Source organism: Watersipora subatra, chromosome 2 (assembly GCF_963576615.1).
Source record: "Watersipora subatra chromosome 2, tzWatSuba1.1, whole genome shotgun sequence".
Taxonomy (NCBI): domain Eukaryota; kingdom Metazoa; phylum Bryozoa; class Gymnolaemata; order Cheilostomatida; family Watersiporidae; genus Watersipora; species Watersipora subatra.
This window is the reverse complement of record NC_088709.1, coordinates 26,124,131-26,196,219: the sequence shown is the minus strand read 5'-3', so window position 1 is coordinate 26,196,219 and position 72,089 is coordinate 26,124,131. Positions and strand designations below refer to the sequence as shown.

At 33.4% G+C, this 72,089-nt stretch overlaps 1 long non-coding RNA gene across 1 annotated transcript; it reads left to right on the top strand.

Annotated features, from left to right (window-relative positions):
• Nucleotides 1–15,345: 15,345 nt before the first annotated feature.
• Nucleotides 15,346–36,768, top strand: LOC137387687 (uncharacterized). Its single transcript, XR_010977939.1, has 8 exons — nt 15,346–15,492; nt 16,903–16,959; nt 18,714–18,770; nt 20,804–20,936; nt 23,934–24,050; nt 26,774–26,887; nt 32,354–32,491; nt 35,902–36,768. It is a non-coding gene; the product is annotated as an uncharacterized lncRNA (long non-coding RNA).
• The last annotated feature ends 35,321 nt before the right edge of the window (nt 36,769–72,089 follow it).

The following is a 72,089-nucleotide window of genomic DNA, read 5'->3' as shown; positions in this document are numbered from 1 at the left end:
GCACTTTATCAACACGCATGACCATCCCTCAAAGTACAGCGGACTGCCATGGGTACTAGTAATAACAATACAATGATAATTGTAAAGTATGAAAGCCGCAGTCTGAAAAAATACATATTACATACATATACATATTTTAAATAAACTGATAACTAACAATGAATAAGACATGTAAGATAGATTTTAGAAAAAAAACTAGAAGGTGCTATGCTAGATAATGAACACCAAGACTGATGAATGAACTATAACAAATGAAAACAAGCAATCAGACAGTAGGGGACACAAAAGTGGATGACAAAAAGAGGCCTTAAGAAAGAGGCAGGGTGTCTAATAACAGCAGCGCAAGACTAAGCACTGCAAACCAATTACAGGAATGGTAACTAAGTGCAGGTTGTGTAAGACAAAGGGTGAAACAGCCATATTGTAAACAAGTGCTCAAAGATTGCACAAACTGAGTACAACCTCTGACTTGATCAAGTGGCCTCAGCAGATTACTGGAGTATATGTAAGAAGCATAACATACCACACACAGCATAATAGTATAACCATAGGGTAGAGCCAGTGTCTGAGAATGACAAAGTGAAAGGTTTAGTACTGATCAAAAAATAAACAACAGATTGTCAGATTAGTTGTATAACCGTCATATGTGATGCCAGAGTAAAAAGAAGAAGGAAATATATAAAGGAGATGTACAAAGTGCAAGATTTGAGCATCGAAGGCTGTAGAATTTTCAACCGAAAGTAATATAATGTATGTAGTAATTGGAGTGATTGATACATTATTCAGCCAGCTTGTGTCATATCTCATTGAGGTCAGTGCTCAACAGTCTTTCAAACAACTCAGAAAACAGTGCTGCTAGGAGCTGGTCAGATTTTAAGGACGACTATTCAGTAAAATGACTCGTTAAAGTCAAAATCATCAGGCTAAGGCCTTGGCTCACCTCCTACCAGCCACCCGGTTGTGAAGACAGTTTTTAGAATGACACTAATAATATAAATAATAGCAGTGTCTGTCCATATGACTAAAGCTAGATATAGAGGTTAGGAAAAACATTGCATGGGAAGTTGAACTCAAATCTTTGGCTGAACAGCTGTGCACACTAACAACTAACACTAAAAACGGCTCAGCTTAACCACCTTGCAGCTATGTTGGGCAGTGGGCCAAGGCAGTTTATTCTTGCATCTTCGTTGGCACCCCCTTTCAGTGGCAATTTCTGCAGTGATTCAGAATAATTTTGGTATGGATAATTCAAAACTGAACAGTTGCCACAGCTGTCATTCCCAATTCTGAAAGAAATTTGATAAAATTTTATTTTAGGATTTATCACCCCTGTAAATAAGATTCTTTCCATAGAACCATCAGATTTGCAACTTTTTATAATATTTATTTTGCTGCAATTTAGGATGTCATTGGTGAAGTCAAAATTCATCTTCTATCTACTTTTTAACTTTCTATATCTTACGATTGTTACAACCACATGTAAACTATATACATCTATATACGTATATGTCAATGTAAATGTGTGTATAGTTGTATGGTTTATTAGCTTTATTTTACACAAAAAATTCAAAACCTCTTTAATTATGTTTTATAACCTGAAACTGATGAATCATAGAATATAATAATTGGTGATTATTATTATTAGCATTATTATTAGTGGTATTATTAACAGCTAATATCAGCAGTCTTACAAAACGAGCTGGGATATTTCAAAATATCGCATATCCTAACTATTTGTTCAATATGTTTAGTTCTTAATCATTTTCTTCACTATCGGCATCTTCTGCTACTCCTGCTACAGTTTTGTTTCAGTGCATGCATGTGTAAGCTCTGTGTAAGGCAGCTCTGCCATGATACTAGCACATCAGTTCCCTCGGAACCTGGATTTTGACACTCCCATAGAACAGCTTGTAGAATTTCAGGTGGGGCGATAATTCTGGTATGACACTTTACTGCATACTCATCATTTTCCTTACCCAGTATCCACCGATGTAAAGAAGGAAATTGTGCTTTGGCAAGTTGTGTTGTTGACCCTTTCCATATACATGTATGTATAGCTGCTACATAATTGACACAATGCACATGGTTTTCAGCGATTGAAGGGAGGGACTGACTGGTTTAGACCTAGACAAAAACAGCCGGTCTGTTAGTCAGTTGAAGTCTGTACCATTTTCCTGGGTGCTATCTCCTTGGCCATAGAGTCTGCGTGTGTAGGTTTCACAGAGAGAATAAAGTCGCTTTGAAACTTAAATGATTCTCAGAGTCCTTTCAGTACCTGCTGAAGGTCGACTTCTGAAATACTCACTCACCTCACAGTGTTTTCTCATAACAAGCTCAATTTTGCTGTTATTTGTCTCTGATGGCATATGTTCTGTGAATCTAGTAGCGATTGCAGACAACTTGAAGCGTACACTATTTGAAACAGACCATTCAGGCTCTTTAAAAGTGTTTTCCAGCTTTCTAGACAGTGACTAGTCAATGTTTATTAAGTTAAATTTTTGAAAGTCATGTATGTGAGCTACACAAATCATGTCAAAGCTCAAACAGTGAATGCACTTATCTTGTATCTTATTATTTTCTATTATTCATCTGTGTCAGGTAATAAAACATAACTAATCTGTGTCAGGTTATAAAACATAATTATAGTGTTTTGAATAGTTTTTGTAAAATAAAGCTATTAAACCATACAATTATTTACATACATGTATGTACATATTCATATATACATGTATATAGTTTACATGTGGGTGTAACAATAGTATGATATGGAATGTTCGAAAATAAATAGAAGATAAATTTCGACTTCACCAATGACATCCTAAATTACAGCATTATGATAAAAAGTTGCAAATCTGACGCTTCTATGGAAATAATTTAATTTACAGGGGAGATAAATCCTAATATATTCTTTTTATCAAATTTATCATAGAAGTGGGAATGGCAGCTGCGGCAACTCTTCAGTTTTGAGCTCTCCATACCAAAAATAGTCTAAATCACTGCAGAAAATGCCACCAAAATGGGGTGCCAAAGGAACATCATTTCTAGAACTGTTTTGCCTGCTCGGCCCATAGCCTATGTGTAATAATTTTACAAATTCAGCTTGCCAGACTGACAGGGTACCAGTTTTTCTGTAATAAGAATTCTGGGCCTCCTTCTGCTCTAAGCCATGGTTGGAGGTTTGGGAAAAATGTTGCGTAATAGGTAAGGTTTCATACTGGGTAAATATTGAAAAGTTGCAACGAAAAAATTATTTTTTACAAATAAATTGCTGCTTTGATAATTTCCCGAGGTAAAGTTTTTAGAATTCAGCCTGTTCATGAAACATCACTGCCAGAGACAGCTAGAGGAAAAGAACAAGGATAGCGACAGCTGAGAAAATTAGGTTTTCACACTGATCAAGAACAGTCCCAGCAATCTTGTACTATGCGTAGAAAATCAGCAAGGAGATGCAAACAAACATTTGTAAAAAATATTTAAAAGAACTGATCAGTTTACACTCTCATACATTTACAAGTAGAACTGCTTGGAGTTTGTATTTGATGGAGAACAGGCTAATGAAAAGGCTGTACTAATGAACTACCAATACAATCATCCAGGCACCTTGCTTGTAGCTGTGCATATATGCAGGATAAGACAACTTGTGCTTAGAGGCCACTGATGATGGATAGTCAAAGCTGCCATGATTTTTCACAAGCTTTTTAAAAACGTGTGGTTCTCCGTGCTGTCTGTTACACTTTAATATAACGCTTGCTGTGCTTCTGGAAATGTCAGCAATCATTATACGGTTTAAACAGTAATTAAGATGCTTGTGACATTTTAGTCTCAATTTTAATACATAGTTCATTTGCTTCGATGTCTTAACGGCCTCTTTTCCTGTCAAATTCAAAAATAGTTGGTCAAAAAGTATTGAAGTTTTTCCATCATTTGAAATTTTGTTGGTTGTTTTTGGTGTTCTGACAGACAGGATGTTTTAAGATTAAAATTAGCAAAACTCAATTCCAGTTACAATGCTCACACAAAAAAAAGTGCTCAGACCTCTCCAAAAATTACATCCATAGTCATGCTAGTTGTTTACAAAAATAGACATACTGTCACGTTATCAATGGATACTCACGTGTTCATACAGTATTTAAAGGAAACCAGTGGGACTAATTCTAATCAAACTATCTTTATAATATTTGAAACTGGCTATAGCGGTGTATCTAAGGATAGGCTTACATTCTAATTTGCATCTAAACACTCATAAGCAAACACAAATAATATGTACGTCAATAAATATGCATAACACCGCAACTTGGCTGCAATAGCCGATGACATCACTGGATGAAGAACAGGAAGTGCAACGATTGACATCTTTTTGGAGTAAACATTTTCTTCTGAACTTTATCAATGCAATCAAAAATTCTCAATTTTAATTTTGAAACATCCCTGCAGCCAAATCACATAAAACAACATGCAGAAAGTCAAAAGAAGGAAAATACAACAATTATATAACGATTTTTAAAACTTTATGCAATGGACAATTTCAAAATATTGGTTTTAAAAGGTTTATAGGAAGTATTTGCCAAATAATGACATCAATATTAGTTGTACGTCCTACTCAATAAATAGTGAGTAAGAGTTGCAACATTTTCGATGATATCAACATTTTAATCTTTTTATGAAAACGCTTTGATAAATATAATTAGCTCATGTAATACATTGAACTTTGAAACAGAGAGCTACATTGTAAATCTCACAAAAAGTGATGGTTTTAGACGTCTGTGAATTTTTTAGTTAACTATATCATAACTATTTTGTCACACATGCAAGAGTACACCACATTTCATCCAACATATATAACAAGAATTTTAATCTAATTTTTAGTTTAAAAGCTTTTAATCAAAAGCTGTAAAGGTTGACTTGCACAAAATAAATTCACATTACAGGTGTATAGTATCAAAAGATTGACCATGTCTTACTCTGCTGTGTTGTTGGTGCAAAATATGTGTAAATGTAATTGCAAGCTTTTAAAAGCTCTAAATCGAACAGTTAATCGCCGCCGGTTGGAATCAATTTATTTTACTGACGTAGGCTAGTCCAGCATTTTTTGTTATTGTTTTGACAACTGATGTTCTCACGTGAAATTGAAGGCCAATACAAGGCTCAATAGAAAAGTTCTCGTAGCATTAGTTTATGACAAACACTTCGGGTTTTATCGAGAAACCCATATCAAATATAGATGCTCGCTACTTTACAGTTTTGTTTCGGCTTGGTCTAATCATCTAGTCGTTATCTGATCATGAAACTTGGGGAACTTGAACCATTTTTCGCCCGAGTTTGAGGGCATAGCATATTTAGCTGACTTTAGACTCTTATAAATTCAAGAATATACCAGTGAGAGGTATAGATTCTTTTGTGTTTACACACAATTTGTATATTTACACAAGTAAACGAATGAAAACTTTCAGAAGAATAATGTGGGGGATAACTCCGACCGAAAATGACCAACAATGCTTTTTTAGCGACTATTCAAAAACAATTATTGCTCCTAACATATAATTTGCCTTTGTTTCTGTTATTATTTCTGAATTTCCCCAAGCCTCAGCTATCCAACACTAGTCTCGTCTTCTCTGTAGATGCATCGGGTCTGCGTATAGAAGCCATAAGCCTGCAAGATTAACGTCTTAGTCGAAATACTGCAATAGTAGAGGTCCAGGTCAACTTGTGGTTTCAACAAAGTCACACATTTTTCTCATGTTTACACCAATTCACATATGCAGATTTTATTAAAACCTTCTAAAGTTTGTGTTTCATACTGTAAACCGCTTAAAATTGAGTTTCAAATGGCCTCCAAACACCTTTTTAAATCGCCTTAATTAAATGAGATGATCCCGCTTGTCAAGCTTTAACTTGGCTGATTATTATCCATTCATAATCAAATTTTCTGTTTTCTTTTGGTTTGTGATTGTGATAGTAATGAAGCTTGAATTATTTTATTAACATATATTCCTAAATGTTATCAGTTGTTGTAGCTTCAAATACATATGTTTTGCCTGAGTTGGTCGCAGGTGGTGGCACCACTGCTAATAAAAAACTCTTGTGGTACCCAGCAGATGTCTTCTCGCTTTGATCATGTGAAATTGTTTGTTGAGCCTTTGCACATGAATCTCACATTAACATCATTGTTCTCTTGATCATAGCCAATTGCCATCCCCATATACTACCGACCATCATATATACAGGCCAGATATTGTCCAGGTTGAGGTGTTAAGGTATTGCTGGTAACATGTGAGTCATCAGTCTTCTCAACTTTATATCTTTGTAGCATACATTTTTTTCAACAAGTGGTGAAAGTTTTCAAACTTCAATGGCTTTCCTACTGAGTTGCTTGAACCAGTGCTGTTTCCTACAAACCAATAACTCGTTATGTTGATTTGAACCTTGGTTTCAAAATCGCTGCTTAATCTGCGGCTTCATCAGTGGGTACATAAAACACCTCCACCCCAGCAATGTTTTCCCTAGCATACTTGTACAGTTGCTCAGTACTGAGCAGTCTTTCTTTTCCTGACTTAAAGGTTGACCTGCAACAAAATTCACATTACAGTTATTTGGTATCAAAAGATTCACCATGTCTTACTCTGTTGTGGTGTAGGTGCCAAATGTGTGAAAATGTAATTACAAGCTCTTAAAAGCTCAAAAACGAAAAGCTGCCGTAGATTCGAATCTCTTTATTTCTTGGACGTAGACATGATATTTGGTTATTGTTTTGTCACGTGATGTTCTCATGTGAATTGAAAGGCCAATAAAAAGCTCAATATAAAACTTATCGTAGAACTGGTTTATGGCAAACACTTCGGGTTTTACCGAAGACACCGTATCAAATATAGATGCTTGCTACTTTACCGTTTTCTTTTGGTTTGGTCTAATCGGCAAGTCGTAATCTGATTATGTGACCCAATACTTCGCAAACAATTTTTGCAGCACTTTTAGATTACAATCCAAAGCGTACAATCCGGATAACGCATTTTAGATTGTATACATACATTCCAGAGAACGCTCATCAGATTCATTAAAAAAACCTACATCAAGTGACTCATGTGAATTATTTCAGTGATGGATCTGGCGCCCAATACAAGAATTACAAGAACTTTGCCAACTTATGTTACCATGAGCTTGATTTCAATCTTACAGCATCTTGGAGCTTCTTTGCCATCTCACATGAAAAAGGTCCGTGAGATGGGATTCGCGGGGTGGTCAAGAGACTGGCCACCCGTCACTCCAAGCAGTTAGTTAAGTCAGGAAAAGAAAGACTGCTCAGTGCTAAACCACTGTGCAAGTATGCTAGAGAAAACATTGCTGGGGTGGAGGTGTTTTATGTACTCACTGAAGAAGTCGCAGAACAAGCAGCGAATTAAAAACCAAGGTTCAAGGCAGCACAACGAGTCATTGGTTTTCAGAACCAGCACTGTTTCAAGCCGCTCAGTAAAACAGCCATTGAAGTTTGCAAACTTTCACCACTGGTTGATGAAAAATGTACGCTGCAAGAATACAAAGTTGGGAAGACTGATGACTCACATGTTACCAGCAATACCTTAACACCTCAACCTGGACAATATCTGGCCTGTATATATGATGGTCGATGGTATATGAGGATGGCAATTGGCTATGATCGAGAGAACGTTTGTGTTAATGTGAGATTCATGTGCAAAGGCTCAACAAACAATTTCACATGGCCACAGCAAGATGACATCTGCTGGGTACCACAAGAGCATGTTCTATTAGCTGTGGCGCCGCCATCTACCACCAACTCAGGCAAAGCATATGCATTTGAAGCTACAACAATTGATAACATTGAGGAATGTAAGTTAAGAAAATATTTTAGGCTCATTACTACCACAATCACAAATCGAAATTACACGGCATATTTGAACTTGATAGGATAATATTTTAATAATCAGCCAAGTTAAAGCTTGACAAGGGGGGATAACCTCATTTGATTGAGGCAAGTTTTAAAGGAGTTTGGAGGGCATTTGTAACTCAATTTTCAGCATTTTACAGGCTGAAACACAAACTTTTGATAGTTTTAATGAAATCTGCATATGCTAATTGGTGTAAAACATAAGAAAAATGTGCGACTGTTGAAACCGCAGGTTGACCTTGACCTTTCCTTTTGCAGTAATTCGACAAAGACCTTATTCTTGTATAGCTTCCAGACGCTGACCTGATACATCTACAGAGAAGATGAGACTAGTTTTGGATAACTGAGGCATGGAGAAATTCAGAAATAATAACAGAAACAAAGGCAAATTATATGATAGGAGGGATAATTGTTTTTGAATAGTCGCTAAAATAGCATTTTCGTTCCTTTTTGGTTTAAGTCATCTATCTCCCCCATTATTTATCCAAAAAATTTCAAACATATTTGTTTGTGTAAATATAGAAACTTTGTTTAGACACAAAAATCTAGATAATTAACTTGTATATTCTTCAGATCATATGAGTCTAAATTCAGCTACATGTAGATGTGCTATGCCCTCAAACTCGGGCTACAAATGGTCAATGTTGAAATCTTCTTAGCACCTGAACCAATGACCCTAGAATATCAAAATTTGGGATATAAGCGCTTTTCAATATGGTCAACAACATATTAAAAAAATCATCAAAATCTGAGACTATGAGGTTTTTTTAGTTAAACTTGGTAAATGATATGCCAAATATATTTTTGCAAAACTCCAATTTTTAAAATAAAGCCAAAACATGTGTGCTTAACTGAAATGGTTGATTTTTACAGTTTCATTTTTATTTAATGAGTTTCCAACATACTTTTAATTTGTCCATGAATGACATTTGAACGAAGATAGCAACAGGGATTCACACAAACATATATTAACAAGGGGACAAAAAGATTCTCACTTTTACCATATATCTGAAAAATATTAGGAAAACTTGGAAATGTTTATAATACAATAAATTCTTTATACTTCAAAGTTTAGTATGTCATAACTCCAATTATTTTAGAGTGTTTTTTATCATGACCATGTCTAATAGTTGTTGAGATGAATTGTTGAAAAAATGCAACTAGATGCGAAAATTCAATTATTATCACAATTTTCTTATTGCACACGCTGTCTGTTGGCAAGTAGCAGCCACAAGTAAAAAGGCTTGACCTCAATATTAATTAACATCTATGGAGCCAGGTGCCCTTTTTGAGAACCCGCAAGGTTGGCCTTGGTGTCATGAAAGCAACCAGCATGAAGTTTTGGCCTTCAGTTACCACAGTTCTTAGATAGGTTATTTAAGAGACAGAAGTGGTTTTGAAGTATTTGACGGTGCGATTTATAAGATTTTGAAGCGATGTTGAGGCCTTCACCGTTGGTTTGCACCTTCTTTAAAAACTCCATGTATCAGGAGGGGAGGAGTCTACAAATGCTATAATATAGTTATTTTGATTATACTTCAACATTAGTCATATTGGATGATGTAGCAATGAAAATGTGAGTGAAGCCAAGATTAATTAGTATCATCAGCTTGCATTCAGCTCTGTATTTGGCCAGATCATCAAGCCAGTCCATAAAACAATGTTACCTAATCAACCTCAGAGCTAACCTTTAGAGCTAATTGTGGTGTACCAATTCATTGCCTATAGTTGCTGGGACAGGCACGAATTTCTGTCTGTTACTCCCTTTATTCTCAGCCCTGCCTAATTTAGGTGCAGGTGACCAATGGACTGAGAAATATGGGTCGGAGTGGTCAAGTTTCAGCTGATTGCCGGGTTTATCCTGCGGGCCTATAAATACACCTATTTATGAAGCAAGACTAACATTCACTATGTTTCCATAGTGCGCAGTGCTTCGGAGTTGCGCTATCTCCGAATCATGGAAACGGCGTCTTCCCACTGAAATCACTGCGCACTGATCAGTGCGAAGCCAGTGCAAATTTGCAGCAAAGAAACAGCGACTGCGCAGTGGCTGCGCATAGCTCTCATGCCGTGGATAGGGATTCTTCGAAGGCCATAAACTAGTACAAAGGTTGTCCTGCTAATCTTGTTTTTTTTATTCTTCTGATCTTCTTTCACTTAAATTTAATTATGGTCTGCATTCACGAGGATGATGAGGTGATTACATTCCTGGACTTTGTTATCGATGCCAACACATTTCGAAAAATAGGTGGCAAGTCCTAAATTAACGTAAAAATAATATATTACTTGGAAATACCTTTTAAAAATATACTTAACATACTTTGTAAAAAGTGTGTTAAGGTTTGTAAAACCTTGTGAATGTGTATTGTAAATAAAAGTATAATGACGACAGAATCATAAAAAGACCGTTTATGACGTTCGGTATCCGTGATCGAATCTATTTCTCCATCAGGCGATTCGATTTATACAATTTCTCTTCTCTGTCTAATTTGCTGAAATTCTGAAAACCACTGCGCAGCATGGAAACGTACAATCCTCCCGACTTCGGAGGGGGGCTGCTTCGCAGTACTGCGCACCATGGAAACATAGTGATTAATCGTCACAGTATTTCTAGATGTGACAGAGATGTTATTTACGGCTGCTGCAGTCAAAGCAAGGCCAATGTTATTACAGCTGCTTATCTAGTATTTTGCAATATTATCACATACTCGTTATATACGCATTATGTGGCTCTCAGCCTGAAGGGCCAGGTTTGTAAGGCAGAGCTAGTTAAAGAGTGGTAGAACACACATGTGAATAATAAAGCCTGCTCTGTAACACTTACTAGAACCAACATGTACATTCAAACATAAAAAACATTAAAAATACCTATTTTTGTTACGGTATATGCATGCATGCTATATGCTGACCTTAGAGCAAATCAGATGATGCAGTTTACAGAAAGCTGTTTGGAAAATAGAACTGTCTGGGCCCTAGCTTGTATATTATTTATGTTAGCCGTTTGGCCTTGCTGCTAGAATTTTTAAGATAACACAATGGCAGTTTGAACAAGCTAGAATAAATAAATGCAGGGTTAAATCCAGATATATATATATACACAAATCTCAATGTTTGTCTGTCTGTCATTCATTCACCAAATTATAGCGATAAAGCTTTAGCAATGAGAAAATCGCCTTGCAGTATATTGGACTCATGACATTCAGACCGCAAGTCTACTAACAAGAGTGACCAACCACAAGGCTAAGCCATTCTTATCACTCCCATCACTCTTACCATATATAGTAAACGCTTATCTTATAGTAAACCCCATATCTTACCATATACAGTAAACGCTCCTATAACGTAGGCCTATACCTCTTAGAACTAAAGTCTAGACGAAATACATTTCTGTAAAGTTTTTGCTTCCGACTACCAAAAAAATTCCATATTACATGCTAAGTCGAGTAAGTTCTCAACTTTGATTTAAACGTTAGTTTATATTGATTGCTTCACATGTAAGAGAGAAGACTATGTGAATATAGCATTATACATATTATGTATATAATTTTTGTAGCAATCTAGTTGGTTGTGACAGATTGCCAGATGTACCGACAAAACAGAGAATAGGGTAATTGTGCAATGTTCATATATATAAAGGCGATTGATTGGCGCAGGTGTTACAGCGTAAGTCCACCAATGTGGATGTAACGAGTGGGAGTATCATCACTAGTTCTATTTTTTCCTAACCTTGACCTCTGAATACAGATAGGTGATGAGCAGGCAGAACAGCTTTTGTAAAATATTTGGTTGTTTTGTTTCCTTGTAGACATAAAATATTTGTTATTAGTTTTCCTTTGCAGATTATACATTGCTGTTTAGAAAAATTAGTAAATCGTTGTAAATGAACGTCAAAGATGTACGCTCCCCAAGTTATTGTGGAAGTACTGAAAAATGGTAAAAAACAAATGAGGTTGATCAAAAACAGAGAAAAGTTGTCAATGCACCCTAATATTACTGCAGTTACAGTACACCCCACATATTTAAAAAAAATTACGTCAAGTTTTTCCTCTTTGTATGCCCGAAAGGTCAGTTTGGAAAGGTCTTTGAATGGGTTGTGCAATTCACATGTATTTTACTGTTCTTATATTGTACAATCAATATATTGTAAACTTCACTGGAAAAGATTATTTATGCTGCAGGAGCTCGTAATGTAGGCCTACTGTATATTCTTTCAACGATTGGAAAAGCCAAAGTCGCACTTCCTATAGGTACCTAATTGATATTACCTTTGGTGTTTTGTTTTTTTTAAATCAAATTTTTACCATTATACATTTTTAGTTGGTAGTTTTCAATGGATTTCAATTTCAAATTTTCAATTTCAATTTCAAAGGTCCTGGTACACTCATGTTTCTGGTTTTCCTAAGATTCGATCACTAAATATACATATGACTAACAATATACAGTGTCGTATACGCTTTCACTGCCTTATGCTCATTTATGTGAAATATATGGTCGACTGCGCATTTTCGCGAACTTCCCAGTAATTGCGTAGTAGCCTGATTTTATTATCCGTTGACAACATAACCAATGATATTTAGGACTTTTATGGTATTGACAATGTTGTCCAAAATCTGTTGTATAAAATTAGCATTGAATCACAAGGTAATTTTAAATTTTTGTTTGGACATTTCCAACCGAAAAAACCAACATTTTTGTGTAAGTTTTATGTAAGAACCTTCCGAGATACATGTGAATTGGATTACCTATCATAAGCAGAGTAGGATTAAGTCTGTCATTAAATATGTCATTAATATTAGTTTTAGCACTGGCTCACATTCAATCATCTGTTAAAGTATTCATGATGCTTTTCGTCATTAGTTAGTCTTGCCTAAGGTATGTTATAGTATGCTATTATAAAGCAATTATGCTGTGGTTTTTGTATCTGTTTTTGTCGTTGATGAGTTATGCTAGTAGCATTGTTTTGCTGGAGTCAGTGAGCTATGTATGCTTTAACAGTAAAGGAGAGTATCACAACAGAGCTGAAGATGAGAGGCATTTAGTGAATTTTAGTAGACCAAGATACATAACTTACATTAGACAACAGATAATTACTTATGTTGATGATATTATAGCTAATTCAGATTTACTTTTTTTTTCATTAAACCGACAAGAAATAGCAGCACTGACTCTGATGGTAGTGAGAGTAATATTTTTGTAAGAGTAAGAAATATTGAGGAGGATTGTTTTAGCTTTGTAGTGATTGTACTTTACATCGCTTTATCAATGCACAAAAAAGTTATAAAAACAAACTGAAATATTGTTTCCAAGTCTATTTATAAAAGCCTTTTATGAAATTTTTTTATATCAAATATTCCAGATTTATAGGTTCATAAAATTATTGTTATGAAAATGAAATACAGATCAACAACAAACTATAGGGCTCAGCAAACGTTCAGAGTATGACATAGCAGAATGGTAGAACCTCAGCACATTTGCTATTACGCAATCTAGACAGAAACCGGTAGCCACTCCCGAATTGATTCATTATACCAACTACCTAACTGTATATGTAGAAGTGAAAGCATTAGCTCTTGCTACTATGCTTTTGAAATGCACAAAATGCCATTTATTTGCGTTGCAATTAAGTAGCTTGACTATCTATCACAAACAACTCAAGAAAACATGTTTTTCAACTCTTAATGAAATTTTTGCCATAAAATTTGGCCAATATCTTATAATTGAGTTATATAACATCTATAATAGATATATATAACATCTATTATAGATGTTATATAACCTAATAATAAGATATTGGCCAAATTTTCTGGTACAATAATAATACATTAGTTACTTATTTGGCTTCAGCTGTTAGCCAAACCTAAAAAAACAGCAACCTATGTGGGCTAGGGGCGCTTATCGGATCCAATCATTAGTATTTACAAGTTTGGATTAAACCAAACAATGTTCTTCTGTTTTCTAGGTGTGAGCTGTCATCACAAACTTGGAGAATGATTAAGCTAGGCTCCTTTTTAATTTCCCAACCTTTCATAAGTTTCATTATCTTTTTAGACAGCCGTTGCCTGTTCAATTAGAACTCCTGGCATTCAAACTGTGGTTCATTGTTCAATTCTCAAATAAGCTCCTATGGATGGCCAGATCTACATCAACCCCTGAAATGTTCTCTTAGCCAATGTTCTCCGCTAATAACTGTTACTTGTTATTGCTATAATAGTTCAAACAGATTGTGTTGGCAGAAGATTGTTCCATCATAAGGTAGTTTTCAATTATTATCATGTATGTTTTAATAGGAGTTGCATAATTTCCAATTAGGGATTTTAAATGTTTTTCAATTTGATGAATCCAAACATCTATGTTTAGAATAATTGTGATTAGAAATAATCACTGCCAGAGCAACGAGCTATGGGGATCAGTGAATGTCCAATTTGGCGCAGCAGACCCTCAATGCGAGAGTAATTACGTAATACCTATGGAGTGTCTCCAGCTGGACAAAGGATGAGAGAAATTAACAGCAAATGACACAGCAAAAGTGTAGCAGTGCCCGGCTTTGATAGAGACACACTAATTAAGGCAATGCCATTTAACTGTCACTCTGAACTTTGACGTTCTTACTTACTCCAATGCTTTTAGTAAAAGGCTTTCAATAAATTTTAAAGATCTTGTATTTACTCAGATATCAAATATATTAAACTGAAAAAGAAAAGATTTAACAAAAGTTTTTACTGCCGCCTAATGTAGCAGTGTTTTTAAACTACTGTCATTGACAATCAGTTAGCCATGATGGATTAAGCATGCCGATAGCTTGTGAAAGGTATACTGTTTTAAAGCATTGCAGAAAGCCCTGCAGTCTTAAAATAAATTTCATAAACATACCAGATAGGTGAGCCTTCCAGAAAGCATTTAAAAAGCATTAAAAGGCACCTATATGCTTCAAATGATTTTTTTTCTAAAGCATTTTATGCACTATGCAAATATTGTTTTTTAAATTTGTGCTCAAATTCATCCCCGCTTTCATCATTGCCTTTTGAACTAATGATTTGGCAAGTCTCTTGCAGTTATTGTTTTAAAAATATAATGATATATTGTATATATATATATATATTATTGTGCACGTGGTAGCGTATAAATTAAAACCATCAAAGATTTACAAATCCTGTAGTGAAGTTTATCTTATCTTGAAATTATCAGTGTGGCACTCCTTTGTCTGCGCATGCTAAGGTGAGGCCGGGTTCAGACCTGGGGACAGCTGCGTAATCTCGACTCATTATGTATCCAACAGCTGGAAAGCAAACAAATTGTGTAGCTGCGTATGGGCATCAAATTAATTTAATTGCGCAAATGACGACATTTCTTTCTGTAGGACATAATAGTCGCGCACTCTGAGCTTGTAGTCCGTGAGCGATCGCTTGCATAACAGGTACTCTGTCACACGTGTCTTAGATGCCATATTGGTTCGAACCAGGCCTAAGTAAGGCTGTAAATCTAACTCATTCCATCTCGTTACAGTCAGGCTTTTAGCTTTAGTTTCTGATTTAGACGAACAAGGATAGGCTAAAACTCTATTTAAGAAATAGGACAGATAGTGGAGGTAGCAGGTATGTGTGCTTATGCTTTAGCTCTGGCTTACCATGTACTTTGGAGATTACATTGAACTAAAGAATTTATGGTTGTCACTCATCCAAAGTAACAAAAAATTAGGACTTTTATTAGAAGCCTGAATGATTGTAGCCTAACATTTATTTCATATTCATGTTTTTAACGCAGTCATTCTGACTTTATATATGTGTTAGTCGTATAACAACTGAAAAACAGAAAATCAAAAAAGAGAAAGGCTGTTATGAATGCTTAGATATAAAGTTATAGGGAGCAAAAAATATGCAGGTACAAAAACCCACCTGACCGCGCAGGCCAAGACAACATATGTAGTTTTAAAAGCTGAAGATAACTGTAGAAATGTCAAGTGATTTGCAAGAATTGAGAGTCGCTATCTTTGGTAATGTTTCCGTAGATATGGATTACAGAAAAATGTTGTCTTGCTAACTGGTTGCTAGATGCATGCTTTACATTAAAGCTTCAAGGTCGCGAATGTTAAGTTTTTCAACTTTTTAAAGATTTCAAGGGATTCAAAAATGTACAGCAACTGTTTCAATAATATGGTTTACAGAAGGATGTTTAAGAACTGAATAGTGAAATGGTATATAATTTATATTGTAATATTCATACAAAAATTATTTCCGTACCATATGCTTATCAAAGCTTCCATTGCAAGGCAAAAGTTAGCAGTAGTTAATTTTTCAGTTAGAAACTTAGGACGAAAAATGGATGTAAAATGAGCAACATTGTATAATGCTAGAACTACATGTAGCATCAGCTTTGCTAACAAGGTTTTGTGAAGGATATTAGATACGCATGACATGAGAAAAATCTTTTACCATGGATGTTTATATTATTGAATGATATTATTAATATTCCCAGTTGCAGATATTACTTAAGAGAAAATGACTATTTTGCCATAAGCTTAGCTTTTGAACATTTTTTTGATTGGCTAATCAACCATGATACAGATATATGCAAAATAATTAAGCTCTCTGTATACACATTAATATGCTAGTTAGCAACAAATTTGTGTGTAGCATTAGCAAAATCAATGGCTAAAATTTGCTTTATAGTTTTCCAGTGGGCTGCAGGACACTTTTTGTCTCTTGTGAGCTTTAGCTTTCAGAGCCAGACATTACCCAGTTCAAGAACTGAAGGTCATAATCTAGTAGTTAGCATTATTTAAACATCCATTTGTGTATAGCTGAGTGTATGGCATTATGTAATAGCGTGGATGGTGATTGTTTAGTTCAGAGAAATGGCTAATCCCATCAGCCACTGTCAACACCTCGCTGGCACTTGTTTACATGCGTTACTCGTGTGTCTTTGTCTAACTTGTGATGTACTGTCTAACTTATCTTGGTCAACATGAATGCATGGTCACCATCAATTGTCTTTTTTTTCTGTAGATTCTGCAATCGTGTTTCGTAATGATGCTATGATGCCTGACTTGCTTTTGGTTGCAGGTATGTACTGACAAGATAAAACAGTGTGACTCTTTTTTCAATTTTATTTTCAGGGTTTAATTATATGGTCTATAATTTTGATAACAACTGTGACTTAGTCTTTAGCTGAACGCCCTCTTTTCTTGTTATTTTGTTACTGTTACTCATGCCAACAAGAAATTTAAAAATCATATTGTTTTAACTAATTATAATAGGAAAGGGTGGAGTACTATTTAAGATAGCGTTTTTCTGTAGACCCACATTACAAAAATCATAATTAGCAATCAATATAGCTCTGGTCATGACATTAAAATGAACATTTTTGTGGTTTAGTGTCATGCTTAGCCTCTGAACATTGATTTCAATGTTTTCCAATGTTTCCAACTTGAAAGTTTTGAACTCTTGAGATTACACCATACTGACCCTCTTATAAAGCTTAACCCTGTATATAACAATTATGATTTCATCTAGTTTTTAATAGCCTAGCCGACTAACCTTACCCACACTGTGTAGTACTGTCCTGATTGTATTGTGGCTGATTTTTGTTAGTACAAATTAGGGTTTGGCACTAGCAGTGAAACTCACTGAAAATTCATGGGGTTATCTTCTCTCAAATCTTGTAATTAGAAAGTTTGAGTATTTTTATCTTGTTGGCTAGAATTTAGACTGCTGCGTGTGAGATTTGGCGCTTGAATTATTTGAACAGATTGAATTAATGCTGGGTTTACTGGGACTGAAAGATGTGTGATATTCAACAACCAGGCTTGCTACGAACTAATGCAACTATGGAAATAATTATAATTGCATTTCAATATCATGATGACTAAGCTGGTGTCTTGCAATAATTTAGGTTGTACACATAAAACACCATAGATATAGCATGTTTCAGTCAGTTCTACTAGTACAATTAAATATGACATGGAGTCGTGTAGTGTTTTTATAATTTTAGTCTCCATTCTTCTTATTTGAGATTCTGACGCTTGTCGCCAATGTTTTTGTAGTTCTACCTGCAAAATGATAAAAAGTTATTTTAACCTGTAAAATTACAATTTAAGTATATATATTGAACAATACTTAAATTGTTCTATGTACTCGAAGAAGAGATAGAGATAAGGTTTGAGTGATCAAAAAAGATATATGTGTATGCAGGGACAAGAACACTCCAGATGACCTAATCGCAAACCAAGAAAACCTCTGTAGTCATAAAAGCCGAAGAAACTGTAGAAATGTCAAGCGATTGGCAGTAGTCGAGAGTTGCTATAATTCATAATGCTTTGGTAGATATGAATTACTAAATAATTTTTCAGCAAGCTTAGCTTTTGAACCATGATACAGATACATGCAAAATAATTAAGCTCTCTGTATACACATTAATATGCTAGTTAGCAACAAATTTGTGTGCAGCATTAGCAAAATCAATGACTAAATTTGCTTGATAGTTCTCCAATGTGCTGTGGGACCCCTTTTGTATCTTGCAAGCTTTAGCTTTCAGAGCCAGACATTACCCAGTTCAAGAACTGAAGGTCATAATCCAGTAGCTAGCATTATTTAAACATCCATTTGTGTTTAGCTGAGTGTATGGCATTATGTAATAGCGTGGCTGGTGATTGTTTAGTTCAGAGAAATGGCTAATCCCATCAGCCACTGTCAACACCTCGCTGGCACTTGTTTACATGCGTTACTCGTGTGTCTTTGTCTAACTTGTGATGTACTGTCTAACTTATCTTGGTCAACATGAATGCATGGTCACCATCAATTGTCTTTTTTTTCTGTAGATTCTGCAATCGTGTTTCGTAATGATGCTATGATGCCTGACTTGCTTTTGGTTGCAGGTATGTACTGACAAGATAAAACAGTGTGACTCCTTTTTCAATTTTATTTTCAGGGTTTAATTATATGGTCAATAATTTTGATAACAACTGTGTCTTAGTCTTTAGCTGAACGCCCTCTTTTCTTGTTATTTTGTTACTGTTACTCATGCCAACAAGAAATTTAAAAATCATATTGTTTTAACTAATTATAATAGGAAAGGGTGGAGTACTATTTAAGATAGCTTTTTCTGTAGGCCCACATAACAAAAATCATAATTAGCAATCAATATAGCTCTGGTCATGACATTAAAATGAACATTTTTGTGGTTTAGTGTCATGCTTAGCCTCTGAACATTGATTTCAATGTTTTCCAATGTTTCCAACTTGAAAGTTTTGAACTCTTGAGATTACACCATACTGACCCTCTTATAAAGCTTAACCCTGTATATAACAATTATGATTTCATCTAGTTTTTAATAGCCTAGCCGACTAACCTTACCCACACTGTGTATTACTGTTCTCATGGTATTTTGGTTGACTTTTGTTAGTAAAAAGTAGTATTATACTCACTGGAAATTCGGGAATTATATTCTCTCAAATCTTGATATTTAAAAGTTTGAGTATTTTTATCTTGTTGGCTAGAATTTTGACTGCTGAGTTTGAGATTTGGCACAAGAACTCTTTGAGCAGAATGTATAAGTGCTGGGTTTACTCCACTTGAAATATGTGCAATATTCAGCAACTATGCTTGCTATGGACTAATGCAACTCGGGAAATAATTATAGTTGCATTTAAATATCACACTGACTATGCTGGTGTCATGTATTAAGTTAGGTTTTACAAAAAAAAAACACCGGAGATGTAGCATGTTTCAGTCAGTTCAACTTGTTCAATTAAAATGACGTAGAATGGTGTAGTGTTTTTATAATTTTAGTCTCCAATCTTCTGATTTGAGATTATCACGCTTGTTGTCAATGTTTTTGTAGTTGTACCTGCAAAACAAAAGAAAATTATTTTTCATTTGTTTTTACAATTTAGGTATAAGGAACAATACTAACCAAAACAGTAAATAATGCAGTATCTCATCAATGTTAGCCCTCTGAACCCTCACAGCTGGTATTACGGAATTGCGTAGGCTGTGGCAGAAACCTTAATGGCGGAATACAGGCTTCCATATGGTTCTGTTTACAAAATATGTTTTTAAGCAACAGCAAAAACTAATAAAATTAATTCTTGCGCAGGATGTTAGATTCTAAATTTCACTTCCATTTGTAACATTTTTCACTTATCTTTATCTACTTCTTTCATTATAATAACACATTTTATTAGAATGATATCACGAAACAATCAATATGACTCATTCGTTGGTAGGTCATAAATGACTGTGATACAAATGTGGAATTTTACGATAATAAATATAAATTTCCAATATATTTTGAGTCATGAAAAGATGATGAGCGTGCTATGGATGAATATTATCTGTAAATGTTTAATGAGTGTTTAAAATCGTGCGAACTTTTATAGTTTTAGCCCGAATAAGGGTGACATACTGTTTTTTTCTGTTTGATGACATCTGCTGTAGGTTGTCCGACTTTTTGTACTGCTGTTTCACCAAATATCATTGCATTGTTAGCACGTTTAGATATATTTGGTAAAAAATTAATAACTTCGGATTGCTGGACATATTGTCTAGGTTTACTGACACGCATTGATTAGATCGAGCAAGGATCAACGGGTTAAAACTCGGTTTCGTATCATGGATTTTTACAAGTTTGTATTTATATTTAACAACTATGATATTATCTTACATGTATTTACATAGCATTGTCTAATTTATTTGAAAATTAGAGCTTTAACTAGCAAATGTGGTTGCTGTCTAATGACACAGGCTTGGGTAATATTTCATACCAAGGGTTAGTACAAAGCCATTTGCATAGCTATTCATCCATAACATCTCGTGTATTGCTTTTCATTTGACCAGCACTTTATGTATTTCTATATCAAATTCATTGACATACAAACTGGTGGTGACTCACAGTTCCTTATCTATATAGGCCTGGACGGTCATCAAGGTCCTCTTTCTTGCATTGTCTTCCGGAAGATTTTGGCGATGAGTAGATCATAAATGTCAGTTGAACGCTTCTTCCCTGTCATTAGACACGTACCCAAGCTAATTTTAAACAGCTGGTAAGTCATCATTCACTACTTGACTTGATGGGCTTTGTACTTAACGACCTCCCATATACTTTCAACACATTAGTCATAACTTATAATAAAACTTTCATGGGTAGCAAAATCGTAAATGATACAGAATTTGAAGCGAACACGAGTCAATACACAAACCGGAGTCAATACACAAACCGGCTATAGGAAATCAATTGATTCTTCAGAAGTTTGTGTCAGTCTACCCCAAACCTTCAAAATAAATATATTGATATATATATATATATATAACAATAGCCAATGAATAGATTTAAGAATTCAAGCAATTTATGTTTACACAAATTCTGTACCGTTCACTATCTCACTACCCACTTTCGCCTTGAAATTCTAGAAAATTAGAGATGCGAGCTTGCAAGGTGGTTTTTGATGTATCACTAAATGCCCAAAGATGCGAAAGGCCAGTTACGGAAACTACATCACTTGGTTTTCCCGTCAGGTCTGCTTCAGATTTGTTTTAAAAAGTTTGGCTGGAAATGAGAGTATAAGCAAATCGAGAAGTTTCCAGCCAGGAAGAGATGATTTAAAAATTAAAATGAAGAAAAAATAGAATTAGCTCTAATATAAGATCAGAACATTTTTTTCAAGAATTTTTTATTAAGCTGAATTCAGTTATATTAAATTTATACTTTAAGTTTTTTTATGCGATGCCACAAAAGTGTAGCGTACCAAGCGTGTTGCATCAGGTCTCTCTCTCACAATCATTAGTGCTATGATTCTCTGAAAGGTAAGAACTCCATACGGTATGCTACTGTATGGACTGCTGCATACTGCCACTACTCAAAATTATGTTGTGCATAATACTGCTACATTTTAATGCAGACCATAACCTTTACATAGGTATTTGTAGCCTTGGGGGCATGGGTATAGAGCATGAATAGATAAAATCATGTATTTTTTCATTGTAATATCTCTTATTGGTAGTTTTTTAGAGGATGGCAACACAATAATTTATCTTTAGTTAATTTATATAAAAAACATTTTTGAGATAGGACTTTAAGAAAATTAACTTGCGAGCTTTTGTCCCAGAATGCATTTTGCTCTCATATCAGACATGACTGTACAGTAGGCGCTGCTAAAATGAGATGATCAGTTCTAGGAACGTTTACATGATAAGGATTTTTCATTATAAGAATGTTAACATACATGTAAATTGTCTAAACCATTTCAGGACCTTTCCAAACTCACTCATGTAAGAATCCGACTTACATTCTTTTGAATGTATTGGCGGTGCCTTAACTGTATTATTGGTTTTCATCGACAACTTTTCATGATCAACCTCATTGGTTTAATAGACCATGATTGTGGTAATTTGACAATAATTTGATGAAGAGCGCATAGTTTGACGCGACAGCGACTTACAACAATTGACTAAGAAAAAATAGTTTCACTATAAAAAAGCGATAGTACCTTTTCGTCATCTATTCGTTCTTAAGAGCTCAAGATTGCAACTCCAACTCGTGACATTCAGATGCACCGACCAATAGCCTTAAAGTATTTATCAACAATTGCACTGCTATATGTACCTATTTTCTGTTCCGTTGTCACTTCAGACAAATTATCACAAGAGTCAGAATGTTATGGAAATTGTATGTATTATATGTATAATGCTTCATATACAGTGTTGGGAAAAAATCTTTGTCTGCCTGTTTAAGTAAGTGTAGCACTGCAATAAATTCATCATAATTTGGAAATATTTTGCACTGCATACATAAAACCCTGTATCAAAACAATCCTAATGAGCTGAAAAATAGAAATAACTAGATTTTAAAATTGGCAAATATCTTCTATTGTATCAACCGCTGCCTACTAATTCACACTGCATACCAGAAAATATGTCATCGCAAATTTCGTTATTATCTCTTCTTTAATTATTTTCTTAATTGAAAATAACGGTCTTGTACTGTTATGGGCCCAGAAAAAAGCCATTGGGGTTGTTTTGCATTTTAATATTTTATCTGGTAGCCTTTGCAGACTATAACCATTCTGCAGCCTTAGGCATGCTGTGAACAAGCCTCACGAGCGCTAGAGTGTTCATAATCTGAAACCAGCAATCATGTTGGACAGCTGGTTTTTTCAAACGCCTTGATCGTGGTAGATCTTTGGTGGTTTGATGCTGCATTCATTTCTTTACCACTTAATTTTCTTTAGATTGAAATACTCTAAGCTTCTTCGCTATTTTTCTATTGCTCAGATTGCCCATCGTATGCAGGCGAATGATGAGGTCGTTGACACATTTCTTATCCATGGTTGATGTTGACGCTGGTATGAATTCTGGGATCTCTAGCTGTTCCTCTTTTAACAAGCAAAACTGTAAACCTTTGCTGCACATGCTGTCCAACATGATCTCTATTGTTGTGATAATATTCCACTTGAAAATTAATAATGTCATATTGCGTTTGAAAATGAGTTAATAAGCACTGATTCACATTGATTGGCCTAAAAATGATTATTGATCCCTGATTAACCGTAATTTTATTACTGATGGTGTCAACAAGATCTAATGTTAATTTACTTTTAAATGATGCATGGTTTGTCAAGGTTCAATCCCTCTACATGACTACTACAACAAATTTACCTAAAATGGGCAGTGAGGTTTGAGGTGGACAAATACTTTCTGACACCGCTGTATGTCGCTTTCTTTTCTCGCAGGTGTGGTGAGACAGACTAACACTCAAATCAAACTTTAGAACTCGCCCGATGATACACTTTAAGTTATATGGAGATTTTTACGCGGTACGAAGCAAAAACTTCACAAAATTTCCTGACTTTTTCTAGAATTTATGCTATAGGAGGTATACGTTATAGGAGCATCTACTTTACTCTAAAAGACCATGTGAGTTTGTGAGGTACAAATATCATGTTTAAAGTGTGCAATAGCTCCCATGTAGGATACTTTTGCTCCCTCATCACTAATTGAACTTGAAAGTTTATTGTGTATTATCTAATTTTTATCACTTTTAGCCTTGCTTGTCCTCTAGCGCAAAGCCGACCTATTGCTTTTAGATGTGACTCTGGCACTTATGGAATAAAAGTGCAAGCTGAGTTATCAGTAAAGATTTTGACAGAACTGTTCATGAAGTGAGTGTGAGAGTGCTTTAATTTCAATGCTGTAGTTTATCCCATTTTCTTTCCACTTAAAGAATAAAGAAAACATAATATTATTATGCTTTATTATTCATCTTGAGGTGTTGACTGATGTTCTAAAAAAGAATTAAGGAGATTGACCAACCAGAAGCTGAGATATAGCCAGCCAAACACAGGTCTACCAAAAAACAAAAGTGTTTTGGTAATCATCAATATATGACGTATGAAATCGACTTGTGTGCCATTGGTCAATTAAGCCAACTGTGCTCTCCTATAACAATCATGGCGTTTTAATTGGTTTAATCCCTGGAAGTATAGAACAATCAAATTGGGCCTAACAATCATCGCTCCTAGAATTCCGAACCAGTCCCTCTGACGTGTAGATTAGTTTTAGCATAAAATAATTACACGCATCTATTATTTCGCAACATTTCGCTATTTTGCTAGTTCAGCTCAGTTTTGTTGTTCTCCTACTTAGCTTCCATATCCAGACTCATCTTTAGCGTTGTTCAGATTTTTTAACTATAGCTATAGCTAATAAATATAATCAATCATCAATCTCGGTTATCATTTGGAATTTTCTACAAATTATATTAGTTACATCATTGATTCTATACGCAGTTATATTATTATTTTGTATAATATGCATTATGAATATTATATAAATCATAAAAAATAATCATAGATAAGATAATAGATCAATAGAAAAATCAAAGCAAAAGTTATCGTTTTCTTTTCTTATAGCAAGAGCAGCACGGTCAAGTTAGTCTTTTTAAGATTATGGCTGTAGTGAACTTCCAGTCTGTTATTAGTGACGATAATCATGAAAATCAACTGAATGCTGCAGTAGATACACAGTAGAAAAATGATGAAGGAACAAAAAGTCCCATTCCTATTTCTTATTCTAAACAAACTGCAATCGCGGATATCGCATATAGACTATACACGCGCCGTTCGTTGAACAGATGATCTTCGGAGCATATCCGTGGAGATCGAGTTAAAATTTGAAGCACAATAGTCAAAATCTGCTCTTCTGCTTTAAAAAATCATGGCGAGGGGTTGTGGGCAAATGCCTTTACCACACAATGTTTGGATGATTTTCCTGAGAAACCAGAGCTAGTATGTAAATTATTTACTATCGCGAGAAGCGTTTCACATCTCGTAGCCAAAACAATCTTTATACATAACGGCGGTAAGGGTGCGCAACTCCGGCTCATGACCATTAAGTCAATTTTATACGTCACAGTTTTCGGGATTTTCGAAGGGTTTTCCTCTGATTCTTTATTAGGTAGACCTGTGTTTGGCTGTCTATATCTCAGCTTCTAGGGGGTCAATCTCCTTGATTCCTTTTTTAGAACATCAGTCAACACCTCAAGATAACTAATAAAGCATAATAATATTATGCTTTCTCTATTCTTTAACATGGAATGTTTGATTAGTACGATATTTTAGGCAGTTTGAGGCCGCTTGTTTTTGGGACAATGTTTAATTATGACTGCTGATGTACTGGCGGTTAAGACATTTAAAAAGCTGATAATGGTGTTTTTATAAAACCCCGACAAAAAATTCAGCGTAATTTTTTGCTTTGTAGCATATTTGACTCAATAGAACAAGTGTTATCGCTGAAGCATTCTCTTAAGGTGAAAACAAATTAGGCGATATTTAGAGCGATATTGCGTTAGAGCTAATCTGCGTTAAAATTCACTCAGCGTGTTCATGCAGAGCGATAAAGCTAGAATTTCTCTACACAACTTTATTGCTAACGAGATGCATTTCGATTGGTTAGTTCTTACCAGAATGTAATTTTACGGCGGGTAATTATTTCTTACCGATGTTCAACAACGTACATCAGCTCCAATTTTCTATTTTGTTACGAAACATCTTCAGAACGAACACTCAATTGTTCATGAATTTAATAATAGCACTCCCAGTTCTGTCCATCATAACAAAATTTAAAAAAATCCGAGTTGAAAACCAACATCCGGAGTCAATCGTTGCGCCGGTTGACCATTTTGAGAATGGTAAATATTTAATATATTAAATATGAAAAACCACTACAAAATAAAATATGTATAAAAAATTGTAAAAAAAATACAGCTAAAAATACAAGAATCGTTTTTCTTTTGTCTTCTTGTAGTGTAGGCAGTGTACACTCTTTGAAAGGGAGATAGGTTTAATAACAAATGTGGAGGTTGTTTATGTTGTAGCCTAGACGACGACATTTTGACTGGCCTAAATTTATCAACAACTCCGAAAAAACTAATGATACGGATTTTTATTGGCAGTTTGTGAGCGTGCCCATTATATCATTTGCTAGTAAATCGCTCAAGTGTGTTTATGCACGCACCAGCGATATCTTCGCCCTCATGACGCTTGCAATAAAATCGCCTAGTGTGTTTGGACCTTAAAAGCTCCTTGCTATATTTTTACAAAAGGCGAACATACCTAAACCTATACATATACTGATAAGGTAACTTACCTCCTCAAATAGAGTTGACGTTCATTAAAAAGATGGCGCTCGATTTTCAAAGCAATCTCCTGATGTGGTCCCAAATAGCGGTGCCAATCAAATCAAGGTGCATTCAAATATAGGTTTAACGGTAGCTCACTTTCAACATTTTTTCCAATACCAAATTGAAGGTGGTCAGAGACTCTGAGCATAAAGTCCTCATCAACTTATTTTTTTATACAATGTTAAAATCTTTGTTCTTTTGTAGAAGTTGTTTAATCTTGAGAACGAAGATGAGCTCACCACGCAGAACTATTGTTCTTTAATCATGTTCTCACAGAACTAATCATATTGGCCTACAAGTGTTTTGAAAAACTGAAGGGTAAGTTGATGAGTCCTTTACTTTTTGTAGTCCTAATCTTCTGATAATTAAATTGGGCTTTGATGACTAAAGTGAGCTCTGGAGACTGCAGTCATTTCATTGGGTAGTTGGCTACACTAAAATACTATAGCACTGACAATCCGCAAAAACAGTAAAACTATAGTTATGAAGCAAAATAACCATGTATGGAGTGGCATGTACAATTGATATTTAAATTGCACAAATACAATATCAAAGTATTAAAATATTACCCATTTTTTAAAGATTGAATGTATTTCTTAATGAGTGTAGCCTGGGTTTTCCGAATGGAAAAAGTCTAAAACACAATCAGATTTTGGTCTAGTCCATTAACTGAGTGCGTACAACAGGCTGCGCAGTGCAGCTCAGCACAATGTACGCTTATAACCAAGAGCAATGCGCTAAAAAATCTTTGTACAAAACATTTCTTATTAGTGAGTAGGCAATTAGTTAGCCGGTCATATGTGTACCTAATAGGAAAAAACCAATCGCCATCCTGCATCTAACTAATAGAAAACATGTTAACAGCCAACAGCGACCAAAGTTTTTTGAGAATCATTATTTTTGTTTTTACAGTTTATTATTGCAATAAACAGCTGTGTTAGACCTTTACAGCTACCAAGGTTTTAGAAATGGGCAATAAATAAACCTTTGGAAAATGGACTACTGATTGCTACCTATTGTATCAGCAAAAGAGGATGAGAACCTGACCAAGCTCATACTGCAACACACTTTTTAGATTTTTTGTCGGTAACATTAGGCGTAAAACCTTCTGCTGATTAATGTGTATGTTAAAAAACTCTGATAGGCGGTGTGGTTCATAATTAAGGTCATCTTAATCTGAGGGCACCTTTCATTGGTGAAAATTAGGTCTTTAATAAGAGCCATCACATGTAGGACAAATTAATGTACCAATGTCTGTTCTATTCTAATAAAAAGTGTATTACGTTATTCAATAGAAAAATGATATGGTAATGATGCTACCACTACCAGGCACAATAGCCTTTTGGCTTTTACTTTGAAACAATTTTTATTTACCCTTTATGGCCACAATGTTTGCGCTTTAATTCTGGAATTGTCTGTTTGTGTAATAATGTTCTATCTACCAATCTTTCATACAAATAAAAGTGTCCTCAAGAACCCTGGCCATCATTTTTAGCTGTTTTTATGAAATCTAGAGGCATTTGAAACGTTCTCTCTTCCAACAGCGTCAATAATTTTTTAACCTTGTCTTAGCATTTTACAACATATTGAAGGGTAAAGTAACAATTTGTTCAAAACTTCATGAACTTGTAGTATGGCTCTTACTCTGTTTTTTTTACACTAAGCCTGCTTATAAAAATGCTGATGAAATGCAGTTGCATTTAAGTTCTGCATAAATTGTCTAAATTGTTTTTTATCACGGCTTCATTAACAAATTAAAGACTTGGTGAATTTTGATCTTGCAGCCATTTTTCCTAATTGTGCACGCAGTATGATGCTCAATTACAACAAGGCATGAAGTGAATGTAATACGAAGCAGTTTTTGCACTGATTTCTTATGTCTTAATTTTATGTTGAAGCTGTTTCAGTGTGAATTCCTAAACTACCAATAGTACAGCTCGTTTGGCAATGTGTTTCTGTATGGCCAAGTGCTGCATGATGCGGCTTTAGCAAGCTTTTGTACAAATTGTTTCCGATTACTGATTAATTAGTAAATTATCTTATTACATCTATACCTGATTGAAAAAAGCTATTATTTGCATATGTTGAGCAAATAAGAATGCGTTTACAACCTGAGCATAGTTTTGCTTTGCAAAAACTTGTTTTATGAATTCTTCTTACTGATGACCAGTAATTTCAAAAGCAATATAGCCATAAATGGTTACTAACTTCAGATCTATAGACTGAGCAACTTTATTGAGCAATAGTACTAATGAGAGTAATTATGTTCATCAGATTAATTAACATGTAAACTAATAATATTCATAAATCATCCGACTAGAGTTTTGTGCTTACCTCACAGTAATTTCAAAATGGACGAAAAATGGTCCCTCTCACTCGACAACTCGTTTGTAATATTTTTGGGGGCATGAACTAACTTAAAAACTTATGCTGACAAACTTGCTATAAAAATATTGTTAATAAACAATTGGGGTGTAAAGTTATAACCATTTATACACTCTTTTAGAAATTAAGTTTCACGAAACACTTATGTCGCGGTAGAGATCCATTTGGTAGTAAAGGAGTTGAAGTTATCAGCAGGTAGAACATATGGGTTGCGATCACAGAAACCATGGTTAAGTCGCAAATCACGAAGTTGAATTATTCGACTTTGAAGTTGCACCAACTGAACTTATAATATTGGTAACAAATTTTGTAACCTGTAGGTCTGGACCAATCAAAGAGTGATTTTTCTGAATCTGAAGTCAGTTTAGCCAATAAAAGTATTTTACCATCGAAAAAAAACTTAAAACCGTTGCTATGCTAAACAAGAAGTACTGAAAAATGGTGTCCGCAAAAAATAATTGTTTCTTTTTTGCCGATTTTGGACGCTTGTAATGAGTACTTTGGTATTCTAACTGATGTCAAAAGCAGTGAAAGTAAAGGGAGTTGTGGTGATATTTTCCTAACGATTCTTACAAGATTACTACAATATTTAATAATAAGAATAATTATTCAATTTTTATGAAATTATAATCAGATTTAGTTATGAGAATAATTATTCGAGTTTGCAAGGTCGAAGTATATAGTGACCGATGGTGTGCAATATGTTACTGTTGTTAATTTTCTAAAGATTTGGTTGATGATTTGGGTGTGCCCAATATCGCGATACAATCAAGCTGTTTTTAATATCTGCAAAAACAAGTAATACACTTTCTTATAAATATACAGCTATTTCTTTGACAACCAGCTAAAATCTGTTTAGATTTTTAAATTCAGCATAGTTTTTTGGATCCAAGTACAGAAATCTAGATAAATATCACATTATCTTGATATTGGTTGCTATGTCGTTTTGAAATGTAAACAAAACTTTACATTGGTTTTTGTTTCTCAAACTTTAATACCAGTTTTCTTGGAACTATGTTTTTGCACTAATGGTAAACGTGCTTCAGTTTTTTGACCATATAACCTGCTGTAATTAGGCTAGAATCAAAATTTTGTTTGCTAAATCTTGTAATCCCGACTTACCATGAATTCTGTGATCATGACACATATTAATAGTTAATGCACTGTTTGGAACTTATAGTGCTATTGTAGAACTACAATAAAAAATATGTCATCACTAACAGAAATTAACTACCAGTTTTGATTTTGTATAGGTGTCTTTTTTTCTATTACAGATTTTAATGTGTTTGCAGGACAGAATGAAGCAACTGCAAGAAGTTTATTATATAATTTATTTCAAATTATGTTCTTATGATAGAACTTTCCGTAACAAACTTTCATTTGGCTAATACTTGTATCCATTTTTGACTAAAATAAGTCGAACCAATTTATTTCACTCCTACTACCTGCCCTAAATTGGTGCAAATGGTCATCAGAAATGTGCTTTCTTTGCGCTGCTAAAATGGCCCATTAAATGTACTTTAATTTGATGAAAACTCAAACATTGGTTAATTATTGGCCTTTCCAAAATACCGTAAAATACTCATCTAATTTGCATGTACGACTTAGCTGCCCAAGTTGTCAATGCATGGTACTGGAGCTTGTTATCATTTTGCTTGTTGAAGGTTGACTTGCAACAAAATTTCATTACGGTTATTTGGTATCAAAAGATTCACCATGGCTTACTCTGCTGTGTTGTGGGTGCAAAATATGGAGAACTGTGATTACAAGCTCTTAAAAGCTAAAAAAGAAACAGTTAATCTCCGCGATCCCGAAACCGCCGTAGATTGGAATCAATTCATTTCTCTGACATAGTAAAATGATTTGGTTATTGTTTTGACACGTGATCTTCTCACATGAATTGTAAGTTCCGTAAAAGGCTCAATATAAAACTTCTTGTAGCACTAGTTTATGACATAAACTTTGGGTTTCGCCAAAGAGCTTTTACCAAATATAGATGCTCGCTAGTTTACAATTTTGTTTTGGGTTGATCTAATCGTCTAGTCGCAATCTGATCATGTGACCGATGCTTCTTGCCAAACAGCGCGCATAATTTTCGCAGCATTTTTTGACTATCACAGGTGACCAACAGGTTTGTCATGCTTATCAGATGATGATATGCATTCCTTCGAGCTAAGGTTAAAAATTAAACCATTTTTATGGTAGGTTTTGAGATATCAGTGCTCAAAGTGACATCAATACAGTGATGAGGAAACAGATGCTTGAGGACAATAGACATCGTTTCATTGAATGCGTGAAGCGTAATTGTGAAAATATTTGAATGAATGAGGTTGCATGAAAGTGTAAACAGAAGCCATCTTGTCGAGCTACGTTCCATTTGACCCATTTTTGGAACGGGATTCTAATCTTCGGCAATTTCGTGATGGCGGCGATTAACTTTTCGCTTTTGAGCTTTTAAGAGCATGTTATCACATTTCTACATATATTGCACATGCAACACAACAGAGTAAGACATGGTGAATCTTTTGATACCAAATAACTGTAGCGTGAATTTTGTTGCATGTCAACCTTTAAGCATTAGTAATCTTTTAGAAAAATGACAAGATTTTCTTTTGGAAACATACCTTTCAAGCAACAACGGTATGCAAGTGCCACTGTACGTAATTTTGATTAATATTCTTAAACTTCGTAATCATTCTTAGTATTGACTAAGTATTATTGCTTTTTAGTTTGTGTATTTTCTTATGTAATTATTATCTGTGAATGTTTAGCTGAAGCTTGTGCAGAGCTGTCATCAACAACAATTTAGTTGAATGTCATTTACTAGTTTTTCCGTTTTACAAATTGGACTATTGGTGTATACAGCTCCTATTCACCCTTGCATGTTTATAGTTGTCATGTTCTTGCATTCTGGTTGCCTGTCCACTGACGATAGCACTTGTACAGACTATATGTAAGCATAGTGTCTGGGATAGGAACTGAAACTCACAGTTAAAACCTATGGTGACCAGCTCTAAACTTTACTTTGCAATAATATCTAAAAGCCAAGTCCAGATCAGGGTCAGACTACTGACTATGAATATTACGAATGAGTAATTGCTTTTGAAATACCACTTCAATATTTGAAGTCCTTTTTTTTAATAGGATATGAATAAGTTTTTACATTGCTTAACTCGCGTTCTTCTATTGCCTACAAATCACAATGGTGACAAATATCAAAGCTGGGATTGAGAGTCATAAGCTAAAATATCAGATGCACTTCTGCTTTCTCAGTTTTTTCCTTTTTTTGCAGCAAGCATTGAGCTTTCAATTGATTAGCTATGAAAAGAGTTTAATTTAAATCGGAAAATCATTCATTCAAAAAATGTGATATTTCTATTTTGTTATTACTAATTGCAGGGTGTTGCTATAACATGTTCTGCACCGACTCTGGTGCTAGACAAGTTATCTAAAGAATTGGCGATTCAAGGTTACAAAAGCTTACATATTTGGGGAGGTTTCTGGTCAGAGGAGAGCGGACAAAGGAACTTAGTGAAGGTAAATTAGGGTGTCAAAACACCAAAATATTGAGTGACATAGAATGAACCTTGGTGAAAAACAATATTTTTTTAGATGTATTTTACAAATATTGAGATAAAAAATTTTGTGCTAGTCCGAAAATTTCAATAATATGTATTTGGACGATGTATCTAATAGTATGCAACAAGCTATAGCTTTTTTTAACTCTGAATGACACTCGTATTGCTTAACTTGCATTTTTGTACCATTTACAATCTCTGTTTGTGAGAAATGTACCTTTTGTTCCAAATCCTGTTCGGCCTGTCATAGCTGTTTTCTGCAGTCACCATTCAATTTTCGGGATAAACGAGGACCAGGGTCTTTTGTGGACAATGAAAACCCACAAAATAAAAAGTAATGTTTTTAAGTTTATACATAAATAAGCCAAACTTTAAGGCCAAAACACTTGCATTGTTTCATAAGCATAATGTATTTGTTTCCTATGTGAAAAGTAAACTTAAGTTCCTTTCATTGACTTTTAGGTCATATTCTAACTTAAATCCAAGTATTTTAACTCAAATTATGAATTTTTTGTAGTATGGGCATAGGTCAGATTTGTATCTGGTTGGAATAGCTGTACAGCAAATTTTGCTATAATGTACATGTAGGCCTATACCTATTATAACGCAAATTCCTCTCAATGTAAAGAATTTATGTAAAGCTTTTGTTTGACCAACATAAGTAATGCCATATAGGGTAAAGTGTCAAGTTGGTGAAAGTTCCCAAAATTATTAACAAAATTTTCATAGTTGTCCTTAAAAATATCGCTTACATTCTTGCCAAACTTGAGCAATGATAAGATGCATAGGGTTCGCTATTATAGATACCAATACATTGTTAAACTAGTTTGTCATTAGAGATTGTCATTTTTGTCAAAAATATGTAAAATGATTCGCCTCGCAAGAAATCAGAAATATTTGAAGGGGATCTATCAGTTAAAGCTTTGGAGTGTTAATACAGACGGTTTCCTACTTACGAACATTCGAGTTACAAACAACGGTACATACGAACAGGTCTGCGCGTATATTCATCGATTATACCGACGGTATTACCGACTTATTAGCGGCAGAAAGAGGCGCTACATAGAAGCATCACCCAGCATCCACCTTCCTCTGCCCAGTTCGTTGCAGTGCATAAGTGCGTGAACGTATCTCCAGTGCGCAAAGAACTTTTTTTATTTTTCCTGTATGTATTGTAAAGGAGTTTGCCGACCTTTACTTGGCACGATCTAGACTAATAAATAAAAAGAAGAGAGTGTGTGTAGTCCCATTCAGCTTTTTTATTAGCGAAGGTAATTTCACTATTCGAGGAGCGTACATCTATCTGCTCTGCTCAAATAAATGAGAGCGCTCCGTTATATTTAGTAATATCAACTGTTCCGTCCTAACGGCAAACGGTGAGAACACCGGCTAACAAGGTGAATAAATAGGACCGCTAGCGAGTTGGTATGACAACAATAAAAGTGACGATAAATGATAGTGTTATACCATGATATCAGATATAACAATAGCATAACGAGTGAAACAATGATATAATAAAAAAGGACAACACATACGATCAATAAGATATGCTGTGTCATGGCCCGGCGTCCACCACAGTATTCTCTCCATTTTATTAAAAAGTTTTTTTTCAGTACAAACCAATTTACAGGTTACTTATACAAGCCTTAAACATACTAATATAAACCTTCAATATACTTATATACATGTAGGCCTTAAGCATAAGTTATAATACAAAATATAGCAATGAAGCAACTTACGAACAAATTCACTGTACAAACAATTGTTCGGAACGTAACTCGTTCGTAGGTTGGGGACCGTCTGTATACCAAGCTGAATGTCATGATATCTAGTCTCATCAAAATCTATCTTGCTCCCAAGCTCTTCCCGACAATGGATAAATGATAAGTCATACAGACACTGATTTTACTTTGTTAGCTAGCCGCAACAAGTAGCAGTCTGTCTCTTGTGGCTTTTATTCACCTCACCTTCTGTTTGATCTCCAAATTCATGTTTACTACCTTCAAAACTGAATGTTTTTTAATTGTCAAATCAGTTGATATGAGCATCAGAGTTAAATTTTTTGCTGAGCTAGAATTTATTTTGGTCATCTCAAATAGTCTACGAAGATGAACTGTTATAAACGAGCGCATTTGCACAGACATGCTAATGGCAAAGAGTAGCTTTATCATATAAGCAGAGACTAAATGGTGTAAACAAAAGCTGAAAATCTGTTTAATAGAAACTTCTAAACTATTTAAAGAATTTCAATAATGTCTATATAATAATGATTAATGTATAATCCTAAATATTTAAGATTTGTTTGGAGTGCACGAGAGGACAACTCTGCTTTGCAAAATAACCTGGCAGTAACCCTATGCTTAATTTGTACACGTATGCATTGCAGTGAAAGGCATATTCATACACACCAACCTTACAGTGTTAAAGGCCAACTGAATGAAAAGGGACTTTTATACAATTCATAGTCAATCTGTGCATGGAAAAAATTGACCGTGTAGACAGTTAGGAATTTTACTCAGCTTAAGAAGTTTTGAATCAACTTGGCTTGTACCAACAAATACCCTGGCAGTGTAGAGTGCTGTAAAAGATTATCAGTTGCAATAATTATGCATTCAAATATTGCAAATTATTACAAGGTTAATTAGCATAGTTTTTGTAGTGTCAGTCTAGCAAGGTAAATGTTGCAAGTTCAAATCCAGCGGGATGCAATATTCTTCCATTATCCAACGCTGGCTTTATATGGACAGACACGGTTCTCATCACAGTACAGGCTGAATGTGTAAAATTTTGTAGATTTTGGTGCATTTTGCTTAGAAATAAGAGGAATGGAAACGCTGTAATTTTTAGTTTGTAAAATAAAGCTTTTCTTAACCCAACTATTCATTACATTTTATATTTAAAAGATACCGTTCTTACCTAATAGTTTGACAAAAGAGCTTTAGCTTAAAAGAAAGCATTAATGATAATGTTTGTTGTTTTTAACTTTTATTGAGTTAACTTGTGTTAACAACATCGAAACAATAATTTTTTAAGGCTTACTAGGTTAATTTTTTTTTAGGCAAAACATCAACATAGTGAGAACTGCAATCTCTTTAGGGCAAACATAATTATGCAGAGTTTTAGTAGGAAAGCATCTTCTGTGTGACCTACATTTAGTACAGCCACCAATATAGCTAGCTGCAAAAGCCTACTCTTCAAGTTTCTGGCCAATCTCCTAAGCGTTCTAAAACAACATGATGGAGCACACTTTTTAGTCAGTATTGTTTTAAAGCTGGTTTGATATCTTGGGAAAGTCTGTAAAATGAGTAGTGTTCAACATTCTCTTAATTTTTAACTATACTAACAGGTTAATAACTGGTTTCTTTGCAGGTAGAGCAGCATATTTACCAGTGGAGGCAAAGTGGTCTAGATTGCCTAACCTTCAAACAACAAGTTGATGTTCAATTTCCAAAAAGGCATCCAGTGACTGGAATGACATCCGACCTTAAAGTTCTTTTTGTAGCTGGGCGTGTCTACAATCAGCAAAGTTCTCTTGCGAATCGCTTCTAAGATCTCTAGCTAAAATCATATTTTAAACGTTGTGCAGAGCCATTAGTTACAGCTACCACAACTTCACACATTATACTCGAGGTGCCAGGAGATGGTCACACAATTTGCAAGACAATTATAGAGCTCAGTGTTTTGAAGCTCTACAGCTTTATTTGACAGAAATAAAATAGTCCACTTTTGTTGATAAATGTTTTATGGTATTCTTGTGAATGCTTTGATTTTTAATCTTTTGGTAATGTAACAGCTGTTTGGCCTGCTTTTGATAGGTTGCTCCATTTGCACTAAAGACTTTTAGATTTATACAAACTCATTGTGTTTTAAGAATATTTTATTTGTCACCGTTGCACTCACTTGAGCAATTTGTTTGACGTACTTATATTGAGCTTTCCTTTTCTGTAAACTCAACTCCTTGACGGGGTTGCTTAAAGAGTCAATTTTTTTCCTTTTGAGTAAGTTTGGGCTTTTTTTAAAGAAATATGCTGACCAATGTTGATAAATGCGAGTTAGATATACATGCATGAAATCTGCACAGTGTGTTCAATGTTACTGCATGGTTTCATTGAAAGCTCTTATCTGAAACCTTTTATAATCCAAAGGGCCCCACATATGCTATATTTCCCAGTTTTGCCTCAGTAGCAATGACTTGACTAAATCGAATTGTATAAGTAATAAATGTGGCCACAGGTATGCAAATCTCCCATGTTTGACATTTATGTTTTAAAAATTGGGTGTCTCTGACTCTACCAGGCATATTTGGCAGCATGAATGTATGCACTGTTCTAATTAATAAACGTTTTAAAAGTTTTCTATTTGACAACTAGGATGGTTTCAATACCAATTACTTGATGTCAATACCATCCTAGCTTTTATTGCAACTTATTACAACTTTTTTTAAATGGACAAAGTGCTTGTTTTTGCCATGCATGCCCACTAACAAGCTATTAAGGGAAAGCATAAGTTTTCAATTTTATGAATAATATGTATGATAAACTTTAGATCAAAGCACACACAGATGTGCCTGCAAATCGGTTTTCTTAGTTTCTGTTGACAAAATCCCTGAAATGGGGTTTCAGAGATTAGTTCGCCTTTTTAACCAATTGATAGAAAATTAAATGATGCAATAAAGGTTCATTACAAGTAAAAAGAACCAAACTAAATATCATAGTTAGCTAAATTTATATAAAAAGAAAAGAAGTAGAGCTTGGAACTAGGACTATCTAATTCAAGATATAAAAACATAATAGGAGGCCCTGAATTTAATGAGAAGATAACTTCTCTTGCAAAAGAGAAGACAACTCAGAATTTTGTATAAAAATTTTCCAATTTTACGCTAATGGGAGGTCCTCCATTTCAAACTACAGAGCCTCCTAACCTGCAAAATTTTTCAAAATGTTGAACTCTCCGGCAAAATTTATGCAAAATGCAAAATAGATACGTATGCGATCAGCATGACGAGTAGAGTTGTTTAAGCATGTTTCTAGCGAAGCCTCCTATCAGAAGCCTCCTATTATCCGAAAGCCCTATATCGTGGATATATTTTCCAAAGTGGCCTCCTATTCAATCTAATTTGACTATATATCTATATATATATATTTATTCATTTGTTTATATATATATATATATATATATATATATATAGTTCTTCCTACATTCCAAAAACCTATAACTCTTTGATAAACAATGAAGGTAATCTGTGCTATAATAGAGCAATGTGTGTTCGTCTGTCCGTCTGCTAATTTGTTTAAAGACACGGTTAGAGATTGGAATAAATTATTACTTTCTGTGTAATTCAAACTGTTGATGTTCAGCTTCAGATAACAAACAGATGAGCAGACAAACAATCGATAGAAGCGGTGGATGAACAAATTAACAGATGAACATACAAATAGACCAGCAGACAACATACAAAAAGATGGACAAACAAATGAATGAATGAGAGAACAAATAAACAAGCTTAAGTTCAAAAAATAAACAAATTGAATAGACCACACATAGTTTCTAAAATGGGCTGAGAAAGAAACCAACAGTCAGAACAACTGTCAAAAAACATACAGAAGGGTAGTTTGAGTTAGACGCATAGAAAGAAAAAAGATCTAAAGATGCATATACAGTTAAGTAGACAGACACACAGGCTGACACAAATCATTAACCATTCAAAACATACACAGAGACTAACAGTCAGACTGCAGAAAATCAGATGTAAAAACTGATAAATTCAGAACAGATACATAGTTAGACCAAAAAGCAAGTATGATATATCTGACCAAAAAACTGAAAGGTGGATAAAGTTTGTGTTTACTTAAAATTGACCCTTAAATAACAGCAATAAATAAAGCAGCCTGAATGAAAAGTCACAAAAGGATTGAGTCCAACTATTTTGCACAGGCTGTCACAAAGCTCTCATTCAGGACAGATAAATAAGTTCAATTTCAACTAATAAATAAATTGAAAAAGTATACAGATAGGCTGATAGACACTCAGGTTCTGAAGATGAACGGAAAAATCTTGGAGATAGATAAAGTTTTATAGTTCGCACATATAGACCACACATAGTTTCGAAAACGGTCATATAAAGAAACCAACAGTCAGAATAACTCTCAAAAGCATACCTCAAGATAGTTTGAGATAAACGCATAGTCAGAAAAACAGAATTACAAAAGCAAAAAAATTTAAGAGGACAGACAAACAAACTGACACAAGTCATTAGCTATTCAAAACATACACAGACATTAACAGTTGAACTGCAAAAAATCAGATGTGAAAGCTAATAAATTCAGAACAGATATATAGTGTCGTTAGACCAGATAGCAAGTATGAAAGATCTGAACAAAAACTGGATGATAAGCAAAGTTTTTTCTGATTTAATATTGGCCAGTAAATAACAGCAATAAACAAGGCAGTCTGAATGAAAAATCAAAAAAGGAATGGGTTCAACTGTATTGAACAGGCTGTCACAAGGCTCCCACTCTCAGATGCTATCCAACTACTGCACCGTGTGGAAGATTTTGCTTGCTGTGTTTGCACCCTGGGCCAGTTCACTTCTCATTAGAGCAACCTGGTTACCTTGAATTCCTTCCAAGCAACCATGTTGACACAGTGCTAGTGCGGACACCTAATCAACATGGGTGGGCCTTCAACAAAGACCATGCCCTCAAGTTGTCCACCAAACCTAGCTTCCAAGTAGTTGGATTACAAGAGTGCACCACCACTCCCAGCTGATTGGCTTAGCTGTATGAGATTTATTTAAACACGGTCTTCACAATGATTAGCACAAAGAGAGACTCAGGATTTAAGATACGCATTAAATGCTCTCAAGCACAAGTGCAAGTGTAGGCTTGTGGCAGTGATTGATGAAAGTTATTGTTAGATTATGAGTTCAATGCAACTTTCTTGTAAATGTTTTTTACAATCAAGAAAGTAAAAACATGTGCCAAAATCATAGTTGAAAGCAAGAAAGCTTTATGTCAGTTCAAGTGCAGTAGTTTGTATTTGAAGAGACAGATTAGAATTCTTTTTGAAAATTGAGAAGACATTCGGATATTGTCAATTGACCGAAAATTTTAACTCGGAGGTAGGCGATGACCCAGCACAGTACTGTAATATTTAACTCTCCTAATAATGTTAGTTACTGACATTTGTGAAGAGTCTTGTAGGTAAGATTGAGTTTCACATCACTAGTTTTTACAACCAGTTAGTGTTAGAACATTCATCATACTCTAGACTAGTGAAGTCACACATTAGGTTAATTGCAGTTTATCAACCAATGATTATTCCTCGACTAGTTCCATACTAAATACTAATTAATTCTCGATCCTATCATAATATGGTTTATCAGATACAATTTCAATTAATGTTGCAAGAAAATACTGCTTTAAAACTGGTCAAAGTAAAAACAATTTAGAAGGTACATAAACGCATTCATTTGTCTAGAGATTGCTAGACTATCTGACACCCTAAAATTTTACCTCCACCATCGTACGTAATATCATGAAGTCATTTGGACTAGTGCAAAAAATGGTTAATGCTTATGTAAGTAAATTTTTAAAATATGAAGCGTTTGTAAATGCAAAATATGCTACATGTCAAATAAATACCGTAATAACCACAATTTTCTTCGAAATGCTTTAATGTTTTTATTAAACATTATAGACAACATAATAGATACATCTGAAGACAATGGATCAGGTGAATATTTTGGTAACTTTGAATCAGAGTATAGTTCTGATGATTGTGATGATAAATCCTCTCAGATACACTATCACTAAAACCATGGCAATCACTCAAGCAACAATGAAAGAATTAATTGTTATCGATTAAACCAAGAAATTACCAGTACATTTTTGTGGATACTTTTCCACTGATCACTTTTTTATGGGTTTGTAAATATGAAAAACTGTCAAAGTGGCTGTCAAACAGAGTAGACATTTAACTAAAAAATTGCGTTGAAATTTTCAACATTTCAGTTTTCTATTAGATACGACATTCAAATAATTGTGGCATTCAAATAGAGTTTTTTCACTACATCAAGAATGTTATGAGGGAAGTTTAAATCTCTGAACAAAATTGCCCATAAAACGACCTTCGCAAAACTTTACTTTAAAGAGTCACTCAACCAGTAAAAATTATCTATTATACTATTTGAAAACAGTTTAATATACTTTTTACTCCAAAGAAATTCAAATATAAAAAGAAAAGTCACTTATAGGGTTTAACTGTTAAATAAACACATGCAGCACTTCTTTGTAGAACAGCATTGTCTGCAAACAATAGAAATTTAAGAGATTAAAGAATTGATAATCTTTTTATTCTGATAAGTATATTGAACCGCTGGTCAATATATTCGATTTGATACTATTTATACAAAATTAGTTATGATGGCGCAACCTTTTTAGCAAGAATTGACTATAATCACATTGCTTAACCCTTTTGCAGGTGATACGACATTATGTCGCTGTGTGATAGTGATTCTAGTGGGTAGTGCGACATTAATGTCGCTATCATGCCCACTATGTATTAAGACTTACTCTTAGTCTGTGTTCATTTTTCTATTCATTTAAATACTTTCTAAAGTAAAAGAATATTTGTGTGAACTTGAATAACTACATTTTAGACATGTATATTTGTATTTCAACTTTTTTTGGGCGATCGTTGTCGATGCCCTTTCTATGTGCCTTTTCTACTTAGTAAGGTCTAAGCATTGATTTTTTATGAACAAAAAAAACATTTTATAATCATGGCTTCATCTTCCAAACGACCTGCTAGATCAACTCAAAGGGCCCAGTTTGTTTTGGTAGATTCTATTGCTGATGACTCAGACCATGACTCAAATTTTTCTGATGTCAATCTAATGGACTTTGATTTAATTGATGACAAGGCTAATTCCAACATTGTAGGAAAGAAGATGGACCACCACCGCTTTCTTATTCAGTTAGTCCAAGGGTTGATTAGAGATTACTGTGAGCCTAGAAAACGTGTAGGATGACCTAGCTTCTCTCCAGCTGCAAGGAAAACTGCCAGGCATTTCCTTGAAGTCATTCCAGATGGTAAAAGAAAGAAATGCACTTTATGCGCTAAACCAAGAGGTCAAGGCTACAAAGGTTCTAGAATTGGTACATGATGCAAAGATTGTGGAGTCAGATTGTGCAAAGGTGCTTGCTTCAACTCTTATCACAAATAGTCAGTATAGACTATAGAGCACAAATAGACTGTATAGACTACGGATATGTGATATGAACTAAGTCTAAACAGTGGCTAATATGCATTAAAAAGAATGGTTCTACTTGTAAAATGCTTTATTTGTAATACAAATACAGAATATGTTTTATTCAACGATATAACATTATCGCAACAAAAATCAAATTTTTCAACTTTTTTAAAAATTTACATGTGTAAGGGTAGTCTAAATAGCTCAAACAGGTACAACGGGTGTAAAACTGTTTGTAAAATGCCTCGTTATATGATACAAACCTATCATACAACCATAGGGTAGCGAAATAATATCATTTCAATAAAGGTTCAAAATTGTCTCTTTTTTTCAATGAAGTTTCAAAGTTTTAATTTTTTTTTCAATTAATTTACCCAGGGCGATCAGAAATAGGCTCAAAAACTCACCTGCTAAAAGGGTTAATTCTTAGGTCAAAGATAAACTATTTCATATGGTTGATGACTGAAGTGCTGCACATTTCAGGCTTAAGTGATACCATCCAATGTGCGGAGACATGGAGGTAGTTGAAAAACCACAGTTTGTACAAATGATGCTGGTTGACAGAGAGAAGGAGGAGTTTACCACAGATCTCTTCTTTATGCTGTTCATAATAGGAAAAATCAAATAGAGATGAAACTTCTGAAGATATCATCCCAAGTTGGTGATAAGTGTAAGAACCCTGAAAGTTCACCTGTTTATCCAGGAACTCTCTTCATGTTGAGATATAACTAACTCTACTTTTTAGTGAATCATTAGTTGACAAATACTATATTATATTGTACTTTTATGTACTCTCTGTATGAGTCACTTAGGTGACTAATCAGTGAGTTGTGTGAAAAAAACTTCAATAATGTGACTTCACTATTTTAAGTTATATCATATTCAAAGTTTCATTTCTGCTTCTGTGGAATTATCTAATACTTTTTGACATTTTCACCATTAATTTGTTAATTCCGTTTTTGTGTGATTTATTTACTCTTCACCAAGTATTTACTTTTATCAGCTTTAAAGGAGGCCTTTTTGAGGTATTCTTTTTTTTAAATTTGGTATACCCTAAAATCCTGCACATTTTATTAATAAGTTTCTGGTTTTCACTTGTGTTACATGTGTTATGTGTATGGGTTACTTGCCATGGGTAATGCCGACACATTACAGTATGTACAAAATCACCTATTAATAATGACGCATTGTCATGTATACAGGAAGCAGATCACCTCAAAAGATTTTTCTGAACAAATCTAACAAATAACTTTATCACCGATAAAATTTTTGTGACAAACGCAATAGACATCGAATAACAAGAAATTGTGAAACTAGTAAAATAGGAGTAGTTAAAAAGTAAATTTGCATGGGAATGGACAACCACTTTTTTATTCTATTCAGCTATAAGTAACTTCTTAATAAAACCATAATAACATTGTTAAAGTTTAAAATGTTAAAACTGGCAGGGGAAAAGTCTCTGTTGATAGTTACAGAGCGTTGATATGGGCTCTAGGCATTGATCATATCTGATCGCTTGTTGAAAATCATCATTTGCTATCGCTCGATCAGTTTGACCTTTTCTCTTAAAGTGTGAAAGACGTGTTAAAAAAGATAAAATATATAAAATGAGGATAATCGATATAAGCGTGACAGTCACTGACCGGTTTCAACGTGATTACTAGAGTAATAATAAGTTATATATGAAACTCATATAACTTCATGTGAAAGTACAGTCCAAACTTATGATCACTTCTACATGCATGTACAAACAAAATCAAACAACATACATTATGTTCTTATCAAAACATTTTCTCATATATATGATCGTATGACATAAATTTATCTATATTGGATATTTGGTATAACAACATTGACATATGAAGCAAATGTTAAAGCTGATTAAATTTTTATGTCAAGATAGACTTCAAACCCTAAGAAATAGTATATGTACGCATCTTTAGGATTTCAATTTATACGTAAAGATGGTCACAGCTGACTCAGCATAACTCTTAAAGAATCATTAAGATTATCTTGTCGCTTGTAGTCCATGTCATCAGAGTAAAAAGCTGTATGGTGAGATGTGAATCATGTAATGTTGGATCAGTGTCACTTTCTAATTGAAATGATCTTCCAATATATGGGTGTGTATTTTGGTGCCCTTCTGGTGTTTGTGTATTGCCTTCACCCAAATCGCATAAGACTGGTTCATATATTTATTTAAAAATACCCAGTTTCTATAGTGATCTAGCTTCAGAGCCGCTTTGGCTTGCTGAGGGTTGTGCCATATCGAAGCTGGAGCTGATCGATAATTATGAGTTATAGTCAATTTATGAGTTAATGATAGAAGCTATTAATGTGAAAACAGCACATTAGAAAGTAAGTGATGATAACTCTGAGCTATAGTCAGTTCATGAAAGAAGTTATTGTGACACAGGCAGCATAATAGAACATGATAAATTATGATTTTAAGCATCAGCCAATTCAAAGTCGACGTAAATATAAACACTTGTGATCTATGGCAGTCAGCAGAAGCTATTGAGATGATGGCAGCATAGTAGATAACAATAAATGATAACTGTGAGCTAAAGTCTTCGCCCACTGAAGCTCATCAAAATGCTTTATGAAAAAATCTACAGACATATAGGGAGATAACAAATAGATGACCAGACTAACAAATAATAGAAGCTGTGAAAGAACCTATTAACAGGTTACCATACAAATAGACCAGTAGAAAACCTACAATGAGGTGGACAAACAAATGAATAAATGAGAGAACCAATAAATATGTTGAAACTTCAACAAACAAACATATTAAACAAATATTCAGATAGGCAGGTATACACTCAGATTTTGAAGATGAACACAGAAAACAATGAAGGTACGTCAAGTTTTCATAGTTTTCATACATAGAACGCACATAGTTTTTAAAACTGTCAGCTAAAGAGACAAACTGTCAGAATAACTGCTAAAAACATACACAAAGATAGTTTGAATTAGACGCATAGAAAGAAAAACAGAATTACAGATGCACAGACGGTTAAGTAGACCGACGCACAGGCAGACACACAGATCATTAGCCATTTAAAGTATACAAAGACACTAACAGTTCAAACTGCAGAAAATCAGATGTGAAAACTGACAAACTCAAAGCAGATATACATGTATAGTTAAACCAGAAAGCAAGCATCGATGGTCTGACCAAAAAACTGAAAAATGAAAAAAGCTTTTGCTCACTTAAAATTGATTCTTAAATAACAGTAATGAACAAAGCAGTCTGAAGGAAAAATCAAAAAGGAATGGGTTCAACTGTATTGAACAGGCTGTCACAAGGCTCCCACTCTCAGATGCTATCCTACTACTGCACCGTGTGGAAGCTTTTGCCTGCTGTGTTTCCACCCTGGGCCAGTTCACTTCTCCTTAGAGCAACCTGGTTACCTAGAATTCCTACCAAGAAACCATTTTGACACAGTGCTTAGTGCGGACACCTAATCAACATGGGTGGGCCTTCAACAAAGACCATGCCCTCAAGTTGTCCACCAAACCTAGCTTCCAAGTAGTTGGATTACAAGAGTGCACCACCACTCCCAGCTGCTTCACTGAGCTGTATGAAATTCATTTAAACATGATCATTACAATGGTTAGCGCAAAGAGAAATTCAGGATTTGAAATACTCTCTAAATGCTTGCAAGGGCAAGTGCAAGTGTAGGCTTGTCGCAGTGATCGTAGAGTGTTGTTACTACATTCCGAGTTCAATGCAACTTACTTGAAAATGTTTTTACAATCAAGACAGTAAAAGCATTTACCAAAGTCTTAATTAAAAGCATGACAGCTTTATTTGAGTTTAGATGCAGTTGTTTGTAATTGAAGAGACACATGATAATGCTTATTGAAAATTGAGAGGACAATCGGAAATTGACAATTGATTGGAAGTTTAATCTCGGAGTTAAGCAATGGCTGAAGATGGTACTACATAGTTTCTCATTCCTTCATTAGTGTGATTTACCGTTATTTGTAAAGTGTATTTTAGGTAAAAATGAAGCTCATCTTACTAGAGTCTTACTCATCTTACTTAGAGTTGTTACGCACAATATTTTGGATGAATTAACTTAAATAAATATTACTGGTTATAATAGTAATTACCATTTGAGTGTAATTAAATTATTGTTCATTTTTGTGTAGCTGGTTTGCTATTTGACGTTTTACAATTGGAGTTACAATAAAAACTGCTACTGAAAGGCATAAAGTTGCACTATAATATTTTAGTTATAAATTCAAATAAATATAGCACACTCATCATTGATTATTTGGTCAATGTTTTAGCACATCACTAATTATGTAACTTTATAGTTTGTGATCCTTTATATGTTGTTTGATTGTGGGTAACATCAGCTGACAGCAACTTTGGGTATATCAGGCACGCATTTAAAGGAAAGCTTTGTTTATATTGGTTGACGTAGTATTCAATACAATTTTAGCAAACAAACACCCACATGTACATTGATTATCAGCACTTTGAGAATAGTGTCTGTAGTGAATATCCCTGTTATAACCAATGGGGTGAATAGGTTTTAACATAAAACAGTTTAAAACATTGTTTGATTGCAAATAGACATCAAAATACAGAATTTAATATGTATCAGTTACTCATTGGAAGTGAGTTTATTCCCAAGGGCCTCAATAATCATAAAATGATAAAGCAATGACTCATGTGTTTATGGATTGTTAATGTGATGAGACTAGAGAATGTCCTTATTTTATCTGTAATAGCCAATCAGATGAAGTGCTATTAACACAAATAAGGTTCTTCCTAAAATTTATATTTGTTACTAACAGGACTGAAGTAGAAAATTATTGGCTACAGCTTCTAGCCAATAGCTGCTGCTCCAACTCTGCTCTGCTTGCTATTGGCCTAACAAAAAATTCAATGAAGTGATTGTATAATTATTTTTTATCTAAGAATCGAATTAAAATTGTTACTCAATGGAGCAGAGCTAATAATATCCACATTTTCTTTTTTTTTGTGATGCATGTTTAACTAAGAATATAAAATGATGGATTTATTGTAGTGTTTTTAAATTTATATCAATGCAATAGCTAATTAACTTTTGATCAATGCAGCAAAACAGTCTTGAAGGATTTGCTCTCACTTTTATTTTTTCACCGAATTTTTGTAATAACTTGGTATACTAAAATTTATGATGAAAATGCTTCAATAATAACTTTGCTAGTAACTAACATTGATTATAACTTCAGCGTAAACTTTCTTTGCTCCTGTACAATAATATTTAACATGAATTTACAGATATTCAATTATATGAACTTTCGTATTTATTTATATGAGTCTAAAATTTTGTTGCTAAGAGACTGAACTCAAAAAGCTTTAACATTTGAGAACGCTTACAAGAATTAGATATTAAATAGAGCTGCAATAAAATTTCACAATCAATACTTGATGGTATTTAAAGCTTCAGACTTTCCTTGTATATCTTTATTCATTATAGGTGATCTTAAAAACATTTAAAAATGCAACCAACAGGAAAGTTAGCATTTTATTGATAAGGTAAATATGAAATTATGTTTGCAGTAAATTTTTTATTTTGTCATTAAATTAACCCGTTTAAACCAAATCTCTCAGATACATAACTTGTAAATTTTTAAGTTGAAACTATTCAAATGAAGATAAAAGAGTGATCAGTGTACTATTTGATATATTTTAAGTCTTGTTCTTAAGGTTTGCTAATTCACTAAATCATAAATATTTATAATGGAGTAAGTTTAAAATGATCATGGAAGCATAACTTCTTCCTTATGTACACAAATCTTTACTAGGCTATTACATCATCAACCAACCACATACCTGTAAACAGGTTGATTAAATATTGTCAGTAACTAGATTATATGCATAAAGGTATCTCATATCAATGGGAATTTTTTAGACTAAATAGCCATCAGAACTTGTAAAAGTGTACATAGCTGAAATTTAAAACATGGTATTTCACTTTAGGGTTTAAGGTGAGATTTTGCTTGCCTCAAATTTTGTTTGACTAGGAAATAATTTTGAATTTTCCTAAGCCAAGTAATGTAAAGAAATATTTTTACTCACACATAAGTCTCGTAATCATAAAGCACAACTTTACTCATTTCTATTCAAGCTTTACAATAAGATTTCTTTGTTGAACATTGAATGAATGTTTTTATTCTTCAGTTGAGCTAGGGCCTTCCCCTTTGTAAATCAAAACTTGCTTGATGAAAGTATTGTTCACACATGAGAGTCAAACTAAAAAATCTGAATGAAATATTTATGAATTAGTGGTCACTCCCCTGGTTGAGATTAAACAGGTGCTAGTTTATACAATTATAGAAAAAGAGGGAGAAGATTAAAGACACCATATGTCTAGCTGACTAAAACGTCTACTAGATACATTATCATCATATCCTATTAGTCCACGCCCTCAAGTTGTCCACCAAACCTAGCTTCCAATTAGTTAGATTACAAGAGTGCACCACCACTCCCAGCTGCTTTGCTCAGCTGTATGAAATTTATTTAAACATGATCTTCACAATGATTAGCACCAAGAGAGACTCAGGATTTGAAATACCCGCTACTTGCAAGCCGCTAATTGTACCGCTTGTATCAGCTTGCTACCACTAATTGTACTTGCTCGCAAATGCAAGTGCAATTGTTGGCTTTTGGCAGTGATTGTAGAACGTTGTTACTAGATTCCGAGTTCAATGCAAATTTTTTGTAAATGCTTTTACAATCAAGACAGTAAATGCATTTGCCAAAATCTTAGTTAAAACCAAAACAGCCTTATTTGAGTTTAGATGCAGTTGTTTGTAATTGAAGAGACACATGAGAATGCTTATTGAAAATTGAGAGGACAATCGGAAATTGCCAATTGATCAGAAATTTAATCTCGGAGTTAAGCAATGGCTAAAGATGGTACTACGTAGTTTTTCACACCTTCATTAGTGTGATTTACCGATATTTGCGAAGTGTATTTTAGGTAAAATGAGGCTCATCTTATTAGTTTTACAACCAGTTAGTTTTATAACAGTCCTCATATTCTAAATTATGGAAGTCACCCATAATTTAGGTTCAGTGTAGTTTGTCAGCCATCAACCATTCCCATATTGGTGTCATGTTGAAGTCTAACTAAATGAATCTCAGCCCTACCATAATATGGTTTTATCAGATACAATTTTAATCAATTTTGTAAGAAAATCCTGCTATAAAACTTTTATTAAAGTAGGAACAATATAGAAGTTATATAAACACATCCATTTGTTTGAAGATTGTTAGGTTACCTGACACTCTAAAATTTCATCTTCACCATCATTCATACCGTCATCAAGTCATTTGGACAAGTGCCTGAATGTTGAATAGCAACAAGTGAATAAAATGTTAAAATGCAAAGCCTTTATGAATGTAAAGCAAATGTTAAATAAATACCATATCAACCACATTTTCATCGAAACGTTTTAAAGTCTTTATTGAACATTGTACACCACATAATAGATGCGTCTGAAGACAATAGATCGAATGAATATTTTGGTACCTTTGAATCAGAGGGTAGTTCTGATGATTGCGATGATTCATTTTCTCATATGCACCGTCACTAAAACCATGGCAATCACTCAAGCAACAATGAAATAATTAATTGTTATCGATGTAACCGAGAAATTACTAGTGCTTTTCTGTGGATACTTTTTACTCATCACTTTTTTATGGGTTTGTAAATATGAAAGAATGTCAGAGTGGCTGTCAAACAGAGTAGGTATTTAACCAAAGGATTGTGCTATAATTTTCAACATTTCTCTTTTCTATTAGATACGACATTCAAACAAATTTGACATTCAAATAGAGGTTTTACAGTAATACATCAAGAATGCGCTGAAGAAAGTTGAAATCACTGCACATGACTGCACATAAAATGACCTTCCAAATGATATACTTTAAAGAGTCACTCAACAAGCAAAATTTTCTAATATACTTTTTAAAAACTGTTTAATACACTTTTTTACTCTAAAAAGATTCAAGTATAAAAATATAATTGGCTTTTAGGGTTGAACTTATAAATAAACACCTGCAGCTTTTTTTTGTAGTGCCGCATTGGCTACAAACAATAAAGAAGTTAAGAGATTAATTATTGGATATTTTTTTAGTCTGGTAATTCTATTAAACCGATAGTGTATATATCAGAATTAATACTATTTATACTAACCTATTTATGATTGCACAACCTTTGTTAGGAAGAAATGACAATAATCGCATTGCTTGATGTACAATGAAACGAACACATTAGAGTTATTATATGGTATAACTACTGATTAGACATCATTTCTCACATATAATGAGGATAAAGGATTCTATCTTAGTAATTTATTCAATGTTGACTCACTACACACAATATATCCTAGGTATTCAGGTCATCGGACTAGCCAGCCAATAGAAATCATAGATTGTTCCATGAGTAATTGGCTTTATGTAACCCGATGATGAAAAGGGCTCTCAACAGAAGGAAACCTTTATGTAGATGTTTCAATACAATCAGGTGAAATAACTTAATAAAGAAATCTTAACTGCATTAGAGATTAATATGTGTTAGTCAAACTTATGGCAGCAATTGCGATAATGGCTAATGGATTTTATATAAAACAATGCAAAGAAAAGTGTCCACATCTGGAGGAAACCTCCCTGTAAATATTTTAAGAAATATGTGGAATCATATAACTTCAAAATAGTAACTTCCAAAAAGCATAACGTATAATTAGTCAAACTTGGGTGACAATAGTAACTCTAAAAGTAGTTTTGAAACAGTAATCATAACATGATTTACAACGAATAGATTTGGTACACCATGAAATGAGCTGTTCAAAGCTACGATTTATTATTATTCTCTACCCAAATACATCATTTTTTTTTACAATCAGGCAATTAAATGTCACAGATAATTTGAAGAGTTTTTGCATGCATCTGAATTAATCACATACATGAATCAAACAAACAACAAGTAGATATTTCACGTTGCAGTACATAGTTTATTTGAGTGACTCAATCCAAGAATGTTTAAAAAAGTATCTTGTAGTATCAGTGTGGTAAATACTAAACAGTGAGCTGCGGTGACCAACTAGTCTAGAGTGCCTGCTCTGCTAACAACTGGTTGAATTTGATTCTTAGAATGAAACAATATGACTCAATTCAATAATATTAAAGGTTGACTTGCATCAAAATTCACATTACAGTTATCTGGTATCAAAAGATTCACCATGTCTTACTCTGGTGTGTTGAAGGTGCAAAATATGTGGAAATGTGATTACAAGTTCTTAAAAGCTCAAAAACTAAAAGCCGCTGTAGATTGGAATCAGTTTCTCTTTCTGATGTAGTCATTACATTTGGTTATTGTTTTGTCACGTGATATTCTCACGTAAATTAAAAGTCAATATGAAACTTCTCATAGCACTAGTTTATGACAAACACTTCGAGTTTTACCGACGACCCCGTACCAAATATAGATGCTCGCTACTTTACAGTTTTGTTTCGGCTTGGTCTACTAGTCTGGTCGCAATATGATCACGTGATTAATTCTTCTCAAATAATTTCTGCAACATTTTTCGATTATCACAGGTGACCAAAAGGCTCGTCATGTTTATCAGACAATGATATGCACTCCTTTGAGCCAAAGTTGAAAATTGAAACAAATTTTTACGGTAGGTTATGGGATATCAGTGCTGAAAGTGACAGCATTAAAATGACGATAAAATAGATGCGTAAGAACAATAGACATGGTTTATTGAATGCTGGAACTATATTAGTGAAAATATTTCGACGAAAGAGTTTGCGTGAAAATGTAAACAGAAGCCATCTTGTACAACTGCTTCCCATTTGAGTCGTTTTGGAAAGAGATTCCAAACTGCGGCGGTCTCGTGTGGCTGCGATTAACAGTTCATTTTTTAGCCTTTAAAAGCTTGTAATCACATTTCCACATTTTATGCCCCTACAACACAGCAAAGAAAGACGTGGTGAATCTTTTGAGACCAAATAACTGTAATGTGAATTTTGTTGCAAGTCAACCTTTAAACAAAAGTACCCAGTAGTATCAGTGTGATAAATTCTAAATAGGAAGCCGCAATGGCTAAGTAATTTATAGCGCTTGCTCTTCTAACAACTGGTTGAAATTGATTCTTAGAAAAAAAATGTTTAGTTATAAAATGCTTTCAATGCCAAATCAAACAAGTAGATTACCCCACTCTGAGTATTCAAATAAAACACATATAGGTCCTCAACATAAAAATAATTCAGGTTAACTACGACTTTCAGAGTTGTCGCACACAATATTTTGGATGAATGAACCTAAATATGTATTACTGATTATAATAGTAATTACCATTCGAGTGTAAGTAAACTATTGTTGATTTTTTGTATAGCTGGTTTGCTATTTGACTTTTTACGATTGGAGTTGCAATAAAAACTGTCACTGAAAAGCATAAAAATGCGCTATAATATTTTAGTTATAATTTCCAATAATTATAGCATACACATCATTGATTCTTTTGTCAATGTTTGAGCACATCACTAACGATGTAACTTTATAATTTGTGATCCTTTAAATATTGTTTGATTGTAGGTCACATCAGCTGACAGCAACTTTGTGTATATCAGGCACGCATTTAAAGAAAAGCTGTGTTTATATTAGTTGATATATATGGTATTTAATACAGTTTTAGCAAACAAAGACTTCCATGTACATGGATTTGCGGTTTATACCCCTGTTATAACCAATGAGATGAAGTTATTAATGTAAAAAAGTTTAAAACATTGTTTGATTGCAAAGATACATCAAAATACAGCAGTTTTTGTGTATCAGTTACTTATGGGAGGTGAGTTTTATTCCCTAGGGCCTCAGTAATCATAAAAAAATTTAGCAATGACTCATGTGTATATGATTTGTTAATGTGATGAGACTACAAAATGTGCTTGTATTATCTGTAATAGCCAATCAGATAAAGTGTTATTAACACAAGAAAGGTTCTTCTTAAAATATATATTTAACACCAACAGGATTGAAATAAAAAGTATTGGCTACAGGTTTTAACCAATAGTTGTATACCTATGACACAACTCCGCTGCTCTGCTATTGGCCAGGTAAAAGCTTCATTGGATTGATTCCTGTGTGTACCAGTTACTCATGAGAAAATGTTTTATTCCCAAGGGCCTCAGTAATCATAAAATGATAAAGCAATGACTCATGTGTTTGTGGAATGTTAATATGATGAGACTAGAGAATGTCCTTATTTTATCTGTCATAGCCAATCAGATGAAGTGCTATTAACATTATCATAAAAAGTTTCTTCTTAAAATATATATTTATAACCAACAGGACTGAAGTAGAAAAGTATTGGTCATGGGTTCTAACCATTAGCTGCTGCTCTAGCTCTGTTCTGCTGTCTAGTGGCCTAACAAAAGTTTCAATGAAGTGACTGTATAATTATTTTTTATCTAAGAATCGAATTAAAATTATTACTCAATGGAGCAGAGCTAATAATATCCACGTTTTCTTTATTTGTGGTGCATGTTTAACTAAGAATATAAATTGATGGATTTATTGTAGTGTTTTTAAGTTTATATCAATACAATGGCTAATTAATTTTTGATCAATGCAGCAAAACAGTCTTGAAGGATTTGCTATCACTTTTATTTTTTCACGTAACTTTTTGTAATAACTTGAAATACTAAAATTTATGATGAAATTGCTTCATTAATAACTTTGCTAGTAACTAAAATTGATTATAACTTCAGAGTGAACCTTCTTTTCTCTTGTACAATAATATTTAACATGAAATTACAGATATTCAATTATATGAACTTTGGTATTTATTTATATGAGTCTAAAATTTTATTGTTAAAAGACTGAACTGAAAAGAATTTAATATTTGAGAACCGCTTACAAGAATTAGATATAAAATAGGGCTGCAATAAAATTTCACTGTTGATACTTGATGGTATTCCAAAACCCCAGACTTTCCTTGTATATCTTTATTCATTATAGGTGATTTTAAAAACACTTAAAAATGCAACCAACAGGAAAGTTAGCATTTTATTGATAAGTTAAATATGAAACTGCACTAGCAGTAAATTTTTTGCTTTGTCACTAATTTAACTCACCTAAACCAAATATCTCAGATGCATAACTTGTAAAACTTTAAACTGAAATTATTCAAATGAAGATAAAAGAGTGATCAGTGTATTATATGATATATTTTAAGTCTTGTTCTTAAGGTTTGCTAATTCACTAAATCATAAATATTTATAACGGAGTAAGTTTAAAATGATCATGGGAGCATAACTTCTTCCTTATGTACACAAATCTACACTAGGCTATTTCATCATTAACCAAACATATACCTCTAAACAGGTTGAGAAAATGTTATCAGTAACCAGATTATATGCATAAAAGCATCTCACATCAATGAGAACTCTTTAGACTAAATTGCCCTCAGAACTTGTAGGATTTTACATAGCTGAAGTTTAAAACACGGTATTTCACTTTAGGGTTTAAGGTGAGATTTTACTTGCCTCAAATTTTGTTTGACTAAGAAATAATTTTGACTTTCCCTAAGCAAAAAATTCCGAAGAAATATTTTTACTCACTCACAAGTCTCGTAATCATAAAGCACAACATCACTCATTTCTATTCAAGCTTTACAATAAGACTCCTTTGTTGAACTTTGAATGAATGTTTTTATTCTTCAGTTGAGCTAGGGCCTTCCCCTTTGTAAATCAAAACTTGCTTAATGAAAGTATTGTTCACGCATGAGAGTCAGAATAAAAAATTTGAATGAATTATTTATGAATGAGTGGTCACTCCCCTGGTTGAGATTAAACAGGTGCTAGTTTATACAGTTATAGAAGAGGGAGCCGATTAAAGACACCATATGTCTAGCAGACTAGAACGTCTACTAGATACATTATCATCATATCCTATTGGTTTTACGCCATGAAGCCAATAAACTGTAACAGCAAATAAGTTGTTTGTTTGGATGGCAGTTTAATTGAAATATTGTTTTTCGAACCAAATCTATCTGAACTGTGATTTATTCTACATATCAACAGATTGAGTATTTGGTGTACGTGAGATGCTGTTAAGCCTTGAACATTTTAGATAGGATGAACTCTATAGTGCTCCTATGAAAATATAATTAAATATATTTATCTTTTAGAAAAATAGAAAGGATTAAATAAAAATTCAGAAACTTTATTCACAAGTTTTGGAAAATACATTAAAATATTTTAAGTTACTTTTTTATGGTATTATCACAATTACAGATGGAATGGTTAGAATTAAATACCCCTTATCAACTGATAGCTAACAGAAGTCTTTAACTGTTTTTTTCTTACACTAGTAATGGCAAGGTAAAGGATATTATTAAAACCCACTAAAAAAGAAAAAATTGACATAAAAGAGCGATCAGTGTAATCTTTGAGATATTTTTAGTTTCGAAGGCTTGTCAATCCACTGAATCATAAACATCTACTATGATGTAAGTTCTGATGATTGTAAAAACATAACTTTTTTTCTCATTCACACAGATCTACACTAAGCAATTAAAGGTGTCGGTGTTTTTTAACCAACTACATGTCTTTCTTTCTTCCGATCGTAAGTTGTACATATTTTGAAAAAAATAAACATTTTATAAACTCACCCGTAGTTGTTTATTTTTCTTTGGTCATTTTGGTAACTAATTATCTAAAATAGTGTGCTTGCAGGCCCGTGTGCTGAGAGATCACTGTAAACAATCATTATATCGATGAAGTGGAGTTATTCATTATTCAATACTTATGTGTTATCAAATGAAGCTGTGTTATCAAATACTATTATTATATAAAGCATATTATCAACTCAAATCATATGAATACATTATTTTTTATACAAACGAAACATCACTTATCTATCTAAGAGAGCCTTAAAAAGTAGCCATGTATTCCAGTCATACATTTACTCTTAACACTGTGTAGAACAAAAACTAAAAAGGTATCGCAAAACTACATGGTAATATTTGAGGAAAACCTTTTGATAAAAATTATGCTACCCACTTTTTTTAAGGAAATCAATTCAATCTTCACAATATAAAGACCAGTTCTGTCCAACCGAAGCCACACTAAGAGCAATCGTGAAAAATTGTCACACACATGGATTGAACTTTGGTGCATCAATTTCCTTTGCTCTAATCGCCACATCACTCAGTTGTTATACCATGTTAGGGAATATTTTGCTATATACTCATTACCCATGACAATCTCCTAGTGCATGGTACCTGCCAGCGTACTATTTAGTTCAATTTTAAATAGATGCTTAAGACACATCCGGACAAGTGTGTAACTAGCAGAAAGAATTTATATACATGATACATGATGTGATTGATGTCTTTGAAGTATTTCTGGCTGGTAAGAGAGTAATGCAGTAGAGTTATGACATATCGGTAAGTAGATAACTATAACCTTTGTGAAGTCAACAGTTTTTTCAACTAAAATTATGATACAGGGTTCGATTAACCACAGTCTAAAATCCTAACTATGCAAGCTTCCGGATCTGCTAACTTTTTATTGAAAAATGTAAAATAAACATAAACCTGCAATAAGAGGAACTTACTTATAACAAAAGCTTCCTAAATTACATCACAGAATTCCTGACAGTGTATATTACAGTATTGATCTCTTAAGATTTCTGTTGAATTGAGCTCCGATCTGGTTGGTCAGATACACTTATAGTTCCCCACATAAATTTCCCAGTTTTGGCTTTGGTATTTTGTTCTTAAATATCCTTCAAAAGCTTGACTTAACCCTAATCCTATTGGTCTGTTTCGAATTTGACTGACTCATATTTTAAAGAAACTTCACACCTTTTACTTTATAGCCTTTTATTAACACCGATTACATTAGGACTATCATTGAATTGAAATCTATTCTGATTGGTTGGTTCGGAGTCACACTGATCCATTGAAAAAAAGTTTAAAGTTTTATTCCCTGATTTTCCATCCACAAATACCTAAAATTTTAAGATCAGTTGAAGTCCCTCTGAAGTTCTTCCTTAAACGATATGTATAAAAAGGGTTGAGTTTGTGACAGACATCACAGTTGTATCCGGATTCATAAGGGAACAGACTAGCAGCATAACAGAACAGCTATATTTTTCTCTTGAAATGTCAGAACTAAAGGTTTGTTTCTATCTTGTATAAATATATGCCAACTCTGAAAAGTTGCTTTTTATCTTTTAGATTTATATACTTATAAACAGTCATTAGTTATTAGAATTACGAGACGCTCTCAATTTTTGCATTTTAGTCAGTTTTTGTACTTCTTCTGTGTGGAGTGGCACTCTCTAAGGTTGGAGCAACACCCATGGAGTCACAGTTAGAGAGCTATGATGTCTCTATGAAAGACATCAATGCTGAGGCTTATCAACAGATGATTAGAAGGGTGAGCTTTGTATTGAAATTATATAAAACGCCTATAATCATAAAATAAAATTTGAAAGTTTAATCTAAATGCAGTTAAGTTAATTTTAAATATATAATTTACTAAATACCAATTAACGTAAGAAATTATTTGTATATTCTGAAAACGCAAAAAAATCTAAGCAGCTGCTAAATGTTTTATGTCTATTTATTTGCATGCTAATAGGACTGTTTTTATTTTTGTTTCAATTAATCAGCTATGTCAACATTATAATTTTTTGGTATGTGTATTTTTGGTGCTTAATCTCAAAACAAGAACTGACTTTATGATTCCTGACAGTTTTTAATAATTGTTTTCATATATTATGCAGCCTGTTTTTGGAAGCAACTTGACCATCTTCAGCTACCTTGGAAATGGATTCTTGAATGTCAAAGGTGGAAGTACTGGAGTACGTCTGTTAACGATCAGAAACAGACAGAGCATTGCTGACAGTGAGTCATCTTAACTCAAATTCGCTGACTAGTTCAGTCACAAAATGAAAAAGTGCCTTAATACTATTTTCTCATCACATTATATTATTGTTTGCATCTAATGTGGTTTGTTAGACATTTTATTGTCAAAAACAAATATGTTATATGACGTGGTTAACCATGGCTTTACCTATTAACAATATATGTTTTTGTAGATCTCCTGGTTCGCCCTTGGTCTCATTACGCTTCTCTTGTGACTTTCATTACTCGTCGTGGAATCAAGGCTACCTCTGAAGCCTGGAATCCATTAGGTGAAACTGAAAGGCTGGTTAGACAGGGTGATGAGATTGTTGCAAAGGTACAAATTGTCTGCCTGATATATTATCTGATGTTTATGGTGCATATGTTATAAAACAAAATTGTAGATTTAGTTTTTTTGAAGAGATGAATTCTTATGACAAAATTGACATATTTTAGATGGCTGACGACAAAAGTGCTGCACATTTTATGCTCAAGCGTTACCCTCCATTGTGTGGAGTCATGGAGGTAGTTGAGAAACCGCAGTTTGTACAGATGATGCTGGTTGAAAGAGATGGAGGAAGTTACCACAGATCTCTTCTTCATGCTGTTCATAACAGGAAAGGACAAATAGAGATGAAACTCCTGAAGACATCATCTGAAGTTGGTGATGAGTGTAAGAACCCTGAAAGTCCTTCTGTTTTACCAGGAACTCTTTTCATGTTGAGTTATAGTTAACTCTACTTCTCAGTGACTCATTAGTTGACAGTTGTTCTATTATATTATACTCTTTTTATGTACTCTCTGTATGAGTCACTTAGGTGACTAATCAGTGAGTTGTGTGAAAAAAACTTCAATAATGTGACTTCGCTATTTTAAGTTATATCATATTCAATGTTTCATTTCTGCTTCTGTGGAATTTTCTAAAACTTTTTGACATTTTCACCATTAATTTGTTAATTCCGTTTTTGTGTGGTTTATTTACTCTTCACAAAGAATTTACTTTTATCAGCTTTAAAGGGGGCCTTTCTTGAGGTATTCTTTTTTTTTAATTTGGTATACCCTAAAATCTTGCACATTTTATTAATAAATTTCTGGTTTTCACTTGTGTTACATGTGTTATGTGTATGGGTTACTTGCCATGGTTAATGCCGGCACATTACAGTATGTACAAAATTACCTATTAATAATGATGTATTGTCATGTATACAGGAAGCAGATCACCTCAAAAGATTTTTCTGAACAAATCTAACAAATAACTTTATCACCGATAAAGTTTTTGTGACAAACGCAATAGACATCGAATAACAAGAAATTGTGAAACTAGTAAAATAGGAGTAGTTAAAAGGTAAATTTACATGGGATTGGACAACCACTTTTTTATTCTATTCAGTTATAAGTAACTTCTTAATAAAACCATAATAACATTGTTAAAGTTTAAAATGTTAAAACTGGCAGGGGAAAAGTCTCTGTTGATAGTTACGGAGCGTTGATATGGGCTCTAGGCATTGATCATATCTGATCGCTTGTTGAAAATCATCATTTGCTATCGCTCGATCAGTTTGACCTTTTCTCTTAAAGTGTGAAAGACGTGTTAAAAAAGATAAAATATATAAAATGAGGATAATCGATATAAGCATGACAGTCACTGACTGGATTCAACGTGATTACTAGAGTAATAATAAGTTCTATATGAAACTCATATGACATCATGTGAAGGTACAGTCCAAACTTATGATCACTTCTACATGCGTGTACAAACAAAATCAAACAACATACATTATGTTCGTATCAAAACATTTTCTCATATATATGATCGTATGACATAAATTTATCTATATTGGATATTTGGTATATCCTAACAACATTGACATATGAAGCAAATGTTAAAGCTGATTAAATTTTTATGTCAAGATAGACTTCAAACCCTAAGAAATAGTATATGTACGCATCTTTAGGATTTCAATTTATACGTAAAGATGGTCACAGCTGACTCAGCATAACTCTTAAAGAATCATTAAGATTATCTTGTCGCTTGTAGTCCATGTCATCAGAGTAAAAAGCTGTATGGTGAGATGTGAATCATGTAATGTTGGATCAGTGTCACTTTCTAATTGAAATGATCTTCCACAATATGGGTGTGTATTTTGGTGCCCTTCCGGTGTTTGTGTATTGCCTTCACCCAAATCGCACAAGATTGGTTCATATATTTATTTAAAAATACCCAGTTTCTATAGTGATCTAGCTTCAGAGTCGCTTTGGCTTGCTGAGGGTTGTGCCATATCGAAGCTGGAGCTGATCAATAATTATGAGTTATAGTCAATTTTTGAGTTAATGATAGAAGATATTAATGTGAAAACAGCACATTAGAAAGTAAGTGATGATAACTCTGAGCTATAGTCAGTTCATAAAAGAAGTTATTGTGACACAGGCAGCATAATAGAACATGATATATTATGATTTTAAGCTTTAGCCATTTCAGAGTCGACGTAAATATATAAACACTTGTGAGCTATGGCAGTCATCAAAAATTATTGAGACGATGCCAGCATAGTAAATAACAATAAATGATAACTGTGAGCTAAAGTCTTAGCCCACTGAAGCTCAACAAAATGCTTTATGAATAAATCTACAGACATATAGTGAGATAACAAATAGATGGCCAGACTAACGATTGATAGAAGCTGTGAAAGATCCTATTAACAGATGAACATACAAATAGACCAGTAGAAAACCTACAATAAGGTGGACAAACAAATGAATAAATGAGAGAACCAATAAATATGTTGAAATTTCAACAAACAAACAAATTAAACAAATATTCAGGTAGGCAGGTATACTCTCAGATTTTGAAGATGAACACATAAAACAATGAAGGTACGTCAATTTTTCATAGTTTTCATATATAGAGCGCACATAGTTTTTCAAACTGTCAGCTAAAGAGACAAACTGTCAGAATAACTGCCAAAAACATACAGAAAGATAGTTTGAATTAAACACATAGACAGAAAAACAGAATTACAGATGCACAGATGGTTAAGTAGACCGACGCACAGACAGACACACAGATCATTAGCCATTCAAAGTATACAAAGACACTAACAGTTCAAACTGCAGAAAATCAGATGTGAAAACTGACAAACTCAAAACAGATATACATGTATAGTTAAACCAGAAAGCAAGCATGGATGGTCTGACCAAAAAACTGAAAAATGAAAAAAGCTTTTGCTCACTTAAAATTGATTCTTAAATAACAGTAATGAACAAAGCAGTCTGAAGGAAAACTCAAAAAGGAATTGGTCCAACTATGTTGAACAGGCTGTCACAAGGCTCCCACTCTCAGATGCGACCCACCTACTGCACTATGTGGAAGCTTCTGCCTGCTGTGTTTCCACCCTGGGCCAGTTCACTTCTCCTTAGAGCAACCTGGTTACCTAGTATTCCTACCAAGAAACCATGTTTACAGAGTGCTTAGTGCGGACACCTAATCAACATGGGTGGGCCTTCAACAAAGACCATGCCCTCAAGTTGTCCACCAAACCTAGCTTCCAAGTAGTTGGATTACAAGAGTGCACCACCACTCCCAGCTGCTTCACTGAGCTGTATGAAATTCATTTAAACATGATCATTACAATGGTTAGCACAAAGAGAAATTCAGGATTTGAAATACTCTCTAAATGCTTGCAAGGGCAAGTGCAAGTGTAGGCTTGTCGCAGTGATCGTAGAATGTTGTTACTACATTCCGAGTTCAATGCAACTTACTTGAAAATGTTTTTACAATCAAGACAGTAAAAGCATTTATCAAAGTCTTAGTTAAAAGCATGACAGCCTTATTTGAGTTTAGATGCAGTTGTTTGTAATTGAAGAGACACATGATAATGCTTATTGAAAATTGAGAAGACAATCGGAAATTGACAATTGATTGGAAGTTTAATCTCGGAGTTAAGCAATGGCTAAAGATGGGACTACGTAGTTTCTCATTCCTTCATTAGTGTTATTTACCAATATTCATGAAGTTTATTTTAGTTAAAAATGAGGCTCACCTTATGAGTTTTACAACCAGTTAGTTTTTTAACAGTCCACATATTCTAAATTATGGAAGTCACCCATAATTTAGGTTCAGTGTAGTTTGTCAGCCATCAACCATTCCCATATTGGTGCCATGTTGAAATCTAACTAAATGAATCTCAACCACCTATCGTAATATGGTTTTATCAGATACAATTTTAATCAATGTTATAAGAAAATACTGCTATAAAACTTTGATTAAGGTAGGAACAATATAGAAGGTATATAAACACATCCATTTGTTTAAAGGTTGTTAGGTTACCTGACACTCTAAAACTTCATCTTCACTATCGTTCATACCATCATGAAGTCATTTGGACGAGTGCTTGAATGTTGAATAGCAAAAAGTGAATAAAATTTGAAAATGCAAAGCCTTTGTGAATGTAAAACAGATTTTAAATAAATACCATAATAACCGCATTTTCCCTCGAAACGCTTTAAAGTCTTTATTGAACATTGTACACCACGAAATAGATGCATCTGAAGACAATGGATCGGATGAATATTTTGGTAACTTTGAATCAGAGGGTAGTTCTGATGGTTGTGATGATCAATCCTCTCAGATACACCATCACTAAAACCATGGAAATCACTCAAGAAACAATGAAAGGATTAATTGTTATCGATAAGACTGAGAAATTACCAGTACCTTTTTGTGGATACTTTTTTACTAATCAAGTTTTGTTATGGGTTTGTAAATATGAAAGAATGTCAAAGTGGCTGTCAAACAGAGTAGGCATTTAACTAAAGAATTGCGCTATAGTTTTCAGCATTTCTCTTTTCTATTAGATACGAAATTCAAATAAAGGCGGCATCCAAATAGAGGTTTTTCAGTACATCAAGAATGAGCTAAAGAAAGTTTAAATCATTGCACATAACTGCCCATAAAATTACTCTCCAAAAACTTTACTTTAAGGAGTCACTCGATGAGTAAAAAATATATAATTTACTAGTTAAAAACAGTTTAATACACTATTTTACTCAAAAAAGATTCAAATATAAAAGTAAAATTGGCTTTTAGGGTTTAACTTATAAATAAACACCTGCAGCATATTTTTGTAGCACCGCATTGTCTACAAACAATAAAGAAGTTAAGAGATTCATGATTGGATAATTTTTTTTAGTCTAGTAATTCTATTAGACCGCTAGTCAATATATCAGATTTAATACTATTTATACAAACCTATTTATGATTGCGCAACTTTTGTTATAGAGAGAAAACCATAACCGCATCGCTTGATGTACAATGAAATGAACACAATAGAGTTATTATATGGTATAACTACTGATTAGACATCATGGCTTACATATAATGAGGATAAAGGATTCTATCTTAGTACTTTATTCAAAGTTGACTCACTACACACAATATATCCTAGGTATTCAGATCATCAGGCTAGCCAGCCAATAGAAATAATAGATTGTTCCATGAGTAATTGGCTTTATGTAATCCGATGATGAAAAGGGCTCTCAACAGAAGGAAACCTTTATGTAGATGTTTCAAGGCAATCAGGTGAAATAACTCAAAAAAGAAATCTTAACTGCATTAGAGATTAATATGTGTTAGTCAAACTTATGGCAGCAATGCGATAATGGCTAATGGATTTTATATAAAACAATGCAAGAAAAATGATTCACATCAGGATTAAACCTAATAAGTATTAATAAAATATGTGGAATTATGTAACTGCAAAATAGTAACTGCCAAAGAGCATTACATATAATCATTTATACTTTGGTAACAATAGTAGCTCTAAAAGTAGTTTTGAGACAGTAAAAATAACATGATTTACAAAGGATCATTTTAGTACATCTTGAAATACGCAGTTGAACGGTACAAAAAATTTATTTTTCTCACCCAAATACATCATTCTTATTTACTATTAAGCAATTAATAGTAACACATAATATGAAGAGTGTTTTAATGTACCTGAAGTAGTCACTTACATGAATCAAACAAACAATAAGTAGATATTTCATGTTGCAGTACATAGTTTATTTGAGTGACTTAATCCAAGAATTTTTAAAAAAGGCATCTTGTAGTATTAGTGCGGTGAATACTAAACAGTGAGCTGCAGCGACCAACTCGTCTAGAGTGCCTGCTCTGCTAACAACTGGTTGAATTTGATTCTTAGAATAAAACAATATGACTCAATTCAATAATATTAAAGGTTGACTTGCATCAAAACTCACATTACAGTTATCTGGTATCAAAAGATTCACCATGTCTTACTCTGGTGTGTTGAAGGTGCAAAATATGTGGAAATGTGATTAAAAGCTCTGAAAAATTTCAAAAACTAAAAGCCGCCGTAGATTGGAATCAGTTTCTTTTTCTGATGTAGTGTAGTCACTACATTTGGTTATTGTTTTGTCACATGATGTTCTCAAGTAATTTAAAAGTCAATATAAAACTTCTCATAGCACTAGTTTATGACAAACACTGTGGGTTTTACCGAAGACCCCGTACCAAATATAGATTCTCGCTACTTTACTGCAGTTTTGTTTCGGCTTGGTTTAATCGTCTAGTCGTAATCTGATCATGTGATTATTTCTTCACCAGTAAGTTCTGCAGCACTTTTCGATTATCACAGCTAACCAACAGTCTCGTCATGTTTATCAGACAATGATATGTACTCCTTCAAGCTAAGGTTGAAAATTTAAACAAATTTTTAGTGTAAGTTATAGGATATCAGTGCTGAAAGTGACAGCATTACAATGACGATAAAATAGACGTGTAAGAACAATAGACATGGTTTATTGAATGTGAGAACTATATTAGTGAAAAGATTTCGACGAATGAGTTTGCGTGAAAATGTAAACATAAACCATCTTGGACAACTACGTCCCATTTGAGCCGTTTTGGAAAGAGATTCCAAACTACGGCGGTCTTGTGTGGCTGCAAATAACGGTTTGTTTTTTACCTTTTAAAAGCTTGTAATCACATTTCCACATATTTTGCTCCTACAACACAGCAAAGTAAGACGTGGTGCATCTTTTGATACCAAATAACTGTAATGTGAGTTTTGTTGCAAGTCAACCTTTAAACAAAAGTACCCTGTAGTATCAGTGTGATAAATACTAAATAGGAAACTGTGATGGCTAAGTAAGCTATAGCGCTTGCTCTTCTAACAACTGGTTGAATTTGATTCTTAGAAAAAACATGTTTTGGTTATGAAATGCTTTCAATGCCAAATCAAAAAATTAGACTACCCCAGTCTGAGTATTCAAGTAAAACACATATAGGTCCTCAACTTAAAAATAATTCCAGGTTAACTAAGACTTTCAGATTTGTTACACACAATATTTTGGGTGAATGAACTTAATTAAATATTACTGGTTATAATAGTGATTACCATTTGAGTGTAATTAAATTCTTGTTGATTTTTGTGTAGCTGGTTTGCTATTTGACTATTTACAATTGCAGTTACAATAAAACCTACTACTGAAATGCATTAAATTGCACTATAATATGTTAGTTAAAATTTCAAATGAGTATAGCATACTCATCATTGATTATTTTGTCAATGTTAGAGCACATCACTAACGATGTAACGTTATAACTTGTGATCCTTTAAATATTGTTTGATTGTGGGTCACATCAGCTGACAGCAACTTTGCGTATATCAGGCACGCATTTAAAGGAAAGCTGTGTTTATATTAGTTGATATATATGGTATTCAATACAGTTTTAGCAAACAAAGACTCCCATGTACATAGATTATCAGCATTTTGAAAAAAGATTTGTGGTTAATATCTCTGTTATAACCAATGAGATAAAGAGTTATTAATGTAAAAAAGTTTAAAACATTGTTTGATTGCAAAGAGATATCAAAATACAGCAGTTTTTGTGTATCAGTTACTCATGGGGAGTGAGTTTTATTCCCAAGGGCCTCAGTAATCATAGAATGATAAAGCAATGAGTCATGTGTTCATGGATTGTCAATTTGATGAGACTAGAGAATGTGCTTATTTTATCTATAATAGCCAATCAGATGAAGTGCTATTAGTATTATCATAACAAAGGTTCTTCTTAAAATATATATTTATAACCAACAGGACTGAAATAGAAAAGTATTGGCCATGGGTTCTAACCAATAGCTGTAGCTCCAACTCTGCTCTGCTCTGCTATTGGCCTAACAAAACTTTCAATGAAGTGATTGTATAATTATTTTTTATCTAGGAATCGAATTAAAATTGTTACTCAATGAAGCAGAGCTGATAATATCCACATTTTCCTTTATTGTGGTTCATGTTCAACTGAGAAAATAAAATGATGGATTTATTGTAGTGTATTAAATTTATATCAATACAATGGCTAATTAACTTTTGATCAGTATAGCAAAACAGTCTTGAAGGATTTTCTATCACTTTTATTTTTTCACGTAACTTTTTGTAATAACTTGAAACACTAAAATTTATGATGAAATTGCTTTATTAATAACTTTCCTAGTAACTAACATTGATTATAACTTCGTAGTGAACCTTCTTTGCTCTTGTACAATAATATTTAACATGAATTTACAGGTATTCATTTATAAGGATTTCGGTATTTACTTATAAGAGTCTAAATTTTATTGTTAAGAGACTGAACTGAAAAAAATTTAATATTTGAGAACCGCTTACAAGAATTAGATATAAAATAGGGCTGCAATAAAATTTCACTGTCGATACTTGATGGTATTCTGAAACCCCAAACTTTCCTTGTATATCTTTATTCATTATAGGTGATTTTAAAAACACTTAAAAATGCAACCAACAGGAAAGTTAGCATTTTATTGATAAGGTAAATATGAAACTGCACTAGCAGTAAATTTTTTGCTTTGTCACTAATTTAACTCACCTAAACCAAATATCTCAGATGCATAACTTGTAAAACTTCAGATTGAAACTATTCAAATGAAGATAAAAGAGTGATCAGTGTATTATATGATATATGTTAAGTCTTGTTCTTAAGGTTTGCTAATTCACTAAATCATAAATATTTATAATGGAGTAAGTTTAAAATGATCGTGAGAGCATAACTTCTTCCTTATGTACACAAATCTAAACTAGGCTAATTCATCATTAACCAATCATATACCTCTAAACAGGTTGAGAAAATGTTATCAGTAACCAGATTACATGCATAAAGGCATCTCACATCAATGGGAATTCTTTAGACTAAATTGCCCTCAGAACTTGTAGGAAATTACATAGCTGAAGTTTAAAACACGGTATTTCACTTTAGGGTTTAAGGTGAGATTTTACTTGCTTCAAATTTTGTTGACTAGGAAATAATTTTGACTTTTCCTAAGCAAAATATTCCGAAGAAATATTTTTACTCACTCACAAGTCTCGTAATCATGAAGCACAACATCGCTCATTTCTATTCAAGCTTTACAATAAGATTTCTTTGTTGAACATTGAATGAATGTTTTTATTCTTCAGTTGAGCTAGGGCCTTCCCCTTTGTAAATCAAAACTTGCTCCATGAAAGTATTGTTCACACATGAGAGTCAAACTAAAAAATCTGAATGAATTATTTATGAATTAGTGGTCACTCTCCTGGTTGAGATTAAACAGGTGCTAGTTTATACAATTATAGAAGAAGAGGGAGCAGATTAAAGACACCATATGTCGAGCTGACTATCACGTCTACTAGATACATTATCATCATATCCTATTGGCTTTACGCCATGAAGCCAATAAACTGTAACGGCAAATAAGTTGTTTGTTTGGATGGCAGTTTAATTGAAATATTGTTTTTCGAACAAAATCTATCTGAACTGTGATTTATTCTACATATCAACAGATTGAGTATTTGGTGTACGTGAGATGCTGTTAAGCCTTGAATATTTTAGATAGGATGAACTCTATAGTGCTCCTATGAAATTATAATTAAATATATTTATCTTTTAGAAAAATAGAAAGGATTAAATAAAAATTCAGAAACTTTATTCACAAGTTCTGGAAAATACATTAAAATATTTTAAGTTACTTTTTCATGGTATTATCATAATTACAGATGGAATGGTTAGAATTAAATACCCCTTATCAACTTACAGCTAACATAAGTCTGTAACTGTTTTTTTCTTACACTAGTAATGGCAAGGTAAAGGATATTATTAAAACTCACTAAAAAAGAAAAAATTGACATACAAGAGCGATCAGAGTAATCTTTGAGATATTTTTAGTTTCGAAGGCTTGTCAACCTGCTGAATCATAAACATCTACCATGATGTAAGTTCTGATGATTGTAAAAACATAACTTTTTTTCTCATTCACACAGATCTACACTAAGCAATTAAAAGTGTCGGTGTTGGTGTTTTTTAACCAACTACATGTCCTTCTTTCTTCCGATCGTAAGTTGTACATATTTTGAAAAAAATAAACATTTTATAAACTCACCCGTAGTTGTTTATTTTTCTTTGGTCATTTTGGTAACTAATTATCTAAAATAGTATGCTTGCCAGCCCGTGTGCCGAGAGATCACTGTAAACAATCATTATATTGATGAAGTGGTGTTATTCATTATTCAATACTTATATGTTATCAAATGAAGCTGTATTATCAAATACTATTATTATATAAAGCATATTATCAACTCAAATCATATGAATACATTATTTTTATACAAACGAAACATCACTTATCTATTTAAGAGAGCCTTAAAAAGTAGCCATGTATTCCAGTCATACATTTACTCTTAACACTGTGTAGAACAAAAACTAAAAAGGTATTTCGAAACTAGATGGTAATATTTGAGGAAAACCTTTTGATAAAAATTATGCTACCCACTTTTTTTAAGGAAATAGATTCAATCTTCACAATAATAAGACCAGTTTTTGTCCAACCGAAGCCACACTAAGAGCAAAGGTGAAAAATTGTCACACACATGGATTGAACTTTGGTGCATCAATTTCCTTTGCTCTAATTGTCACATCACTCAGTTTTTATACCACGTTATGGAATATTTTGCTATATACTCATTACCCATAACATTCTCCTAGTGCATGGTACCTTCCAGCGTACTATTTAGTTCAATTTTAAATAGATGCTTAAGACACGTCCGGACAAGTGTGTAACTAGCAGAAAGAATTTATATACATGATACATGATGTGATTGATGTCTTTGAAGTATTTCTGGCTGGTAAGAGAGTAATGCAGTAGAGTTATGACATATCGGTAAGTAGATAACTATAACCTTAGTGAAGTCAACAGTTTTTTCAACTAAAATTATGATACAGGGTTCGATTAACCACGGTCTAAAATCCTAACTATGCAAGCTTCCGGATCTGCTAACTTTTTATTGAAAAATGTAAAGTAAACATAAACCTGCAATAAGAGGAACTTACTTATAACAGAAGCTTCCTAAATTACATCACAGAATTCCTGACAGTGTATATTACAGTATTGATCTCTTAAGATTTCTGTTGAATTGATCTCCGATCTGGTTGGTCAGACAGACTTATAGTTCCCCACATAAATTTTCCAGTTTTGCGTTTTGGTCTTTTATTCTTAAATATCCTTCAAAAGCTTGACTTAGCCCTAATCTTATTGATCTGTTTCGAATTTGACTGACTCATATTTCAAACTGCTCATATTAGTAGGTGAAGACAGCACAGTAAATATTAATGAACAATAACTGTGAGTTTTTGAGCTGTGGCCAGTCAAAGAAGGAATTTAGAGATCTTGAGAATGGAAGCAGCATAGTAGATAATAATGAACAATAACTGTGAGTTTTTTACTTATGGCCAGAATAGATGAACAGACAAACAAACGATAGAAGCTGTAGATGAACCAATTAACAGATAAACATACAAATAGACTAGCAGAAAACTTACAAAGAGATGGACAAACAAATGAATAAATAGAAGACAAATAAATAAGTTAAAATTCAACAAATAAATAAATTGAATAAATATACAGATAGGCAGATAGACACTCAGGTTCTAAAGATGAACGGAGAAAATGATGGAGGTACATCAAGTTTTCATTGTTTTCATACATACAGCACACATAGTTTTTTATACATAGAGTACACATAGTTTCTAAAAATTTCAAATAAAGAGACAAACTGTCAGAATAACTGTCAGATACATACACAAGGATTGTTTGATATACGCATAAACAGAAAAACCGAATCACAGATGAATATACAGTTAAGTAGACAGACACACAGACAGACACACAGATCATTAGCTTTTCCAAATATACACAGACAATAACAGTCAAAATGCAGAAAATCAGATATGAAAACTGATAAACTCAGAACAGATATACAGTTAAACCAGAAAGCAAGTATGGATGGTCTGACCAAAAAGATAGATAAAGTTTATGCTTACATAAAAATGACCTTTAAATAACAGCAATAAACAAGGCGGTCTGAATGGAAAATTAAAAAAGGAATAAGTCCAACTATTTTGCACAGGCTGTCACAAGGCTACCACTCTCAGATGCTATCCAACTACTGCACCATGTGGAAGCTTTTGCCTGCTGTGTTTTCATCCTGGGCCAGTTCAATTCTCCTTAGATCAACCTGGTTACCTTGAATTCCTTCCAAGCAACCATGTTGACACAGTGCTTATTACGGACACCTAGTCAACATGGTTAGTCCTTGAACAAAGACCATGCCCTCAAGTTGTCCACCAAACCTAGCTTCCAAGTAGTTGGATTACAAGAGTGCACCACCACTCCTAGCTGCTTTGCTGAGTTGTATGAAATTTATTTAAACATGATCTTCACAATGATTAGCACAAAGAGAGATTGAGGGTTTTAAACGCATGTTAACCGTTTGTAAGCACGAGTACAGGCTTATGGCAGTGATTGTGGACAGTTGTTGCTATATTCAGAGATCAATACAATTTTTTTGTAAACTTCTTTACAATAAAGAAATTAAGAGCATGTGCAGAAATCTTAGTTAAAAGCAACAAAGCTTTATCTGAGTTTAGATGCAGTAGTTTGTATTTAAAGAGAAATCTGAAAATGCTTATTAAAAATTGAGAAGACAATCGTAAATTTACGATTGATCAGAAATTAAATTTAATCTCAGAGTTAAGCAATGACTGAAGATGGTACCATATAGTTTTTTACCCTCCATCAGTGTTATATACCGATATTTGTAAAAAGGCTTTTAAGTATAAGTGAGGCTCACCTTATTAGTTGTTACAACCAACTAGTATTAGAATAATCCTCATTTTCTAAATTAGGGAAGCCACACATTAAGTTCAATGTAGTCTATCAACCAATAACCGTTCCCATACTTGGTGATTAAAAAGTATATTAATTCATTTAAATAATATTTAGAATTCATAATTTGAATGAAAAAATGGAGCCTTGTGCACATACATACATAAAAGATGTACTGTATGCAATGAATTAATAAGTCATAATGCTAACTTTTACTTTATCTTTGTCGAAGTTATAGTTTTAATTCACTGCATAAAGGAGCTGATCTATGAATTGCTTGCAACTTCTTTATTTTTATATAACCTGATTGCGGCTTTGCCAATTACATTTATTACATGTGAGGTTTTTACAAAATTATTTTTTTACAATGTACGAAGATTATTATAAAAAATTTCGTGAAAGCATTATTTTTAACGTTGTCAATAAAGCATTATATTATTTTCACTATTTAAACATGTTAAATACTGCCTATTAATTGAGCTCTGTCTTATTTATCCAGAATATTCTTAAGATGATCTGATTCCCGTCTACAGGGTAGTGTATAGTATTTTATGAGTCAACTCTCGTGTATTGTAGCGTGTTTGTAGTACCCTCATATACATATATGTAAATGTATTCATGTATAGACTTTCCCATACAACACTGAGTCATTCTGAGAACTACTAGGTCTACTAAGGCAGTTGTACAATAGAGTGAAGTCAGCAAATACATGCTCAAGTAATAATACACTGTGAGGTAAACTAAACACTCAGTTTTACAGGACAGTTACAGGTTTTCTACTCATTTCAACTCACATGATATAAACAACTTATATACGACATTTACTAATTATTCTAAAATCATCATCGCTAGCTGTTTTAGTGATCTACCACCTAGTAGTTTTACCTTCAGCAGACAAAGGTGTTTCAAACACTATATGTTAAACCATTTCTTTGATTTTAGTGGCTGACTGTTGCCCTTTTTCCTTTTTGTTTTATGATTATTGTAAGGTATAATTTTAAAATAATATATTTGAATTGAAATTATTTCCCATAAAGTAATATATATATATACATGTATATATATAAATATATTTATATATATATACATATATATATATATCTATATATATATATATTTATATATATATAGTTCTTCCTACA